Source organism: Xenopus laevis, chromosome 8S, assembly GCF_017654675.1.
Source record: "Xenopus laevis strain J_2021 chromosome 8S, Xenopus_laevis_v10.1, whole genome shotgun sequence".
In the NCBI taxonomy this organism is placed as follows: Eukaryota; Metazoa; Chordata; class Amphibia; order Anura; family Pipidae; genus Xenopus; species Xenopus laevis.
The window spans coordinates 33,453,210-33,524,747 of NC_054386.1; the positions used below are offsets into that span (position 1 = coordinate 33,453,210).

The following is a 71,538-nucleotide window of genomic DNA, read 5'->3' on the forward strand; positions in this document are numbered from 1 at the left end:
GGCACGCCTGTGTCCCACCATGCCTGTATCAACTAAAGGTTCCTTAGGAGCACAATGATCTTGAGGTAAGTGGGGCAGTTTCTCAGGTGTGGGTTGGGATTCATTCATCTCAATCATTACAGATCATTGGCTTGGAGATTCAAATGCTGCCAGAATGCACTATCCCCAAAACATCAGTTATATACACATCCCTCATCCCTGTATAACTCAACCTGCAGCCTCATGCCTTTATATGGTCACATAAACCCTTAGTGACTTTTAAAATCCTTATAATTTACAGTAGGGGGTACACTATCCCTTATAATACATGAGTGATACGCAGAGTTCCCTGTATAACTCAGCCTGCAGCCTTGTGCCTTTATATGGTCACAGAACCCCTCAGTGACTTCTAATATCCTTATCAATTACAGTAGGGGGTACATTATCCCTTATAATACATGAGTGATACTCAGAGTTCCCTGTATAGCTCAGGCTGCAGCCTCAATGCATCATAGGCAGTGCTAAAGTGGGGTTCAGCTCTCTGCCAATTAAAACGAATCTGGATTGCGTTTTGGGGGGGACATCACAATCCAACAAGATTGACACAATGTATTTTGTGCACTAAGAGAGCAAACTAAGTGACTTGGGGTGCCCTAACCCTTGATATTGGCTTCCATGATATGGGCAGGATGAGCCCCTCCAGCTATGCAGTGAACCCTTAACCACAGTGTAGATATTGCCTTACATAATAGAAGAACCGTGTCTCTTTCATGGCCCCCAATTGTAATGCCACCCTTCTTATGGGTAAAGCGTTATGAGCAGACCCCAGTGTTTAACCCAATGACAGGCCAAGCACAACTGTAACCAAATTGTCTGATACAGGCCCAGATCTGGTTATGCAGTGGTTGTCCTAGCAACCAAATATGGTTGGGGAGGGGGGGCATCCTTTATTTGGCTAATGATCACATATCATGAATAAGGATATTATCACCGATGGACTATAATCACTAACAATTGGTGGGAATCAATAGGATTTGGAGTTCTTTGGCCCCTCGGGCAGGTGCCTGGCGCCTGTTCTTATCGAATTGTGTGCACCCCTTCAGGACCGGACTGGCAATATGTGGGTTCTGGCAAATGCCAGAGGGGCTGCTGTAATATGCCAAAGAAAGTGACTATTAAGTGGGCTGGTGGGGGTTGTTTGGGCCTCTGTATAATAGGAATGCCAGGGCCTATTTGAATCCCAGTCCAGTCCTGCAGCCCTTATTATATGGGTTGCTCCCCTTTGAGTTAACTATTAGTATAATGATGTAGAAATGGACAGTTTGCTTTTGCTTTTGCTTTTTTAGTTATTTCGTTTTTTATTCAGCAGCTCTCCAGTTTGCAGTTCTGCCAATCTAGTTGCTAGTGTCCACATTACTCTAGCAACCATGCACTGATTTGAATAAGAGACTGGAATATGAATAGACGTTGCCTAAAAGAGGAGTAACAATACATTTGTACCCTTTGCAGAGTATTTTTTTTTAGATGGGGGTCAGCGACCCCTTTTTGAAAGCTGGAAAGGAGAAGAAGAAGGCAGCAAATAATTACAAAAGACTATAAAGAATAAATAATGAAGAGGTAACGATTATTGGGGGGGGCTAATGTGATCCTGCCTTGGGGCTCATCACTATATGCTGGTTGTGTCACTGAAGCGGGCGCTGACCAAATGCTGGAGAGCAAATCGCGCGCTGCAATCGCAAAAAAAACTGGAAAAGAAGTGAAAGATTTAGCGCTCAGAGAAATCATGCGCAAACCAACCCCCCTTTAGTTGTGTGAAAGTGCTGTGAGCCGGTGGCCATGTGCGCTGCCGCTTGTGGATCCTGGGCGCCTTCTCCCCTCTCCATCCCCGCGAGCAGCCGCAGCCTCAGATCTGTCTCCTTCCCCCGGCAGCAACTAGAAACTTTGGTGTTTGAATAGCACAAAGGAACCGCCTTCGTCTCATTGGCTGAAGGCTCGCCGGGTGGGCGGGGTCCGGCTGTCTATTAGCGCAGCTGCGCGGAGCGATTGGGCGAGAGGTCGGAGGGCGGGATGCGGCTTGAAATACTAATAGGTGAGATAGCCAAGGCGCTCAGGCACAAGCATTAGGCAGAGGCACAGAGCGCTAGGGACGCTGTCGAAGCGCCTGAGCCTGGAGCTCCATTCTCTGTTTAGAACGATCGCCGCACCGGAGCTGGAGGCTGCTGAAGGCCGGTGCAGCATGGAGGGCGCTCTGGACGCGCAGAGCTTGATCAGCCTTTCCCTGCGCAAGATCCACAACTCCCGCACGCAGCGAGGCGGCATCAAGCTGCACAAGAACCTGCTGGTGTCCTACGTGCTGCGCAACGCCCGGCAGCTGTACCTGAGCGAGCGCTACGCCGAACTCTACCGCCGCCAGCCTTTACCGCAGCCCATGGACGAGTGCGACGAGCCGGACATCCCGGAGCTGAGCCCCTTACAGATCCCAGAGGAAGGCGAGGACGAGATGCATCAGCTGCCCCGGATACACAGCGGAGGTGCCGAACTGCTGGAACCGCTGAGCTCCGAGGAAACGCTGGAACTGCCTCCCTGTGCGCACAGCCCGCACCCGGCCAAGGAGCCCCAGTCTCACGCCGCCTTCTACTCTCCTGTCCCTTCCCGAGGCTTCTGCTCGTCCGGGGAGAGCGCGGGGCCGCCCCAGTGCAGTCACACCACCGTGTTGGACCTGGACACTCACGTTGTCACCACGGTGGAGAGCGGATATTTGCACCAGGACTGCCCGTGCCAAGGCGCACCGCTCCTCTCTAAGCGCAAATACGCCCCGGCCGGCTACGGCTCCTACAGCGGACACGGGGGGCCGGGGGAAGACTTGGGGGACACGGCGGAGCCCAACTTTGTGCCCTGCAAGCGGGGCCGATACGAGGACTTTTGCCCCCAGCCCTTGGGGGAACCCGCGGACTCCAACAACAACAACATCTCCAACCTGATCTCCATCTTCGGCTCCGGCTTCTCGGGGCTCATGAGCCGTCAGACCGAGGCAGAACAGACTCTCAATGGACACTTGTGTGGGAAACATGCGCTGGGCAGCCTGGGAGCCTGGACTCGAGCTATTGTGGCTTTCTAGCCCCCTCCCCAAAGGGACACAGTTTTCTATGGAGAAATCACAGAAAGGACAATGTTTTATAGGCACAGACAACAAAAAGTGTAAAAAAAAAAATATTTGGACTTTATTTTTGCAAAGAAAGAAGTTAAAAAAAGCACCTATTTAATTGGAATTTATTTTTTAAGTTCCTTTTTTTGTTCTGTTTCACTTTGTTATGCTGAATTTAATGTCAGGAGGAAAAGGCTGCTGAGACTGAGAGCAGTGGGGAATGGGGTCCCCCAACCAACATGCAGCTGCCCAGGGGTTCTGGAGTCAGTCTAGAGCATTGTTGTTGTTTCTAGGGGAACCCCAATGTTCTAGACTTACTCCAGAACCCCTTGGCAGCTGCATGGTGCTCTGTGGCTTGCTAAGGGGTTAAATAAAGCCACATCGAGGGGTCGGGTTAACCCCATGTGCACATGGAAGAAGTGTGTTACTTCCTATATCCTGCCCTTTAACTGCCGCCCAGGTAATGCTTTGGCACAAGGGGCAGGATTTGGGGGTGTGTGTAATAAATAGATCTCCCCTTTTCTCTCTCTTTCGTCAGCCTTGGTCCTTTTGCACCCCCCCTCATATTGTGACACTTAAAAGATGAAGGCGGAAATAATAACATTTTAACTTTCTTTTTAATGGGGGGGTTTAATGTGTTGTGACTTCCAGTAATGTGAAGCGGCAAAGCTAGCACTGCAGTTAAAGGGGGTTCTTCATTTCTTGGGGGGCTGCAATGTCACTTTTCCTTTCCAGCAACCCCCTCCATGTCAGACCTACTAAACCTAGTTGTACGGTTGGATGAAGTTCTTTCAGGGGTTTAAAAGAAAAACACTACTTTTGTTTGTTGTTAAAAGAAAAAAATATGCAGGTTTCCTTTAAGAGTTCCTATGTTCTTTTCAGCCTTCATGATAACCAGCATCCTATGGTCTTGTGATTTAAAAAAATCAGTCCATGTACAGTTTTATTTTTTTATCATTTGGCATTTAAACCTTTTGTTGTAAAAAGGTGGTTTTTATCTACAGAACCTTCCACGCCAATATCCCCAGTACAAGCACTATGTGTAATGAATATGTTGCCAAACTTTAGTTTTGTTTTTTTTTTTTTAAATTCATGTATTTTCTGTATATTGAACTGTATATCACCGGGTAAACTGTTCAGAAATATTTGTTTAAATTTATAATCTTAATAAAAAGTAAAGTGATGCTATATGCAAGAATACTTGCCTTTCTGAATGACTTGCCCCTTTGAAGATGGGAATGTTATATTGAAAAGTGCAGGGGTTGAATAGAGAACCCAAAGATTCTCATTAGATAAATTAGATTCAGTACTGCAATATAGAATAGCTTTGTCATAAGTAATGATAAACAACGTACAGGTATTCTAAGTTCTATAGCTTTAAGAAAAGGGGAGGTTTGGGGTAAAACAGATCTGATGTCATAAATGAGTGATACATTGGGCCTCATTTATCAACACTGGGCAAATTTGCCCATGGGCAGTTACCCATAGCAACCAATCACGAATTAGCTTTTTAAAGCTAGCTGCAAGTAGAACAATGCATGTAACAATTTGATTGGTTGACATTGGTTACTGCCCATAGGCAAATTTCCCCAGTGTTGATAAATGACCCCCACTGTTCTTGTATTCTAAGTGGTCATCTACAGCTTTGATAGGTTTGGGGGGTCAAATATATCTGGTGTGTCAAGAATGAAATACAATGTACAGGTACTCTTAAGTGAACATCTACAGCTTTAAAAAAGGGAGAGGTTTGGTATAAAACAAATTTAATGTCATATAAATAAATGAAATACAATTTACAGGTATTCTAAGTGAATATCCATAGCTGTTAAAAAGGATCTGGTGTGTTATAAATGAGTGAAATACAATGCCTACCTACAATACCTACAGCTTTAAGAAAGATGCAGATGTACAGGATTGGGGTAGAATAGATCTGGGGTGCTATAAAGGAAATAAATACAACATACAAACATTAGAAGGGAAAATCTACATCTTTAAGAAAGGGAGGTTTTGGGTTAAAATAGATCTGATGTGATAGAATGCCTGTATATTGCATTTCATGTCTAAGTGTAAACTTTAAGAAAGCTGTAGATGTACAGGTTTGAGGTAAACTAGATCTGGTGTGTCATAAATAAATGAAATACAATGTACAGGCATTCTAAGTGTACATCTACAGCTTTTAGATGTGATCTAAATGAATGAAATACAATGTACAGGCATTCTAAGTGTCTGCTTTAAAAAGCTGTAGATGTACAGGTTTGAGGTAAAATAGATCTTGTGTGTCGGAAATAAATGAAATACAATGCACATGCATTCTGAGTGTACATCTATAGCTTTTAGATCTGATGTCATATAAATAAATGAAATATAATGTACAGGCATTCTAAGTGTACATCTACAGCTTTTAGATCTGATGTGATACAAATGAATGAAATACAATGTACAGGCATTCTAAATTAACATCTAAGAAGGGGAGCTTTTGGTTGAAATACATCAGATGTGATATGTCTGTACATTGTATTTCATTTATAACAGAACATTTACATCTTTAAGAAAGGGTGGTTTGGGTTAAAATAGATCGGACGTGATCTCAATGAATGAAATTCAATGTACATGCATTCTAAACGAACATCTAAGAAGGGGAGGTTTGGTTTTAAATACATTGAATGTGGTATACATTAAATAAATACACTGCACAAACCTTATAAGGGAACATCTACATCTTGAATTAAGGGAGGTTTAGGTTAATATACATACAACAGTGATATAAATGAATGAAATACAATGTACAGGTGCACATCTAAGGCTTTAAGAAAGGTATATGGGTTAAAATGACTTATTAGCAGGAAAAAAAAAGTACAATGGGTCATTATTGTGGGGGTCCACTAATGAAGTGGTGCCAAGTCCACATTCACAGGCTTCTTCCCATGTGTTGCAGGCTGTCGCCTCTCTCCTCTGCTTGAATCCTACACACTCTGCTCTTCTCTAAAGTTCAGTGTTTTTTTCAGTTCTGTTTGTTATCACTTCACTGGGCCACTTGGTGGTGTATGTGAATTTTTTTTAGCCAAATGAAGGAAGGTAAGAAGAGCCCATCTGACCCCCTATAGGATGACCTCAGAACAAGCGACTGGAGCTGATACATTCTACTCTGCAGAGCAGCAGTAGCTCAGGATGCAGAATGCAGCCCAAGCACAAAGAGAATGACCCTAAATCATTGGGGGAGGCTGAGAGAGACCCACAGCCTGAATCCAGGGCATGGAGCTGGGGAATCTGGCAGCTGTGAACTTAAAGAGCAAGCTCGGTCGATGTTATTGATCCGGCACTGCTGCAGACTATTACACCCATTTTCTTCTATCCATAAATGCATTCCTTGTAAAAGAAAAAAATCCACTGCATGCACTGACAACTGCTTTCAGAAGTTTGGAAAATGAAAGGGTAAATTTTAACATTTACAGAAAAAATATCTAATCTTCCAGGCAGTTTGGAGCATGTCTTTTTTTTTTTTTTTTTTTTTTTAATTCTGTGCAGGGAACATAAAGGAATAAGGGGGTTTAAATAGGCAGAAATTGCATGGCTCTACTCCCAGTGCTTGGGCTGTAAGCAGTTGCCAGAGCTCCCCCTAGTGGTGTCCCTTAGACATTGCACCCTGAGCTCTAGCATAGAAGGTGAGTGTGATGATCTTACCAATATTTCCAAATCTGTGCGTGTTTTTCTTTGCAGAATGAGCTTATCACCAGCAGTTCTTGTCCCCTGACACACCGTGGCGGGATTGCTGTGATTTTTCAAACTACTTCAAAGCTTCAAGCAGCTGAAGGCAGTGGAATCCTCAGCACTGAAATATATGAGAAATCATTTATGGCAACAGCAAAAAAAATAATAATTATGGAGAATTTTTTTTATATATTTTTGGTTTCAATTTCCATAGGATATCCATCTGAAAAAAAAGATTAGGTTGGCACCAGTGGCATGAATAGATGTTAATGGTTCCCACAGCAAATGAATCTTAGGGCCCCAAAACATATGGTTTGTCTTGTTTTAGAAATATATGTTGAAATTGCTCTTTACTTGTGCCTCATGGGCCCCCTATAACTCTTTCCTCTGTAGTTACACTTCTGTTTGGCACCCAACTGGTTAATGCAGATTTCTGTAGGTAACCCTTTCCTTATGTTCCCTGCAGGAGAGGCAGATGGCAGGGTTGCCATGTTGTAGGAGACACCAAGGGCATTGAGTGATATTAATAGAGATTATTAGTGTTGCTTCCAGATAATGTCCCCTGAACACTCATCTGTGAAGAAGGAGATGGTGTTTGTGTGTGTGTATACAGCAGCCCTGTCCCCAATACAATCAGCAATCAATGTCAGGAACAAGGACAAGCACCAGCCTATTCACATGGAAGGGCAGGGAACACTGGGACACACAGATGAAGGGAGATAGGGTGAGACAAAAGAGCCAAGGGGCAGCGGTTAAGAAGGGGGCAGTTTAAATCCTACGGGGCTAGTGCTGGGGGTAAATGTGTAAGACACATGTATGGGAGCTGGAAAGGACCAATTCCCTGTAGTTAAAAAGAGAGCTGGAGGGGGTTTATGAGAGAAGGAATGAAAGCAAAGGGAAGACAGGGAGAAACATTTATTGGAGAGGTTTTATGAGACCCAGAGAGAGGGAGAGAAATGGAACAGGGAAGAGTCCGTGCAGGAGCAGAAATGTTTTCTCATGAACTGGTCTGGCTGGCTTGGTGGCTTAGTTTACCTAGCACTAAGGAGTGGCGCCGTGACACACAGCTTGCAGCTCTGGCACCGACTCGCTCCACACAATGTTCCACACTCTTCGCTTTTGCCACCGGCCTGGAAACAAAACAAGAAATAATGACATATATATATATATATATATATACACACACACACACATACACATATATATATATATATATATATATATATATACACACACACACACACATACACATGGGGTTGAGGTTTACACGCATATTCCATGAAGCAGCTCAACATAATGAACTACAGGTTCTAGCATTCCCCACCAAGCCCTGGGACATGTTAAAAGTGTAGTTCTCAGCTCAGAGCTAGGAAAAACAACAAACAAACAAAAAACCAATAGAAACAGCAAATCATACGTGAGGACATACAGCCCATGCCCTTATATTATAGAAATCCCCCCGTCACTCAGTAAATAGAGCCCAAGCCACAGATTGTACATAAAATCCACTTCATTGCTCCCACGTGATGTGTTTGCAGAACTGAAATGATGTGCCACCCGCCCACGCAGGTTTGTACAGACACACTTTGTGTCACCAACGGCTTGGGAACAACCTGTGTACCCACCACCAGCACCAACGCTACAGATTTTATTCTGAGGGTGGCTATCCCCCCCCCAGGAACCCCTTGATCCCTCAAATAAATATTCCAGATCACAAAGCTGAATTCCCAACATAAGGCAATGGTACAACAGGAGCTTTTGATTGGGAGTTCAACCAACTAACTATGTATTTAGAGGTATCTCAGCACAACATAACCTTTGTGCACCTCAGAATCCCCTAGTGTCCTCTTTCTGGCTCCCTATTGCTTGAGGAACCTTCCGCTGCTAAGGTTTGATCCACAGCTGTCTTCCCATTGGCTAAACCCCATCACCCTTAGGTGATATATCCATATAAAGTTTGGGAACCCCTCTCTGCATAATAACTTACTCCACTTTCAACAAAAAGATAACAGTGGTATGTCTTTAATTTCCCAGAAACATCTGAGCACTGGGGTGTTTTCTGAACATAGATTTTATGCACCTTTCTAATCTTGTTATGATGCATATTGCATATTTTCTGTTAATCCAATAAACTTTATGTCACCGCTGAAATACTACTGTTTCCATAAGGCATGCCATATATTAAAAGGAAGTTGCTACTTTGAAAGCTCAGCCAATGGTAAACAAAACTACAAAGAATTAAGAGGGGTTCCCAAACTTTTTCAAGTTCAACCTTTATGTCTAATGTAATTTGACCCAACGTGTGGGTTGGTGAATTGGATCGTGCCATGTATGCCCAGCTTGATTCCTGTCACCATTCTCACTACACAGCCTGTGTGGACCAACAATCAGATTAACCACACAATGCAAGCAAACACACAAACACAATACACCCCCACACATACAAACATCCCCTCCAGGCAGGGCTCACACCACACAAACAATAGTGTCCCAATGAAAACACCAAATGGAAGAGGCTGAGCCAGCGGGCGCATACAATCCCCATACAGACAACTGGCTGATCCTGTGGCCCTGCATGTGCTCAGTGGTGGGGGATTGTAATGATGGGAGACAAATGCTGCTGCTGCTTTCAGCAACCCTGACTGGCTCTTTAAAGAATAGCTGGGGATTTTAGAAGCAGCCTCATCTGCATATTCATAAGGCCCGGATAAATTAATCATGATGCTGGCGGTGAGGCTGGAGAGGCAAAACTGTCAGTGCAGCTCTGCAGCTAATACTGGGCTTGTCAGCTCTGCCGCCTCTACAACTGCCTTTATATTCTCAGCGCAGCCTCCTGCTCACTGACAAACCACTCAGTCTCTGAAGGTGGATGGGAGGCCTGTAACGCTTGGGAGTGGAAAGACACTAACCTATATGGCAGCGCGACGAAATGACTGCAGAAATGCATTGTTCCTTATTTGTTAAAGTCTGGAAGGGTGGAATTATATTAAAAAGAGGAAAATATAATTGTGTGCCCAGAACATTCCCTCTCTGTATATTTGTATTTATACATATGAGAGGTGCCATATTGTTTGCCTTAGACAGTACAGTATGAGGATATAGCTTATTTTGTGACCAGAACATTCCTTCTCTGTATATTTGTATTTATACATATGGGAGGAGGGAGGTGCCATATTGTTTCCCTTAGACAGTACAGTATGAGGATATAGCTTATTGTGTGCCCAGAACATTCCTTCTCTGTATATTTGTATTTATACATATGAGAGGTGCCATATTGATTCCCTTAGACAGTACAGTATGAGGGTATAGCTTATTGTGTGCCCAGAACATTCCTTCTCTGTATATTTGTATTTAAACATATAGGAGGAGGGAGGTGCCACATGGTTTACCTTAGACCAGGGGTCCCCAACCTTTTTTACCCGTGAGCCACATTGAAATGTAGAAATATTTGGGGAGCAACACAAACATGAAAAAAGTTCCTGGGGTGCCAAATAAGTGCTCTGACTATTTGATAGTTCCTTTGTGGTCTGGCAGCCTACAGGAGGCTCTGCAAGGCCATAGACCTGGTATTTATTCTCCTAAACAGAAATTCAAAAAGAAGCAACTGCTTTGAAGCCACTGGGAGCAACATCCAAAGGTTTGGTGAGCAGCATGTTGCTCATAAACCACAGGTTGGGGATCACTGCCTTAGACAGTACAGTATGAGGGTATAGCTTAGTGTGCCAAGAACATTCCTGCTCTGTATATTTGTATTCATACATGTGGAAGGAGGGAGGTGCCATATTGATTCCCTTAGACAGTACAGCATGAGGGTATAGCTTATGGTGTGCCCAGAACATTCCTTCTCTGTATATATGTATTTATACATAAGGGAAGGAGCCAGTGTTGGACTGGGGGAGGTCCACCGGCGCTGCCACATCAGGGGCCCGCACACACTCACTCTGGTTCCCACACCCCCTCCCTCCCCCAAACTCCAGGGCAAGCTGCAACGCTCCTCCATCTGCCCTCCTGAACAGCGTGTACCTGCAATACTTCTGTCGGTCGGGAGAGGTGGGAGCAGGTAAAGCAGGAAGGGGGAGGTCTTGGCCAGTGGGGCACACAAGGGCTGAGGTCCACCGAGATTTTTCCTGATGTTATGCTGGCCCATCAGCAGTCACTGAAGTGAAATCACTCTGCCTATGGCACATCAGTGACTATCATTTAGAACATAGCAGTACAGCACCCGCTCGATGCCCACTGCAAGGTACTGTTGAGAGTAGGTTTCCATTCAGTAGACTGGGTAGCAGCTGCAGGCAGTTGGGGGGCATTTGGATGGCTGAGTTTTTTCATAGATGTCTGGAGCCATAGAAACTGCTTGTGTGCCCATTCCCATTACAAAGGGTTTTATTTTAACTGCACCGTAGGTACATACACCGGGTCTTTATATTTGTTGGTAGACACTGCACTCAATGCATGGAGGTGTTTATGTGCCTGTTAACCCACAGCATTGTGCTCAGAGGGGAAAAAAGCTAATTCAAACACAGCATCAGATGCACAGAGCAGCACATTCCAACAACTTGACTAATAGCTGTAGTTCTACTATACCTGCACCATCTCTCCCTACTATACCTGCTATCCCACAGCCACAGTCCCTTCCCAGAGACTATTATCCCACTGTTACTATAGGCACCATCTCTCCCTACTATACCTGCTATCCCACAGTCACACTCCCTTCCCAGAGACTATTATCCCACTGTTACTATAGACACCATCTCTCCCTACTATATGTGTAAATCAAGCTTGCCAGTGTCAAACAAGGCTGATCTTAGTCAGACATATAAAAACGGCAATTTCATGGCATTTGAATATATATTACTAGACATATAAATGATTTAGTAGACTGTTCTGATTCTCACTTGGCCGCATGATGTTGTGGAGGAAGAATGTCGGAGTAAGAGTTGGGTAAAGAGCAAAGAAAGAGATGGGGCTCCTGGGAACAAGGCAGGCATTTAGTGTAGTGCAGTTACAGTGCAATCTCTGTCCGGAGTGTTGGTGCTTGCCGGTGACCTATGTGGAACCCTGAGGCTACAGGGCCAACGGCAGAACAGATGGGGCCTTTTTTTGTTGGGAACAAGCTAAGCCTTTCACTTAGTGCTATTCACTGTTGCCCTGTGTCATGCAGAGGGTCCCCTGTATCCAAGGAATTATGAGCCTAACCCTTACAGACAAGATGAAATGCTGAAGCATAAGCCTGGCCACAAGGATTCTTTTCCTTTCAGTGTATAATAGATATATGACCTCCATAGATGAGCTCCATCTACTTGTGCTCTACAGTACACTCTCATTGTGCTCTGCTAGTACTTCTTTTTAAAGTGAGGCAACCAGGGATTAATTGCATTGTTAGCAGCAGTCCTGCCCTGGCTGAGATTCTATCTGTATAACAGAGCATTCTGTCCCAGTGGCTCCACGAATCCTACCTGATCCCTATAGCATACCTCCCGAGTCCCAACTGTCCCTTTTTTGGAGGGACAGTCCCTCTTTTGACAGCTCAACCTGCAGTCCCTCATTTGTACTGGAAAGTCCCTCTTTTCTCTGCACTGAACAGCCAGAAAAAGAAACAAAGTTTCTCACTTAATTGGCTTTTAGCAGAGAGCCCAGAACAGTTAACAGGTGCAAATAAGATACTTTGTAACAATTTTGAGACACAAAAACACAGTTTAGATAAGGAGAAATATTTTCAAACTTTCATAACCTGCCAAATGTTGTAAATGGTAATTAGGGGGTGTGGCCACATAAAGGGGTGTGGTCAAAAAATTGCTGCGCTACGTGTGAAAAAAATTTTTTTGGCCCTCTTTTTACTTCCAAAATGTTGGGAGGTATGCCTATAGGAAGCAGCAGTCCTGCCCTGCTTTATGGCAGCTCAGATTCTAGCTATATGTATAACAGAGCATTCTGTCCCAGTGGCTGCACAGATCCTATCTGATCCCCATTGCTAGCAGTTGTGTGTCAGAGAGCTCTGCAATGTCCAGAACAAGCCCAGGTAGGGTTGCCACCTTTTCTGGAAAAAAAATACCGCCTTCCTATATATTTAACTTTTTCCCCTATTAATAACATTGGGCTCAACCATAATTTTTACTGGCCAGGCCGGTGAAATACCAGCCAGGTGGCAACCTTAAGCCCAGGCCCTGCTAGGGCTGGTCGGGCTACCAAACAATGCGAGACCCAGGCTTTGGGGCCTAGCCTTCTGGCTGAACATACAAGGCCAAAGCTACGCTCCTCTTCTCTGGGAACCCCAAGATCAAGGAGGAGAAACAGCAGTTAAGAGTGATGAGGAGATGGAGAAAAGTCTGGCTGAGATAAGAAAAAAAAAAGCAAAGGAATGTGCAAGTGGCTCGGGCCCAGGAAATTGAAAGCCGGTGTGGGGTTCCCACTGAGAAACTCCCCCAGGAAGAATCCAAGCTGAATCCTGCATTACCCCCAGGGAAACCAGGTAAGAAGAAGCAACAAGAGCCTGAATGTGGCCCTGTGTGTGCAGATAATGTGAATAAACAGCAGCAGATGCAGGTTACAGCAGTGAGTGAGGAAAGTAAATTACTGACACTGAGAATAGCAAAACCTTGCAAAAGAAAGAAATATCTGCCAAACCTGGTGATAAAATGCACAAGCTACACACACAGTGATCCCCCTCTGTCAGACCCTGTGATGCACATGGAGTTGGAGTCTGTGGCCCCTGGAGAGGGAGGTGACAGGAGACATGCAGCCTCAGCATGGGGAATCCAAGATGGCGCCAGCAATCACTGCACAAGGAGTTGGGAGCTTCGGCAATGACATCACAAAGGCTCCTCTCAGTTAAACTGAGCCTCTCACATGTGCAGGTGCAGCCAATGTTACAGCTCAAGCATCAGGGGGAGAGAACGTGCAGGTCAGGTAAAATCCAACTAATTCGACTAATCTCCCTGAACTGCCTCTCGTTGGCTAGAATCTAAATCACTGGTGGGATGGCACTCGGAGCACTTAATTTTCTCGAAGCTGTCCGAAGTTTCTTCGTGTGGCGACTTCGGAAAACGTAGCTCTCCGAGTGCCATCCTGCCGGCCATATAGATTCTAGCCGGCAGGAGGCAGTTTGGGGAGATTAGTCGATCCGAAGAAGAGGCGATTTGTCGATGGGCGACTAATCTCCCTGAATCTGAGCGTGTGTCTCTGCCCTTAAAGGAGCTGCAAACATTACAGAATCAGAAGAAAAAATTGCAAATATCAATAAAGCATCATATCCTTGTCTGGTGGGCAAGTGCTTATAGGTGCAGTGCTTTATAGGTTTGGGTAAGAAAAAACATCTTCAGAAGCATTCATGATGGTGCAGCCTTAATACACAAGATATGTCCTGGCAAAAGTGCCCAGAGGGAGGAAAAAAGCAGTAAAATTAACACCAGCAGCTCATGCTTTTCAGCGGACAAGTTCTGCAAGCTCATTGGCTCAGCAAAATATGTGTCCTGGGTTGGGGGAGTGTATGTGGGAAGGGTGCAGGATGGCCCACTAATAGAAAGCTGGACTTTGTGGCCAAGTTTGTGGTGGTGAAGGTGGTGGGTGGGTGGGGAGGGAGGAAACCCCCTTTCATGATCAAAGTATAGACTTTGCCAGGGTTGGGTTTTTGAGCGGGAATTATGGACAGAGGAAGGACTCCTAGAGGGTTTGGTGTATGTTGGTGGGAGAAACTGCTCAGCCAGGCCAAAGATTCATGGACTAATTGCTTATTGGCAGTGAATAGTCCAAAATCTGTTTGATTTAGCTGAGCTGATGATTATTATTGTACATTAATAAGTTTTACTAAATAAAAAAAAAATTCTATCTGATCCCCATTGTAAGCAGCAGTCCTGCCCTGCTTTATGGCAGCTGAGATTATATCTATCTGTATAACAGAACATTCTGCCCCAGTGACTATACAGATCATATCTGATACCCTTTGGAAGCAGCAGTCCTGCCCTGCTTTATGGCTGAGATTCTAGCTATCTGTACAACAGAGGATTCTGTCCCAGTGGCTGCACAGATCCTACAGTATCTGATCCATATTGTAAGCAAATGTCCTGCCCTGCTTTACAGGAAATTCAAAGCTATTCTAAAATATGTAATTTTATGAAAACTGGTTGTCCTTTAACACAATCTGGAAATAATCTAAGTCTTCTAAACCTTTATGGTGCTTTTACCGATGAAGGTGACATTTCCCAGCTCACTCACTTTCCAGAGGACTCCTGCAGTGAATAGTAGCGCACAGCACATTTCTGCTATGTGGGAACCTGGCATGCGGCTCTGTAATTCTTGTGATGTTACTACACACACGCAGGCCTTTGTTTAGCCAATACTCCTTGGATCCCTATACAAATCACATGCACCTATAGTCTGGCTCCCCCTTGTCCTCTCTGTGCATCAATGCCACATCTTATCTAGTTCTTCTGATTCACTTTATTACAATACAGGTATGGGACCTGTTATCCAGAATGCTCAGGACCTGGTATTTTCTGGATAACAGGTCTTTCTGTAATTTTGATCTTCATACCTTTAGTCTACTATAAAATCATTATTAGTGATGGGCAAATTTGCGCCGTTTCGCCGAAAAATTCACCAATTTCGCGAAAGGGCGAAAAATTCATGAAATGGCGCCGGCGTCTTGTTTTTGACGCCGGCGCCCGTTTTTTTGACGCCGGCGCCTGTTTTTGATGCCGGCATCCTTTTTTTCGAAAAAAAATGTTTTTTTGACGCCGGCAAATTTTTGCCGCGATTTTTCACGGGCGTTTCGTGAATCGCGCAAATTCGCCGCAAATTCACGCCTGGCGAATAAATTCGCCCATCACTAATCATTATGATCATCATTAAATAAACCCATTAGGCTGTTTTTGCCTGGTAGGCATAATGAGTCAGTTCCCACAGTCATCAGCAGAGCAATGGCTTAACCCTGTAAAAGGAAAGCACCCACAGTTATCTGCTTTCTTTCTCCTCTGCAGCCTTAGGGTGGTGGTCCCGTCTTCAAGAATGTGACTCGCCAGCCGGATGGCATACATATCCTTCTTTTTCTGAAGTTGGCCAAAGTTTCCTCATGAGGCAATTTCGGAAAACTGAAGCGATACGTATGCCATCCCGCCGGTGATTTTGCAGTGTCTACATATTATGTTTTTGGGTTTATGCACCAACCGAAGCACAGCATTTGAGTAGGGAAGATCTGTGCCTCCAAATATCAGGAATATGATTCCTGATGACCCCTTAGCTTCTCAACAGTAGCCGAGACCTCACTGAGCATGTACAGTGCCACTGAGACACAAAAGATGCCTTACAAGATCCAAGATGAGGAGCTCTGGGGACAACTTTGAAGGCCTGGAACATTACTGTTATGGAGCTGCTGAGCCTCTGGGCTGATACAGTCAAGGCATTATTTATATATAGGCACCCAAGGCTCTGTGCCTAGGGTGGCAGTTTTAAGGGGGCGACCATTGGATGCCTATATAATAAAAAAAAAATTTTGAAAAATTAAAGGTCTCCCCATCTGACGTTAATGAGTACCTGAGTAAATACGATGGCAGAGCAAAGTGAGGTTACATGTAGCAGAAGTAATGTCACATGTAGTAGTGCACGTGAATTCACTTCCACATGCTAAGCAGGCGAGTGAGGTCCAGTGCCTAGGGTGGCATCTGACCTAAATACAGCACTCGGCCCAGTATGTACACTATATACATATGGCATTTACAGGCATATTCATTGTCAGAGTTTAGTTTTAATAATTGTGTGTTAAAAATATCTACAACCAATCAGTACAGGATAGAGCCCATTTAAAAGGGACGTTGAACATAAGAGCCATGGGGGGGGTGAGTTAAAGGGTCTTTTTATTACTAGGACCCTAAAATCCACTATTTTGTACTATCCAGCCTGGCACAGGTTATAAGGTCCATTGCAGGGGTGTAACTACAGACGAAGCAGACCCTCTGACTGCGGGGGGGGGGGCAGAAAGTACAGGGGGCCCTACGAGTCCCTAATTAATGAGCAGTTTCAACCTAAATTGGTAAAACAGGTCAACCTCTAGATATGATGGGGGCACTAAAATTAATTTGCTGTGGGGTCCAGTATCATTTAGTTCCGCCACTGGTCCATTGTTCTGGCAGCCCAGTGATACCCCACAATGTCTGTTTTGGCCCAGTTCACAGACCTACAGATCTGCTGCATGACCATCTTTTAAGGTAAGAGGGAGGAAAAGGTCTTTCTTGGTGCCACTGCACCCACCTTACCAGCCGAATCCACCATGCAGGATATTGGGCAAGCCAGGAAATCATATGGCAGAGCAAAGAGGAGAATGGTTTTCAATGGTAAAGCCGACCTGTAGCATGTAAGTGATAAGTGAATGTACTTGTCATGTAAGTGATTCCCATTCACACTGATCAAGAGCAATGACACACTGACACCTCAAACATTCTGACGTTGTCGGCCCATTGCAACCAGTATGTATTGGGAATGAGGGAAAAAACTGTGCACCTATCCCATGGAAATGCCTTTTATATTACTGGCTGACTAATCTGTACAGTAATTTTATGTTTGTATTTAACACTTTGGGCCCAATATCCATAGAGAGAGAGAGAGAGAGAGAGAGGGAGCGTGAGATGCTGGCACTGCACGTCTAAAGGTATAAGGTGCTTGGGTGCAGAGCTAAAAAATAGTATCTACAATAGCACAATGGAAGCTTGCACTCACAGGTCTTAAGGTGAAAAAGCAATTTTATTTAAGTAGAAATAAGACTAACGTTTCGGGTAGGTCCCTAGCCTTTCTCAAGGCCTTGAGAAAGGTTCCGGAGAGGACCGAAACGTCATGTTGGCTGTATATGCACTCATGAATACAAGATTTTATTTGTTTCACTAAAATCCCGGTGTTGCTGGTCTTTTTTACCGTGCACCTGGGTAGTAAAGAGACAAGCAGTGTGCCACCCTATGGACTACTGAGGAATTTATTGGTGTTATATAAATAAAGTATAACAATCGGATAGTATATAGTTTAGATATATACATACAGGCTGAAAAGAAAAGGGGGGGTCACCGAACTTCTATTTGGGTTTGTTAAGGTTAAATTAAGGTTCTGATCCAAAACATAATGGGCCCTAGGGTTCCTGAATTAAGAACAAGTCTCATTCAGGGCTGCACACACATAGAGAAGTATTGTTAGGAGACCAAATGTTTTTGCCTTGCGGCACAACAGTTTGAGCTGAGCTTGGGTTGGCTGGATGCAGATCACAAAAATTGGGAGAACGGCGCTCATACAGGCACCGTAGCAGTTCTGTGCGCAGGAAAGGTGGGGGGTTCTGGTTCTAAGCAGGGCCTTTGGCAAGATCCCAATGATTGCTCAAGCGGCCTGATCCTCAGCTGCCTGAAGGTGTGGCTGCACAATTGAGATTTGGCTCTCGACGGCAGAGCACGTGCCTTCCATCTGCAGCAATTTGTGCTTCGATGTCTGTAATGCCTCCCTCCCCCTTCAATGTCATTAGTGAGATAATGATCCAGTCCTGAGTCAGGGTTTTAGGGAAAAGGTTATTCCATGCCCCATTTTGGGGTGAGAATGTGTCCGTTGTGCACATACAAATCACATTGGGCTGCCTTCGTTCCTACACTACACTAGAACTCTCTGCAAGTCCCTTTCAGTTGCTTGGGCAACAACTCAAATCATATTTGGCAAAGGTCTGCTGGGGGTTGTAGTTTCAACACATGCTTAAATAATTTGCTATAGGACTCCTAGTCATGGCATGGAGTGTAGCATACATGTGCACATGGATAGATCCAACCATAGCTGCCATATTGCTTTTCTCTATTTTAGGCACGTTCCATAAATAGAGTCAGTAGACCAAGATGGAACATTATGTTAAACCTGGAGGTTTGCATTAGTTTATGTTGTGAAAAACACACGCTTTGGCTGGTTCCATGTGAATATGACGAGTTGCAGGTTAGAGACACACCTCTGGAGCACAGGGGACAACAGGCGGCTCCAGTTTGTGCCTGGGAGAGGGTTGTACACAGCTGCTAAGTGATGGTTAGTGGGTGTCAGTCTTGGAGGGGGATCTGCAAACGAACACGCGCAAATGTTCCCAGGATATAGACTTACTGTGGGGTGGGGGGCAATGCTGTGGCAGCATCACATTCTCCGCAGGGACTGGAGTGAGCAAAAGGCAGAAAACCTTCCAGTCAACACTCAGGGAAAACTGCAGCAAACTGGGATTTAACTCCATTAGCACCAAGTGCCTTGGAGCTTTGAGTAGAATTAACTCCAGCACCGGCTGGAGCTCACACTTCATATTTTTCACAAATTGTTTTGTTTTTTTCATTTCTTTATAATGTCATTTTAAATTATTGCCTTGGTCTGTAGGGCAGTGTCAGTGAATATTGGTCAGTGTCTGGCCAACATTATCCATTGCAACAACTCTATTTGCTTTCATTTCCTAGTGTGTAGCAGCAGTAGAAGACTGCTTGATTGGGTGCTGCAGGTAACTGCACTGGAGCAATTCAGCACATACATTAGTGAATTGGTCCCTATGTATCTGTGTGTTTAGAGATCAGCATTTTGCTTCCACTGTGTAAAACTGAATAGAAGTGGAATGTTACTTGCAAGTCCTGGAAGGTCTATCCCACATATCCCTACATCAGAAGCAGGGCTGGAACTAGGGGTAGCCAGAGAAGGCACGTGCCTAGGGCGCAAAGCTGGGGGGGGCGCCAGGCACGTACCTGCTCTGTCGCCTACCCCATGTCCGGTCCCGTCTCTCCCCGACTGCCGCTGGTATTTTTGCGCAATTGCGTTTCTGCTCATGTGCGCAAGTGAGTCGTACATGCACGCTTAAGCGCAGTTTCACGCATGCACGCTTGAGCGCAGTTTCGCAAATGCACGCTCGAGCACAGTTTTGCACATGCAAGCTCAGTCAGCCGGCGCCATGGCCAGCCAGGTTGTCTAGGGTGCCTGCCCGGGTTGGCCCAGCTCTGATCAAAAGGATAAGGCTTTCCTATTGGGATTACAGGCCATTAAAGGGGACCTATCACCCAGACATAAAAATCTTTATAATAAAAGTCCTTTTCAAATTAAACATGACACCCACATTCTTTGTGTTATTAGAACATCCATGCCTGTTATAAACTCCTTTAAAAGTCTCAGCTGTCAATAATATATTGCCTGCCCCTCTTCTATGCCTTAGGTATAGGGCGAAGCAGGCAATTACTTTCACTCTCCATTCTGCACTTCCTAGATTTTACTGCACTTCTCACATTGCCCCATCCTCCGCATCATCTAATTGTGTAGCCAGTGCACGGGCAGAGCTATCAGGTCCCCCTTTCTGGAACATAAGATTTTGGCATGATGCAAAGCTTCCCCTGATAGCAGTGTCTACAAAATGGCACCTGCCAGCTTGTTGTGATCATGAATTCCAAAACAAAAAAAACCCCATATTTAAAGAATTTCAATATTTAAGTGGTGTATTTTGCTTGACTAACATTATAACATAGGATTTGGAATTATTCCTTAAAGGGATACTGTCATGGGAAAAAAATTTTTTTCAAAATGAATCAGTTAATAGTGCTGCTCCAGCAGAATTCTACACTGAAATCCATTTCTCAAAAGAGCAAACAGATTTTTTTAGGGATGCACCGAATCCAGGATTCGGTTCGAGATTCGGGCAGGATTCGGCCTTTTATAGCAGGATTTGGATTCGGCCGAATCCTTGTGCCCTGGCTGAACTGAATCCGAGTCCTAATTTGCATATGCAAATTAGGGGTGGGAGGGAAATAGATTGACTTTTTGTCACAAAACAAGGAAGTAAAAATGTTTTTTCCTTCCCAACCCTAATTTGCATATGCTAATTCGGATTCGGTTCTGTATTCGGCTGAATCTTTCACAAAGGATTCGGGGGTTCGGCCAAAACCAAAATAGTGGATTCGGTGCATCCATAGATTTTTTAATATTCAATTTTGAAATCTAACATGGAGCTAGACATTTTGTCAATTTCCCAGCTGCCCCAAGTCATGTGACTTGTGCTCTGATAAACTTCAATCACTCTTTACTGCTGTACTGCAAGTTGGAGTGATATCACCCCCTCCCTTTTTCCCTCCAGCAGCCAAACAAAAGAACAATGGGAAGGTAACCAGATAACCACTCCCTAACACAAGATAACAGCTGCCTGGTAGAACAGCACTCAAAAGTAAAAACCCATGTCCCACTGAGACACATTCAGTTACATTGAGAAGGAAAAACAGCAGCCTGCCAGAAAACATTTCTCTCCTAAAGTGCAGGCACAAGTCACATGACCAGGGGCAGCTGGGAAATTGACAAAATGTCTAGCCCCATGTCAGATTTCAAAATTGAATATAAAAAAATCTGTTTGCTCTTTTGAGAAATGGATTTCAGTGCAGAATTCTGCTGGAGTAGCACTATTAACTGATTTTGAAAAAAACGTGTTTTCCGATGACAGGATCCCTTTAAGGTGACATGTCCCCTTTAATTGCTATGCATAGGGTCAGATGAACAGGCTGACAGGCCTAGAGCTATGCATGAAAGAGAAAGTAAGGAAGTAAGGAAAGAGAAAATTAGCTAAATCTCAATTTATAGAGATTAAATATCTTTCAACAGATATGATTATCCTATCAACCCAACCTCTCTGCGACCATATAAAGGCATAAGGCTGCAGGCCGAGTTATACAGGGAACTCTGAGTATCACTCATGTATTATAAGGGATAATGTACCCCCTAGTGTAATTGATAATGATATTAGAAGTCACTGAGGGGTTCTGTGACCATATAAAGGCACAAGGCTGCAGGCTGAGTTATACAGGGAACTCTGAGTATCACTCATGTATTAAAAGGGATAATGTACCCCTTACTGTAAATGATAATGATTTTAGAAGTCACTGAGGGATTCTGTGACCATATGAAGGCACAAGGCTGCAGGTTGAGTTATACAGTTTTACTTATATATTATAAGGGATAATGTACCCCCTTCTGTTAATGATAAGGATATTAGAAGTCTCTCAGGGATTCTATGACCAGGTAGCTAGACAGATGTAAAAGGATAGAGATGCTTAATAAGCTGCCATTTCTAAATAGCATATGCCTGTGTTTAAGACATACAAAGTAAAACAATGCACCCACAGGGTCGATGGGGAGAGAGTGGCGGTAGTGTCCTTGGACACGGAAAAAGCTTTTGATACGGTTGATTGACCATATCTCTGGCCCCAGTTAACAAGATATGGATTGGGGGAGCAGTTTGTTAAGTGGGTAAAGGCACTGCTCTTAAAGCCAAAATATTGGTCAATGGAGAGTTGTCCCAAGAGTTCCAACTAGCCAGAGGGACCAGGCAGATACCCAAAATAAATATTTCAATAAAAGACAGATACATACACCCAAAGTTTTTAAATAGGGTTTATTTCACACCACACAGGCTGGCTCGAATATATCAAGGTTATCCAGTAGTATGTGTTAAATGTGGGGTAGAACTGTGTAACAGTTTCTTCCCCCAAGCCATAAGGCTCCTGAATACTCAGGGACCGGACAGATCTCTCTCACACACACTCCATCTGACCTTACTATATACCACAACGTTACACAGCCACTGTACGCCATTGTATAAATAAATACCCATTGGATACAGTTGTTCCCTATGAGCACATCTGCACTTTGTCATGTTCTTTATCATGTTCTTACTACTATCATATCACAATGATACACCCATCATGTCTGACGTTTAGCATTATTTACTTAACATATTACATCTGCTGAGCTTGCACTGTCTTGTCCTGTCCCTGCATTGTGCTGACCTGTCTTGCAGGAGTTGCATATTTTTGCACTTGCACTTTTTGTGTTGTGTAGCACCATGGTCCGCGAGGAACGTTGTTTCGTTTTACTGTGTACTGTACAAACGTATATGGATGAAATGACAAACTCACTCTTGACTCTTGACAAGGCACTTACTTACATGTGCTCGGGGAGTGCGCAAAGATACAACTCTTCTGGATCTCAGTACTTTATGGACACTTCTTTGGGTCTGCCCCACATCCGGACACCGGAATTTTGTTTACTGGGACAGATTGGAGACTTAAGACTCCTGTCGGGAGACAGGCTGTGCCTCCACCAACTCCTCCACTATGCCAAGAAGGCAATACTCCTGACCTGGTAAGCTATGGAACAGCCTACTCTGAAATACTGGATAAAGTTAATAAATTACACACTTCCTAGGCAAAAATTGGTATATTTAGCCCGGGGCTGCCTGGAACAATTTGGTAAAGTCTGGGACAGCTGGTTGGATGATGCAGTAACTGATTCAATCAACTGAGAATAAAGGTGGCCATACACGGGCCGTTAAAAGCTGCCGACAGACCAAGTCGGCAGCTTATTGGCCCGTGTATGGGGGCCCCCGACGGGCTTCCCCGATCGAGATCTGGCCGAAAGTCGGCCAAATCAGAGAGAGATACGGATCTCTCCGTGTATGGCCACCTTAAGAGTCACTGTTGTATTGCCAGAGTTATGTATTAACTGTGAATGTGGAACGGCGGAACTCATCTTTCTCATCTTTCTTTCTTCTTCTTTCTCTAGCTTTCCCTCTTCTTTCAATTTAATGAAAAAAGTTAATAAAGAAAATCTTTCAAAAAAAAAAAGTAAAACAATGAGGGTTTGGAAATTTTATTGTTCGACTCTGCCTATATACTGCAGAAGAGAGCAGAACTCTGGCTCACAGCAGAATAGCAATATTATAAGCTGGTTTAGAGAATTCTGTATGCTTTTAGGACACTGGCAGAGACAGAAAAACCTATGTCTGCTGGTATAGTGATATATAGTGCAGGAGAAATGGAGCATTGTAGAACTGGCTAAGAAACCCAGACATTGTCACATGAGCAGTGCAAGCTGGGCTGACGTTACAGAGAATTGGTCAAACTTAGGTCGGTGGGATGCCTGTAGCTGGGAGCCAAAGGCTACCAATCCTGTAAAGTAGAAGCAGATGTGAAGCTATAGAAACAGACCCTTTGAGCAATCCATTATGTACCCTCAACTCATAAACAGAGAGACAACTGCAATTCCTGTCCCTCACTTCTCTCCACAATCCACAATCTCCCGGTAGGATCCTTCCATGCTTGTGAATATAAATACAGAGGAGCCCCCCCCCACACCGGTCGGCTTTGTGACTGGGGAGGAGATGAGGGTGTAGGAAGATGGGCCCCTGGGGTGCTGGTGATGGAGCAATGTGCTTTCCGTGCCGGCCTAAATCCTTTAAGATTTGACAGGTTGGATGGGCAGCAGGTCTACATAGGACCATCCTGATCTGATCATATACCTGATTAGCTGTGTCTCTGCATTTGTGCCTGGCAGTGACCATGTCAATACTACAAGTTCCATATAAAAGCAGGGATTTATTTGGCAGCGTATTCAGTGCAAGCAGGGCCTGGCTGAGCAGACAACGAAAGGGAAAGTGCCAGACTAATTAGTTTACTACTTTACAGACAGTAGGAAATGAGGGTTCAGCCCATTAGGGCTTTACAGTTTAGGAAGTGTTACATTTATTGCTTGGACGATGTGCCGGAAGCCAGAGATGCTCCCTACAGTACAGCCTACAGGAAGGTACAGAGCATATAAAGGCACAGATGAAATATGAATAATGTAACAATACCCAGTGTCGAGTTAACCCACAGAAAATAAAATTTGGTGGCCCTCCACATTGCATTAAAAAATAACAGATAATCCTGCCTAAACCCCAACCCCCTCAGCTTGCCTGCCTCAGATGCATTGGGGGGGTGCACATGGCATGGGTGAAGGTGGGAGGGAGAGTGCAGACAGCATAAACATAGGCACTTGCAGGCAGGAGAGAAGGTGTAGATGGCACAGGTGCAGGCAGGAGGGAGGGGCAGGTAGCACTAGTGCAAGCAGGAGGGAAGGTGCAGGCAAAAGGGAAGGTGCAGGTAGAACGAGGGCAGTCAGGAGGGAAGGTGCAGGAAGCACGAGTGCAGGCAGGAGGGAAGGTGCTGGCAAAAGGGAAGGTGCAGGTAGAACGAGTGCAGGCAGCAGGGAAGGTGCAGGTAGCACGAGTGCTGTGAGGAGGGAAGGTGCAGGCAAAAGGGAAGGTGCAGGTAGCATGAGTGCAGGCAGGCAGGAGGGAAGGTGCAGGCAAAAGGGAAGGTGCAGGTAGAACGAGTGCAGGCAGGAGGGAAGGTGCAGGCAAAAGGGAAGGTGCAGGTAGCACAAGTGCAGGCAGGAGTGAAGGTGCAGGTAGAACAAGTGCAGGCAGGAGGGAAGGTGCAGGTAGAACGAGTGCAGGCAGGAGGGAAAGTGCAGGTAGTACGAGTGCAGGCAGGGAAGGTGCAGGTAGCACCGGTGCAGGCAGGAGGGAAGGTGCAGGCAAAAGTGAAGGTGCAGGTAGCACAAGTGCAGGTAGGAGAGAAGGTACAGGCAAAAGGGAAGGTGCAGGTAGCACAAGTGCAGGCAGGAGGGAAATTACAGGCAAAAGGGAAGGTGCAGGTAGCACAAGTGCAGGCAGGAGGGAAGGTGCAGGTAGAACGAGTGCAGGCAGGCGGGAATGTGCAGGCAGAACGAGTGCAGGCAGGAGGGAAGGTGCAGGCAGAAGAGAAGGTGCAGGTAGCACAAGTGCAGGCAGGAGGGAAGGTGCAGGGGCAGGTAGAAGGAGTGCAGGCAGGAGGGAAGGTGTGCAAGTAGTTAATGTGGTTAATAGGAAGGGAGCATAGGAAGCCATTGATTTTGTTTGGGCAGAACGACGCAGGGCAATACCCCTCAACTCAGCACATTTACTACTGGGATGAACTGGGAACAGACTGTGCCTTTTGCTCGTTGACAAAGCGGCAACGTATCCCCACCTCCTCGTTAGGCCTGAAAGGCAAAGTGTTACAGGGATGCGCCAAGTTTCTCCCCACCAACAGAAATATCAGGATCAGCCAGCATAACCACAAGCAGCTGACGCATTTCTATTTGCATATTTGCCTTCCAAGCTTATGGTCTGTATGGCAGAATGAGGGTATAGCTGTGCATTCCCTATAGGCATATGACCCATTTACCACTAGTATTTTGTACCACTCTATTGAGGCCCTTGGAGAGTGCCTTATCTAAATCAGGCACTGTGGCAGCACCTACTAACAGATCCATAGGTAGATATAGGCTTAGTGTAACAATTCAGCCTGACATTCTTTGAACCATTAACATAATTTAACTCATTTAAACAGGGAATCGCATAGCCGTAGCAGTAATATTTGGGCACATTAGTGAAATGATCTGCCACTTGGTCTATACTGCTGCCTGTGTGCTGAAGGTGTTAGTAATAGACATGTACTGGCACATAGTGACGCCATACTTCTTTAGTTTACTGTACTGGCTCGTCAGTACATCTATTGACACCTTCAGCCCTAAAGAAGTATGTGAAGCGGCGCATCACTATGTGCCAGTACGTGTCTATTACTAATTCTTCAGCACACAGTCAGCAGTATAGACCAAGGGCTGGTGTAAATTTGAAGACAGGCCGCATTTGGCCCCTGGGCCGTACTTTGGACATGCCTGGCATAGGCACTGCTCTCTGTCCTTGCAAGAAGTTTCCCACTAAGGAAATGTGTTTGTTGTGGGGGAGACACAGGCAGAACCACAGCCTGCTCCCGACTACACAGGACAATTAGCTCTATTAACACAGGGCTGCTCCTATTAGCAGCTTCCCAGATGCACCGAGGGAAGTGGCTTTTTTTATAGTTTTTGCATTATTTGCCTTTTTTTTCTGACTCTTTCCAGCTTTCAAATGGGAGTCTAAAACACAAATGCTCTGCAAGGCTACAAATATATTGTTATTGCTACTTTGAATAACTTCTGTTTCTATTCAGCCCCTCTCCTATTCATATTCCAGCCTCTTATTCAAATCAATGCATGATTACTAGGGTAATTCAGACCCCAGCAACCAGATTGGTGAAATGGCAAACTGGATTGCTGCGGAATAAAAAGCTAAATAAGTCAATAGAGGTCGGCGAGGCCTGCCCAGGATTCGGCACTGAGAGATCGGTGGGCAGATGGTGATAAAATTAAGTGTAATTCAGTTTTGCCACAGGTATAAAGCCGCTACTGCAATAACCCATATCAAGGGTGTGTCCTTTTTATACCTAAAACAGACCCCACTGTTCTCTTTAAATGTGTCCCATGATATAAATGACTAAGTAATGCAAAGTATGCCTAGATATGAGGAACACCTCATATACACAACTTGTTACAGGCAAGGTAGATATGGGACCTATCCAGAATGCTCAGGACCTGAGGGTTTCTGGATCAGGGATTTCTCTATAAATGGGTTCTCCATACATTACGTTTACTAAAAAATCAGTTTAAAATTAATTAAACCAAATACGATTGTTTTGCCTCCAGTGAGGATTAATAATATCTTAAGCGGGGTCAAGTACAAGGTACTGTTGTGTTATCACAGAAAAAAAGGAAATAATTTTTTTTTAAAAAAAATGGAATTATTTAAGTTGCATGATATAGCTCAATATAGTTATAGCTCTATGTATAGAACCAACATCATGCTTTCTATCCCTTGCACACACTACAACTCCCAGTAGGCTGTGTGGGCAGCTAGCTGTTTTAACAGCTGAAGAAATCTCAGTAAGGTTCTCAACCCTCACTATGTCCCAGAAGTCTCAGTTACTACAGAACATGATTCCTAAATAAGGATCAGCAAGGCCAATGGGGCTTTTAGAGGCAGCCAAGCAGCTGCTGGTCCTGCTGATCTCAGGAGGGAGAATGGGGGGGGGGGGTTCCCAGATCGGCTGCCTGGAATTCCAGTAGGGGTGAAGGTTCACTCTGCTTCCCAGATAATCAGGGCCTGGCTGAGCAAACCCACAAGGCATGTGCTGTTTTCTTGTGACGGGCGCCTGGGGTACTGGAGGGGGTGCAAGCGGGGCCCACGTTTATGACAACGTTCATAATCAGTTAAAGGGGAGCTAGCTAACAGCAAACACATATGGAGGCAGTATGCTCCCTGTCAAAATGCAAAGGAGCTCTGGTCTACTACATGCTGCCAAGCCAGACACCATGGCTCAAAAAGCATAAAAATAGAAGTAGCTCCACCTCCCATGTAGCATTGGCACTTGATCAGCGCTCTAAATTTATTATTACAGCGCAGGGCAAGGTGGGTGCACTGCATGTGTCAAACTAAAGTTCCTAGGCCACATGCTCTGATGGTCTCCGCCATGTCTACAGACAAGTCACATGACCTGCTGCTATCACACTTCCCACTGTACAGCTATAAATGGGAAGATTTGCTTGTTTGATCAAACAGGTGGACCTTAGTTTGTTTCAGGTACCCAAGCTGCGGGTCTAATTATGCAGTCCTGATGGTTAGGGCCCAGAGCTTTTGTATATCCACACTTGTGGCTAGGGTTGCCACCTGGCCAGTATGATGGCTGATACCAATGTTATTAATATGAAAAAAAGATAAATATATAGAAAGGCCGGTATTTTTTTCCAGAAAAGGTGGCAACCCTACTTGTGGCCCTTCATCTTTCCCAACAAGTATCCAACTAAGTTATGATCTCCATTAAAACAGCTGGTTCTATTGGGAGAACCAATATAATTCTGGCTTTTTTCAAGCACTTACAGAGAAAGACATTGGGCCTGTTTAACCACATACTTCCTGCTGTATGGAACAACTGCACGTGTGCTTTAACCCAAGATGACCTGGAACTGGCCACAGCTATATTGTATTAAATCCACATCCTGCCCATAAACCTCGGAAGATGCTTTGTGTATGTATTTTAGCATAAATGATCAAAATCGTCAGTCACTTTCTATTGAATATAGGAGAAATATAACATTTATTTCATTTGAAACCAGTGGCATGTAGGACATAACTTATTATGGGCCCAGAACATATTACTCTGTATATTTGTATTTATACATATGGGAGGAGGGAGATGCCATATTGATTCCCTTAGACAGTACAGTATGAGGGTATAGCTTGTGTGCCCAGAACATTCCTTCTCTGTATATTTGTATTTATACATATGGGAGGGAGCTGCCATATTGATTCCCTTAGACCAGTGATCCCCAACCAGTAGCTCGTGAGCAATATGTTGCTCCCCAACCCCTTGGATGTTACTCTCAGTGGCCTTAAAGAAGGTGTTTATTTTTGAATTCTTGGCTTGGGCACAAGTTTTGGTTGTATAAAAAACCGATGTACTGCCAACCAGAGCTCCTGTAGGCTGCTAGTCCACATAGGGACTACCAATAGCCAATCACAACCCTTATTTGGCACTACCCAGGAACATTTTTCATGCCTGTGTTGCTCCCCAACTTTTTTTACATCTGAATGTTGCTCACGGGTGAAAAAGGTTGGGGACCTCTGCCTTAGACAGTACAGTATGAGGGTATAGGCATAGCTTATTGTGTGCCCAGAACATTCCTTCTCTGTATATTTGTATTTATATATATGGGAGGGAGGAGCCATATTGTTTCCCTTAGACAGTACAGTATGAGGGTATAGCTTATTGTTTTCCCTGAACATTCCTTCTCTGTATATTTGTACTTATACATGTGAGAGGGAGCTGCCATATTGTTTCCCTATTTTTATAATAATCGAGAGAGCCAATATTGGAAGACTTGATTTCACGCCACAGACGTTTCTCTGTAGCACAACCGTCCTGTTTCACTTTGCTGGAAAAACATCAGCTTCCAAGCAAAACAGATCAGACGTGGTACGTGTCAAAAACATGAAGGTAAAAACTTTAGAATGAAATGGTCAAAGAAATGGTAGCATTTAAAGGGAAGGGGGGACTATTAAAAAGTGTAGCACATACCAAAACCATACAGGCAGGTTAACTGGCTCCTGATTCAACTGCTCCTAGTTTGTGTGACTGTTAATAGGGACCTTAGATTGTAAGCTCCGCTGGGGCAGGGACTGATGGGAATGGGACAAGAACCTTAGATTGTAAGCTCCACTGGTACAGGTGCTGATGGGAATGGGATAGGGACCTTGGGATTGTAAATTCCGCACAGGGGCAGGGATTGGTGGGAATGATGTATAATCTCTGTACTGCACTGCTGAATATGTTGGCGCTATATAAAAGGGAGACTAATGTGCACTTTATTTCATTAGTCACTCGTGAGACCCCTGAAATCTTTCATGATGTTTCCCCTGTATATAAACTAGATGTTGCTTTATAACCCTTTCTCAGGCGGAGAATGTTACAGCGCCTTGCTGCAGCCAAGGGTATAAAAGCTGCCCTGCTGTTCCTGCTTATTCCCGGCACCTGGGCTGCGTGTGGTTACCCAGACAGAGAGCCTGGATGCAGGAAGGAGACAGAGCAGACTTCCAACAGACGCCTCCCAGATTACAGAGGTATGTGGGTGGAACCTCACACAGGATGTGTAGCCGGCACTGGGGGGGGGGGGTTTACTGGAGGAAGAACTGATTCACTGGGAACTTTTAACCTCTGTCTTTCTCTCTCTCTAATCCTATTGAGTGCATGTGCTGGCTAGCCCCCGGCACTGATGGGGGTTAAAACAAAGGGGGGCATTTATCCCACAATTGCAACTGAAAAACCTTTTTTTCTGGGGGTGTTGTGTTTTTGCCAATTTTGCTTGTTAATCATTTGCCAGCCATGATGGTTAGTGTATAAACTGGCTTGATGGGGGGTTATTATGAATCAACTGCAGAATTCACATTTGCCTTCCTCCGTCTCCTATTGTAGTTAATGGCAATATCACCGAAACGTTGGCACTAGGGGGTTTTATTTATAGGAGGCTAAGCTGAAAGTGGGCACTTGGCACTGCTTGCTATTGTGCAAGGGCTCACATAGGGTGGTTACATCTCCCCCAGCCTCTTACTATGGTCTGTGCTTTAAAAAGAGAGAACTTTGCTTCAGTGGCATCTTTCCTATGGCCCAGGCATCCCTTGTGGCACCTTCAGCTGGGCACATGCAGTATAGTAACCCCAGAATGCCAAAAAGGACAGGGGGTCGGCATGATAGATGTTGCCGACACAATCTCTGAAGCAAAAAGGTGAAAGGTTATAGACTTTGGTCACTGACAAGTGACAAATTGGTACCCCCTGGTGTTTTTTGTATTTACTTGTCCTTTAAACCTACCTGGTATGCGATGCTTAGGTTCATGCTTATTTCTCCTTCGACTGGAGCAAAAGGTATGTAGATAACAGATGACAGACAAGGGCTGAAGTGGGAAGGTGGGTAGGTATGCTCCAAATCCAGGATTCTCCAAAGTTCATTCAAACACATTTTTGCAGATTTTGGATTTGGCTGAATGCTTAGTGTCCAGTCACAAAAGCCAAACCCTTAGGGTAAGGGCACACTGGGCGATTCGGAGAGATTTAGTCGCCTGGCGACTAATCGCCGTGACCAATCTCCCCGAACGCCTTCCCTCACTCTTGCACTGGCTAAAATGAAAAATCACCGGCGCTAAGCACACGCGGCGATTCGTTTTCCGAAGTTGCCTCACTAGGAAACTTCGACGACTTCGGAAAACGAATCGCCACGTGTGCTTAGCGCTAGCGATTTTTCATTTTAGCCAGCGCAAGATTGAGGGAAGGCGTTCAGGGAGATTGGTCGCCAGGCGACTAAATCTCCCCAAATCGCCCAGTGTGCCCTTAGCTATTTCTGCAGCTTTTCCGTTTGCCATTTCAGCCACCTGGTTGCTCTCGTCCAAATTACCCTAGCAACCAAGCAGTAATTGAATAAGAGACTGACATATGAATACTAGAGGCCTGAACAGAAAGATGAGTAATAAAAAGTAGCAATAACAATATATGTGTAGCCTTAAGAGTATTTGCTTGTATTAGATGGGGTCAGTGACCCTCCCCCCAATTGAAAGCTGGAAAGGGTCAGAAGAAAAAGGCAAATAATGAAAAAACTATTAAAAAAAGAAAATAATGAAGACAAATTGAAAAGTTGCTTATAATTAGCATACTAAAAGTGAACTTCCCATTTAACCTGTGGCCCTATAGTAGTTGGTAAATTAGTGGTAAAGCACTACGCTTAGAAGAAGAAGGCAAATAGTGCAAAGGCTGTAAAAAATGAAGAACCCAGAAAGGCCTTGGGTAGGCCGAAACATCAGTCCTGTGTAACTAATAAATAATTTATTTTTCTCTATAAGACCTGTGAGTGCGGATCTTTCTACAGTTGTTGTGTGTGTGTGTGTGTGTGTATACTGGATATAGATATAGATATAGATATTTAATCATCCAATTTGGCCGATTGCTGGTACCAGAAAGTAGGCACTTCAAAAGGAGCCTTTGTTGTTTCATGCGATAAGGTAATGGCTTTAGCACTGCACTCACATGCTAATAAAAGGAAAGCACTTGGCCACATAGCACCTATTGTTCAACTCTGTTGTTGTGTCCTGACATGAGACATCCCCAAGGGGCCTAGGGCCACCCTCCAAACAAGGTAACTGCATATTAAACATTCCTCCAGGGAGGATGATTGTCTTATTAAGCTGGCCATAGACGCAAAGATCTGATCGTACAAATCGAGGATTCGTACGATTTTCGAACCGTGTGTGGAGAGTCCCGACATTTTTCGTCCGGCGGAGATCGGACGTTTGGTCGACCGGACAGGTTAGAAAATTTCTGTCGGCTGCCGATAATATCTCTGTGTGTATTGCCGATCGTAGGATTTTCAGTGGGAGACTGTCACCAGCTTTGGTTGGACATAGATATCGTACGATTGCTGTCAGGGGCAGAACATTGCTGATCTGTTCTTTATTTGATCTGACTGGTAAGACTTTGATCTGAATGGTTAGTGGCGGGTCGGGAGATGGGAAAGTCCGATCGGATCTTTGCATCTATGGCCAGCTTTACAGACAACCCATATGAGGCGGAAGGATTGAGTTGCAATGGGTTATACACACTGCTCAATAGTAGGTGGAGCCCTATATAGATCTGCCTGTGGAGCCCAGCACCATCTAGTTACCAGGCCCGGACTGGCAATCTGTGGGCTCTGGCAAATGCCAGAGGGGCTGCTATAAGGTGCCATAGAAAGTCAGTATTTAGTGGGCTGGTGGGGGCTGTTTGGGCCTCTGTGTACCTGAAATGCCAGGGCCTATTTTAATTCTCAATCCGGACCTGCTAGTTACACTATTGGTTATCTGAATGTTATACGTCTTGATGCACATGCTGGTTTGTACAGCAACTAGTGCATTTATATCTCCTTGTATGAACACCCTTTGAGACAAGCAGTACTTATCAGGGCTGAATACAATACTCAAGGTCTCAGCCATATAAAGTGGCAATATAACCTGCCCATTCTGTTTGTTTTCCCTGCTGCCTTGCTACACTGTTTGCTCACTTTTAAGTTCTCTGCAATTAGGGCCTCTTCCTCTTCTGTCAGTCACTGGTGCTAAATCATTGTTAGTTCTCAGGTCTTAAATGTCAGTTGGATTTAGAGAAGAGGTGGGCCCTGGCAATGAAGGGCCCCAAACTGAAGGTAAGTATAAGGCTCTCCTGTGACTTGTGATCTCTGGTGCTCCCTAGCATGGTGTTTGAATCTAGGCAGGCATTTCAGGTCGGCTGCTAATGTTAACAACCTGAAGGCATTCTGGAAAGGGAGATCAGTAATAATAAATAATTAGTGTATACTGGTTACCAGGGTCACTGCCTACAGCAACCACATGGGATTTAAAATTTCAGGCGGACGAGAGGCAAATCTTTTAAAAACCTGACCAACTGTAAAATTTCTGCATGGTGAACTATCCCCTTAATACAATTGTATGGCACCCATTAGGTTTTGACTAACAGAACCTGATCTCCCCCTTGTCCATTTGATGCCTCACCTCTGCCTTGTACATGTGAATGAGACCTTGGCTGACTTTGAACCAGGCGGAGACAGCGCTGATTGGAGTGTTCTGGAAATGGTCCACTCTTCATCTGACAATATAAAGCAAGAGGTATTATTAGCCAATAGAAAAACATTATTTATCCACAGGTTTGTAACCAGTTAACACCCAACCCTGGACATTATGTCTTATGAGTCTATAGTAATGAGACATCTCTCTCTTGAATTTGATCAGGCTGATTTGGCCCAATGCTTTAACAGAGCAGTACACCACTCTCCTATAAGAAACAATATGAACATCTGTCTCTTTCTGGTGCCTTCCTATTGGCTCTTAGAATCTGGAAGGTGCTGCCATCACCTGTTTTGAATCTAAAAAGGCTAAGTTACTTAGCTGATGTTTCGGGAAGTTATTCTTAGTGTTCTGAGTCATAACAATCTTGGCCCTGCCAATAATAAGCTCATTATAACTGCAGGAACATTCTGCATGGTGCTGTTCCATCTCCTTTATATAAGTAGGGTTTCAACTCCACTCATATTAGTCAGTATAATTTAGTAGGCTATTACATATAACATAGACATTGTGGGCCATATAAAGGCACAAGGCTGCAGGCTGAGTTATACAGGGAACTCTTAGTATCAATCGTGTATTATAAGGGATAATGGACCCCCTACTGTAAATGATAAGGATATTAGAAGTCACTGAGGGGTTCTATGACCATATAAAGGCACAAGGCTGCAAGTTGAGTTATACAGGGAACTCTGAGTATCACTCATGTATTATAAGGGATAATGTACCCCCTACTGTAAATTATAGGGATATTAGAAGTCACTGAGGGGTTCTGTGACCATATAAAGGCACAAGGCTGCAAGTTGAGTTGTACGGGGAACTCTGAGTATCACTACTATAAGGGATAATGTAAGACTGAGCTATATATTTCCCACTTTACTTTTATTTCACAGCAGGGGGGTAGAATTTAATTTGTTTTAAATCATTTTTTGCAACTTATGTTGTGCTGCATTAGGGAAAGTTGTGAGAATTTTTTTTCTGCAGTTATGATATTTTGTATATTGTACATGGTTTGTAGTAGTTTCTGCAATTTTTATTAAATATATATATTATATTTGGGGCTGCTGCTGAAAGCGCTGGTAGGAAAGTACAGGTTATATTTAACACTTTGTGACATTAGAGAGCTGCTGATCTAATCACCTGACAGCCCTTTGTGCTCTCCGCTTCCCCTTCTGTATAACAGGACGCCGACTTGGGCAGCCAATTGTAAAAAAAAAATAAAAAAACTGTTGTCAAGCCAAGCAGCGAATTCAATTGCACATTCCAGGTGTCTGTGATAGGCTTAAAGTAGAAATGGCAGCTACACTGAATATATTCAAGAATTGGAGATTTTGATGTAAGGTGTAAACAAAAACATTCCAAAAATGTATGTTCCTTGAGGGGTTAAAAGCCGTCTCCTCATATGGTCATTTCAATTGTAAAGCTGCCATGGGGCAGCCGTCTGTAAACTCACAATAAACAGAGATAAGTTAGAAATCTATCACTGTCACAGGAGGCACCGCCAGACCCCCAGTCCATGGAAAGGGTTAATATGGTCATCTATAGAGACTCAGACCTGATTTTTAGGAACCTGCCTTTTTTTGGATTGTAATTCTAAGCAACCATTCCAATATACATTCATTACACATTTTCAATGGTTTGTGTGTCAGTGTAAAGGTGGCCATATTAGATCCGCTCATTTGGCGAGGTCGCCAAACGAGTGGATCTTAATCTGATATGCCCACTAAGGCTGGGCGATATCGAGTGAATCCAAACGTTCAGATTACAGTGCTGCGAATGGTCGCAGGACCGCATCAACTAGTCAATGCGGTCCTGGATCGCAGAAAGAAATCAAACTTGCCCGATCGATATCTGGCCAATTTTTGGCCTGATATCGATCAGGAGGACCCATCGGAAGCCACCGCACATGGGCAGATAAGTTGCTGAATCGGTCTAAAGGACCAATATCGGCAGCTTTAATCTGCCCGTGTATGACCACCTTAATTGCGATGGAAAGCAGTATCTGTCTGCTGTTTATATTCTCTGCTCTGCCGGTTCTGACTCTTGAAACATCGGACTCTGGCAGGGAAATGGATTCCAGTGTCAGTTATATTGACAAATATAGGGAATGAATTTATATTGGAGAGTTGCTTTGAATTGGGTTTCCTTGCATTTGTTTATGTTTTTTGGGGGGGGGGTTAACCTTGCTTTTAGGGCTTACTCTACACGTGATGCCGTGGTTTATGAAACAGCGAGGTGCAAACCAACTTTTCCTCCACTTCAATGCTTGCGAAGGTTTAAAAATAGGTTGGAAAAATGGGCTGAGAGAAAGAGAGACCAGCAGCGAGCTCTCTGCTTAAAGACAAAGAGAAATAGCCAGAGACAGACTGCAGGAGTATGGGCTATAGAGAGACACTTATCACATGATGGAAGAAGAGGGGGGAGAGCAAGAAAGAGAGAGGGGCCAATCTTTCAGTAACCTCAGGGGGATTGTATGAGTCAGAGAAGCCATATTGAGCAGGAAATTACTCACAGGCCCTGCGTTCCTGACTCTGCCCTCCCCAGAGAATGAGCCTTTTGTAAATGGTTCCTCAGTCAGTAAGAGGAGGGAGCCAGGGAGAGGGGGGTGAGGGATAGATGAGAGCAGCCCCTTCCTGTCAGTTCCTTCCCTTCCAGCAGAAATATGAACCCTCCCTTCTATAGGAAAAAAAAAATTCTCCTCCAAATTTAGAAGGACAGATTGAAGCAAAGACTGTGCTGTAAAATGTATGTGGCTGAGAACTAGCCCACATCACTGCGCCTTGTTCCACAGCTCACTGAGCTCACTCTATGAGGTTGGACGGGTTTCTCTGTTAACCCCCTGTGCTGCCCGAGGGGCCAGTGCAAATGTCATTAGTATTAGCGATGGTGCGAGAGAACCAAATTAAAAAACGAGAGAGGTATTTGTGAGAATAAAAGGGGAGCAGTTTGCGTGAGGTATGGCTTTGGAGAGAAGCCACACAGGGCTGCGTGTGTCTAAACAAACCTAGAGATTTGCCAGGGGCTGCACTGCATGCTCCCCACCCCATGAAGTCACTGAAGAGACAAACTTGTTCGCACAAGCGAGTGCTGTCACGTGGGCAGAAAATTCACCATAGAGTTGAGTTTAAAGCTCTCCTAAAGGGAGGGGCAACCGTGCCATTTCTCACCCAATACAGGAATGTCTCTCAAAGCAAACAGGTAGTTCTCTGTTCCAGCATTTACAGCCAGCTGTGTGTACCAGACCATAGCAATCAATGATCCCTATATTTTCTTGCATCACTATCTTTTGCCTTAACAGAGAGTTTTACCATTGGGATTCTAGCATTTGGCAAGTTGTAATACGGTTACAGATACAGTCACCCCGCTACAATTCCAGGGGTACTCAGGACACAAATAAGCACTCACCCCAAATCACCTCCTAACTGGCCTTCAGGCTGGGCCCCATTAGCTCATAACAAGGTTACAGATATATAGAAACACTGGAGTAACAGTCACCATGCTATAGTTCCAGGGGTACCCCAGAAACAAAAATCTCACATGCTTTATCTAAACCCTAACTGATATTCAGATTGCCCCTTTGGATCCCAGGGGTGGCTCAGCAGTTTGGTAAGCTCTGCCTTAATATGTTTGCATTACTTCCCTGAAGGCAGTTGCACCACTAGACAGACAGCAATGTAAATGACTGAGCCAAGCAGCACAGCAGGAAGAGCAGCTGTAGCTCGTGGAAGGGGATCCAGAAATTGTTCTGGGGTCTCACCATATGGGATGTTCTAGGGATCTCTCTATACAATATGTCACCCTACTCCATTAGTGGTACACTATACTTAAAGCAACTCACATCACAATCTGAGATTCAGCGATAAGGTTGGTTCCGGATAACAAACAAGCATATTCCTACATGTAGAGGAACCCGTGTTCTGTAGGGATGGGCGGATTTTTTCGCCTTGTTTCACCGCAGAAATGTCTGGCTTTGTATCAAACTAAATAGGAGATGCTGGTTCCTTAGGCAAACAACTTATTCTCTTTTTGAGTGGGACCCAGTAGACTAGAACCTGAAAGACTGCAAGCTCTGTGGGACACTGGTTATTGTTCATGGTCAATAGTAGTCAGTAATAAACAGAATGCACCCTAGGAACATATAATCTTTGTGATGTTCATTAACAACCTTTATCATCCACAAAATGCCTAGGTTCCAAGGTGGAATGATCTGCAGAGAGTAGACATTTAATGACACCACAGTGGCCTCAAGTTTAGCCACCCAAAGTCCCTTGTTTTATTCTAGAGGTTAGCTATGGAACATGGCTTTAGTTTATTACTATCTGTATAGCATTCTGTCCCAGTGGCTGCACAGATCCTATCTGATTCCCATTGGAAGCAGCAGTCCTGCCCTGCTTTATGGCAGCTGAGATTCTAGCTATCTGTATAACAGAGCATTCTGTCCCAGTGGCTGCACAGATCCTGTCTGATCCCCATTGGAAGCAGCAGTCCTACCTTGCTTTATGGCTGAGATTCTGTACAACAGAGCATTTTGTCACAATAGTCAGTGAACCTGGCTGACACCCATTGTTTGTTTCTTTGGAAGCCTACACTTTCTATATTGATTTCTCCTACACTGCTCATTACTACAGGACCAGAATGCATGCTTGATGCCCTGCCAACATTTTAAATTCACAGTAATATATCCAGAGAGATTTGGGGAGAATGTCTATTTCCCCCTAGATATATTTCAGAGCCCAGTCAGAAGATGAGCTTGCAGAACTGGTGCAAGGTAGTGTAAGAGTCAAGTATGTGAACTAAAGAGCTTCACTGCGAACTCAAGATGGCAGCATGCAAAAACTGTTGGAAGGACACTTCTGTGAGTTCTGTGGTGATGATTCATTTTTTTTTACTAAATCTGTAATGGAGATTCAAAGTTCAGCCAGCCTTGTGTGTGCTCCATTACTTATAAGTTGAGCGCTTCCCCGTATAAAAGGAAGAAACTGGAAGTCATCCAAGCCCCAGAACCCTAGACTGCCCGCCGGTTCCATCCGGTAGGTCTTCTGCAGCTTTCTCATGACTTCCAGATATGAAGAGAAACAGGGATGAAAGGTACATCATTGCACTCCTCCTCTATATATTGGATTATAACCACAGCTATGGGGGAGCTGCTGGGAGCCCAATATAAACCCTTCTCTCCAACTGTATTCCCCCTTCATTCCGATTGAACTCTCTGAATACAATGGCTAGTTGGTCGTCCACCTTGAGAACGCCAATCTTGCATAGACAGAACAGGAAAGAGGCAAAGTCAGCCTCATGACCTACATAATAATAATAGGAGCTGCTATGAGACAAGGAGAGAGAGGATCATTATACAGTCCCATGCCTATTATCATAACTAGCCTAGCATCTACTATGGGGACTATTAGTGGCATCTCCATGGCAGGGCCTTGTGTGTATGTCTAATCTAATCCTTCGTCTCATACAGACATCTTGCTACCCATTTCAAAAGCCTTATTATTAAAGGGGGAATAAACTGAAAAAAATTAATTGGTGTAAGTGCCTCTCTGAGCACTTTAGCTTTGTCAACTGCGAGTAGAGCAGTGAAAATTAAATCACGGATTGGTTGCTAAGGGTTACTGCCCAGGTGTAAATCTGCCCAATGCTGATCATGTCAGCAACCCTCTATACAGGAAAAGAAAAATCATTCCTGTATAGAAAAATTAGAGGAAACATCCTCTACGAATCTTGGCAAAGGAGGGGGGCAGAATGTATAAAGCAGGTCTGGACCTGATCAAAATAGTCCATGGCACTTCAAGTACATAAAGCCCTTCAGAGGACCAATAAAAACAGATGATGATTTAAAGGGTATCCGGCCCTTCCTTGAATCTTTGCAATGTATCTGGCATAATAATTATGAGCTTATTATAGGACTGCATTGTGTAGCATTGCAGAGCAGAGTATCTGTATGTACAGTTTAAAGTATTGTGTGGATAGATAGACAGATAGACAGATAGACAGATAGACGATAGATAGATAGATAGATAGCCTGGTAAAAAATGGTGTGACCGTTGGGAGTTTTACTGCATGCTGCATTGGGTGTAAAGATGTAAAGTTTGTACACAGTGTCTTATTATAGAGTGTTGTGTAGCACATTGCGTGCTTCCGTGCAGTCTGTGAAACATTTGCAACTGCCACTGTCACCCCATGAGGCAAGGAGACACAAGCCAATTGAGAGTGACTAACGGAGTTCTAGAAATGACAGGCAGAGGAAAAAGGCACAGAACACAGGATGCAGTGGGCTGAACAATAACTACTTTGGGCACGGCCCACATCTGTAGCAATAGGGCCCCCTTGTGGCCACATATAGAGGCAGCACACATCTTCCCCTGCATTCAAATGAATTGCTGATGACATTTTCATAATTAGCACTGGTGTTGTTTCGGTGGAGGCTTCTCTTCCGACCCCTATAGGTGCCACCATGGCACTGAAGATCTTACCCTTCCAAGTTAATCCTTGCAGGGGAGTTACCTGTGCCATAGTCAATTCGCGTAGCGTTTCCGAAGGATTCTTTTAGGTATACAGCTACTTTGGGCACCGCTGCACTCAGATGCAACGGGATCACTGTGGAAACAAGATTCTCCGCTTCCTGAAAATAACTCAAGCAGTAGCATTTTGTGGTTTGACATTTCAGTACATTATCTGGTCTTCTTGGACTCATACTGATGCAAAAGTCACATTGTGTTTCTTGCTGAAAAACAGTTCTGCTTGCCTTCTTTCCTTAGACAGCACATTAATAAGAGAGTGCAGTGGCTACAAGCGAAGCCCAATAAGGGCTGTGTGTAGTAACATGCCAGACGACACCAGTCAGTTGTTTTGTGGAAACAATGGGCTGCTGGAAAAGGCAATGAAATCAGTATGGGGGTTTCTTGTTTGTAAGCAATGGGCTAGCTGCTGGGGGAGGTGGTGAGACCAGTCTGGGGGGGGGGGGTTCTGTTGGAAAACAATAGGCTGCTAGAGAGGAGGGAAAATCTGTGGGTGGGACTAGGATAGCAAGGGAGAGTGGTAGTAAACAGAGTGAGGGTGGGAGAAAATCACATTTTAGTAATGATGCCTCTAAGTTTTTTTCTAGGATTGACAAGCCTGTACAAGTATAAAAACGGAGAATCTGTTGAGTGGTGGCAATGCTGGTCCTATGTGGTGGTTGGCAGGTAGGGTTGCCACCTTTTCTGGAAAATAATATACCGGCCTTCCCATATATTTATCTTTCCTGGCCACACCATATCAGCATTAACAATCGGGGGTAGCCCCCCTGCCCCGCCCCCAGACCAGAAGGAACCTCCCCAAGCAAAACTTTAAAAGAGGACCGGAAGATCTCACCCACGTCTTTTTTTCTTTCTGTTCCGGTTTTTCAGACCAGAGGTGGTATTACCTGGCTGGGAGCTCCAGAGACCCGTTAGGTAATAATGGGTAGACGGACTGGGCAGAGCACTGCAAGTCTTCCTCCGTGCCATGTAAAGGTGGGGAGATGACTTCAGGAGAGATTTCCACATTCATTGTGAATGTTTGCTGGTCTCGATGCCTTCCCGTCTTTTTTTCTGTGCAGCTTGCGATAGGTTGCCATGCTTATTTCGCGTCTGCTCTTCCCCCTCCTCTTGCGTTCCGGCTAGACTGGGAGTGTGTAGGCATTAACACTTTTTTTTCTTAACAGCGCCTTTCGTATAATATTTTTTCAGCTGCGATGGATTCCACAGCCCCACGTGCTTCTGCCCTCCATGCTAGGTAGGACCAAGGATTTTTATTTTTTTTATTTTTTTTAATTAGCTTGCATGAGGATGGTCAGAGATTAAAACAGATGGCAAAGAGGAAGCTGCTGCTACAGCTGCTGCTACAGCCCTGCCTTACCTGGAAAAAAGTTTTGCAAAGAATGCTGGCTTGAATTGCTCAGTAATACTGCAGCTCCATTGAGGAGGCCTGCAGATCATGAAGCCTGTGAGCTTGATCATTACGTTAGAGAACCCCAGGAAGTTTTGGCGACTACAGGGGATTCTTCTGATGAAAAAGTTTGAGAACATCAGCAGGATCTAAATCTCATTTCAGATGAAGAGGTGGAGATACAATATGATGCTTTGGATATTGATCTAGTAAATCCTCTTATCAAGGCGGTTAGATTCACCTTAGGAGTGGAGGAGGAATCAGAGGTACCCAAATCCTTCAAGGTCTTACCTACACCAATCAAGAAAAGACAATGTTTTCCTCTGTTTCAAAAGGTTTCTGATCTTATAAAGGCAGAATGGCAAAAGGCAGCAAGGAAAGTATACTTGGCTTCACCAGCCACTAGATTTAACAAACGTTATCCTTTTCTTGAGGAGGATACAAAAGCTTGGGTATCCCTGCCAGCTGTAGACCCAGCAGTGATTCATTTGGCCAAAAAGACTACACAAAAAGACTAGACCCTATGGATAAGAGGGTTGTATCAAAGCTGAAAAAGTGCTTCCTGGTGGCGGGTGCAGCTTGTAAGCCAGCTGTTGCCCTTATTTCAGTTGCAAATGCCTTATTCCTGTGGATAGACAGCATTGATAAGGCAGTCATGGAAGGAGCAGATCGTAAGGATGTATCCTCCAGTCTAGCAGAACTTAAGCTAGCAGCTGCTTACATATCTGAAGGATCCATAGATCGCACTAGGTTTGCGGCTCGATCCATGGCCCTTTCGGTCTCTGCTCGAAAAGCATTATGGCTTAGATTCTGGTCAGCAGATTTTTCCTCCAAAATGAGTCTCTGTACCCTGCCTTTCAAGGGGCTCCATCTGTTTGGTACTAAGTTGGATGAGATGATTTTGAGCGCCTCAGGAGGAAAGAGCCAGTTTCTGCCTCAGGACAAGAAAAAGTCAAAATTTGTCCCTTTTAAGTCCAATATTTTTCGAGGCTCAGGGAAATCAAGGTTCCAGCAACACAGCTCCAGAGGTGCTAGAGAGCCCTTCAGATCCTTTTCTTGGAGAGGACTGGAGGCCACTCAGGCTTTCCTAGAGGAAGCAAGTCTAGGTCTTCACAGTCCCCCAAAAAATCCTCCTGACTATCCGTCAGAACAAGAGGAAAGGGTAGGAGGAAGATTGGCAAAGTTTTTTCCTGCCTGGAATGCCTCAGTTTCAGATCATTGGGTGCTGAATATTTTGCTGAAGGGGTACCATCTAGAATTTCCCTCCGTTCCTCTAAAGGATGTTTTTGTCAAGTCCATGTTACCCAGAAATCAAGAGTAATGTTGCATCATATTCAACAGCTTTTGAAGCAGAAAGCGATTATTCCCGCTCCCCCAAATCAACAGGGTACAGGTGTTTACTCAACCCTGTTTCTAGTAAAAAAGACATGGAGGTGACTAGAGGCACACGGGTTGGCTCATCGGACTAGAGGCACACGGTTGGCTCATCAACAGGGAGAAGAGTCAGTTAATCCCCTCTCAGTCCCTGGTCTATCTGGGGGCTTGGTTCCAGACTGTTCAGGGAACAGTGTCTCTGCCTCCACAAAAGATTAAGATGATTTCCACTCTAGCCTCTTCGTTCCTTCCCAGGCAGATGGCTACAGTCAGGGAGTGATAGGAGTGATGATGTCTTCCATTCCGATGGTGAGATGGGCCAGAGCACACGAGACAGATGCAATGGATGTTTCTGCAGCAGTGGGACGGATGGAGGGATGATTGGAATCAACCTATCAGTTATGCCCTTTCAAAAGATCTCTTCTTTGGTGGTGAGGAATTTGTAGATTGGTTTCCCCTTAGCTCAAATCGACTACCAAATAGTAACCACAGACACCTCGGCTTCAGGCTGAGGTGCTCATTTGGGTCCACACGCAAGACAAGGACGGTGGCCGTCTCCTCTGCCAGGAACGCCTTCCAATATCTTAGAGATCAGAGCGGCAAAGCAGGCCCTGAAGGCTATGGGATCTCATCTCAGGGATTTATCAGTAAAGCTGGTGATGGACAACACTTCAGCAGTCTTGTACATTGGCAAACAATGAGGGACAGGGAGCAGAGTCCTTATGGAAGAGGTGCAGCCAATCCTTCTATGGGCAGAAACCAATCTAGCATCACTGACGGCAACATATCTCCCAGGCAAACTTAATCACAAAGCGGACTTCTTGAGCAGACACGTCATGTCGAGACAAGAGTGGTCCCTACATCTGGAAGTCTTCCAAAGCCTGATGTCCAGGTGGGGGTTGCCAGAGGTGGATCTGATGGCTTCACAAGGGAATACCAAACTCCAAAATTTCTTTTCAAGGACCATCTGTCAGTCAGCCATGGCGACGGATGCTTTTCTTCATCAATGGACATTCCACCTGGCTTATGTCTTCCCTCCGATTCCACTTATCTTCCGAGTGCTCAGGAAGATGATGCAGGACAGAGTGATCCTGGTGGCTCCATATTGGCCTCGCAGGCCATGGTTTCCTCTCCTACTCAAGTTAGCAGTGGATGCGCCATGGCCTCTCCCCGGGAGAGAAGATCTTGTATCCCAGGGACCTCTGCTTCATCCCAATCCGACCTCCCTTGCTCTTCAGGCTTGGCTGTTGAGCGCCAGAGATTAGAGGATTTAGGATTGTCCCAGTCGGTTGTATCAACTTTGATGAAGGCAAGAAAGTCCTCTACCTCTACGTCTTACTACCAAATTTGGGATAGATTCGGTTTATGGAAGAAGCAAAAGGGAATTCATCACCAGGAAATATGCTTGACCCAGGTGCTCTGCTTTCTCCAAGAGGGCCTGGAAAAAGGTCTACAGTTCAGAACTCTCAAGGTACACATCTCTGCCTTATCGACTCTTTCAGGCCAAAATTGGGCGGAGCATGTGGGGGGCCACAGAAGGGACACAGTCCTGCCTTAAATGGTAATGCCGATCTATTTTGCAATGGTGCAGCGGCAATGCGGGCCCCATGTGATGCTTGGCCTGGAATTGCGTGTGACAAACACTGGGAATCCACCAGGCACTCAATTTTGCTTTTAGGCCGCGAGGGTAAACCAGGTGAAGCCCATTTTAATGGCAACCACTGAGGGGCTCACTGGCACTGGTTTGGCTTCCGGGTCAGGGAGTTTTCCTACAGGAGAAGCCCATACATATGTATTATGACAACTGGTGGTGGGCCTGCTCATTTGCAATGGTGCTAAGTGTGTTATCCGCATCTTTTATTGGAAAATTATTCATTAAGATTTTTTAATAAATATGATCTCCCCTTTATTTTCCAAAACCAATTATGCTGTCTGAGTGGTTATTTTGATTACTGTCTTATAGCAAAATTGCATAACTTGAAAAATATTCCCATGTTTGTAAATTAAAAAGTACAAGTTTATTGCATATTATAAAAAATCAAACAATCCCCTTATGGAGCCTAACGCGTTTCATGCTTACCTAGCACTTAGTCACAGGCAATCTATTGCCTATGACTAAGTGCTAGGTAAGCATGAAACGCGTTAGGCGCCATAAGGGGATTGTTACGTAGTTATACCTCTGTTTGGCCACTAGAGGATCCCAGCATGCTACAGCAATTTTCACTGTGCTCCTGATCCAAGGTAATTAAACGTATCTTAAGGCAAAATTTGGCCATGTGGGTTTTAGCTTTGAGTCAAAGGAGGCAGATTACACACTGCAGACCTTATGAGGGTATAGCTTGCTGTGTGCCTAGAACATTCCTTCTCTGTATATTTGTATTTATACATATGGGAGGAGGGAGGTGCCATATTGATTCCCGCAGACTGTACAGTATGAGGGAATAGCATGTTGTGTGACCAGAGCACTTCTTGGGAGGTGACACACACACACACATATTTACACACACATACATATATATTTTGCACCTACAATTGCTGTTCTCTCTGGGTAACACCCCAATGGGTGGTCCAGAATATAAATTATTAATTTATATTCCAGGCAGCATTTACATAGTGTGTGTTGAAATAATATCCTCTGCAAAAAGGGGAACATCTCTGTTGGGGTGAAATCGATACAGTAAAAGTAGGCAGAGCCAACCTTTTTAATACACACAGAGGCTAGCAATATATTAATGTTATACCCTTTTATGTTTAACTGAGCAATTTAAGAACCCTACAATGGTTGCAGCCTGTTGTCCTTCCAGTTGTTTTAGCTACACACCAGCACTCTCCAATGGAGAAGGAACTAGGCACTATGAGTTAGACTGGGATTGAACAACCATTGCTACAATCTCATAAGATATTATGAACACTAGGGGCACTGTTTCCATGTCACATCATCTTACCTTAGCACTGGACTAGATTTCTTTAGCATTTGTTGGAGATGGAAATAAACCTAACTACAAAGAGGGCATATTTCTCCTTTAAACCAAGGCCTGTGTGACCTGCACTGTGCCATAGATGCAACACAGCGCAGCTTTCTAGTTGTGCTCACCTTATCGAGCTTGGCATACCAGGTGCGAAAGGCCTTGTTGCCGAAATGGGAAGTTTGGTCGACTGGGGGCATCTCGTCAATCCAGCGATCCATGGTATCAAGCAGAGCCATCAGTTTTTGGATCACCTGTGCCCAAGGAACACAAAAAAAAAGTCTATAAGCAACATGGCGAGAAAGAGCACATGTGGTTCTGCTTTCTAACAGAAACGGTAACCCTTCACCAACCTTAGTACTGGGGGCTGCTGCTAACCTGTGTGACTAACAAGTCATAATTCAAAGGAGCAGACCTCTAGCAGAAAGGGATACAGTGCTGTTGCATTAAGACAGCTGTGAGCATAGGGAGGCTTACCTATCCTAACATGGTTGTTCTCTTCGTTAATGAAAGCCGGATGAGGTGACAGCCAAGGACAGTTCCCATTAGCCCTTTCTGATCTGCACCAGAGGAATAGGGGATATGACAACCATTGTGAGAGGGGGATCTAAATTTCAGGCTTTCTGGTGGACCCTTGAAGAGCCATTCTGACACTGGACAAAATACAAGTCCCAAGTCCTGAACCTGGATTTTATTGAAAGGTGGGCCCAGGCCAAAAAGGATGATTCATACTGTCTAAGGAAAACAATATGGCACTTGGCTCCCATATGTATAAATACAAATACACAGAGAAGGAATGATCTGGGCACACAGTAAGCTATACCCTCATACTGTACTGTCTAAAGATCCCCATAGATGCAAAGATTTTCTTGCCGAACGACCGATTTTAGGGAAGTCCAACCAAGCCGTCAAATTATCATGAAGTTAGTGGGATTCAAACGAACGTACATCTTGCGATTTTTCACCCGACATCTGTCAGAAAATTGATCGGTACAAGAGGAGGGTTGTGGGTGCACTCCTAAGGCCATATAAAAAGATATTTAAATACAATAATCCCCTGTCTAAAAAAACAGGTTAAGGCCAGGTTAAAAAATCTTTATCGGTCCCAGTGGAATCTATCTATGTTTGCAGGGCCAAGCAGGCAGCTACCATTCAGTTTTGCTGGCAATATCGCCTGAAATGGTCTTTTTAGTTGATGGGCACATCGTACATTTAAAAGTTTATTTGGGGATAATCGTGGTCTCACGATAACGATTGGATCTTTTAAAAATCTTTACATCTATGGCCATCTTTAGTGAATCAATATGCCACCTCCTTCCCATATGTATAAATACAAATTTACAGAGAAGGAATGTTCTGGGCACACAATAAGCTATACCTTCATACTGTACTGTCTAAGGGAATCAATATGGCACCTCCCTCCCATATATATATAAATACAAATATACAGAGAAGGAATGTTATGGGCACACAATAAGCTATACCTTCATACTGTACTGTCTAAGGGAAACAATATGGCACCTCCCTCCCATATGTATAAATACAAATATACAGAGAAGGAATGTTCTGAGCACACAATAAGATATTCCTTGATATTTTATGCTTTGTTTTATGGAGTACAAGTGGAAGATAAACCCTACAGCAGAAAGAACTGAGGCACACAATTCAGGACAGGAGGTTGGCATTTATTAAATATACCGCAACTCTCCAGGCCGTGCCAAAGGAGCCAGCTGCGGGCATGGAGGATTCACACTGTAATTAAGAATCAGACGGAGAGGCTTTTGTTAAACAGTGCTGATGATTTACGTGGCCACCAGCCTCCCAGCCAAAGGCAGCTCATTACGGGAAACCAGTTTTTTTTTTCTCTCTCTAGTCCCTTTCCAAAGGCGCTACAGGCTGAGTAATAGCAAAGGGGCTGCTGTACCTCTAGGCTTAAGAGTTGAGAGTAGGAGGAGGGTAGGGGGGAAGGGAGGGTAGGACAGTCACGCATCCATTGCTTTTTAAAAGGGATTAAAAGCAGCAGAGCTGTGTGCATGGAGCAGGCCCCAGCTGTCAGCACAGGCAGCCTAATACATAATTAAAGAGACACAAGGTTTCCTCCGTGTCTGGGTCCCTTTTGAAAGGCATTGTGGAAGCGCAGGCGGTTTTCTATTGTCCGGCTAAATTAATATTGCGAGGAAAAGCAATAGGGTTCATGTCCTGTGTCGCCAGGGTCAGCGACAGGTAGGGTTGCCACCTGGCCGGTATTTCGCCAGCCTGGCCGGTAAAAGTGATGGTTGATCCCAATGTTATTAAAAGGGAAAAAAGATAAATATATAGGAAGGGCGGTATTTTTTTCCGAAAAGGTGGCAACCCTAGCGGCAGGAAAACGATGGATAAAGGCCGCTCTGTGAGTCGAATAATATTTTGCCCCGACAATATTTTTTTTTTTAAAAAAAAAGAAAAATACGCAGCCTATCACACTGCCCTTCTCCTGAACTCGCCATGCCGCCACAAAAAAATCCATTTCCAGTCCCGCTCTGCGGTCACTTGTTTCGTTTTGGAAAAGCCGGTGCGAATAAAGATGACAGATTATTGTACCAAGCAGTTCATTTTGGATAAATATCCCCGAGTTCAGCAAGGACAGGCAAAACGAAATTCTTTATGAAGCCAAATTCACTTCATCTTCCTCTAGAGACGGGTCACTAACAGCTCCATTTAGGCTGCACTGTTTCCTTGACATCGGGGGGGGGGGGGGGGTGCTGTACAATAGGAGTCCCTGTAAAGCTGGCCATAGGTGTTGAGATCGTACGAATTGTCGATCAACTAAAAAGTCCATTTGCCAGGAAAACAAAGGGGAGCTGCCTGCTTGGCCCTGCAAACATAGATAGATTGCACTGGGACTGACAAAGATTTTTTAACCTGGCCGATCAATTTCCTGACAGATGTCGGCCGAAAAATGGTAAGATGTTCGATCGTTCGAATCCCACTAACTGCATCGATAATTTCGAAGGATTGGTCGGACTTCGCTAAAATCGGTCGTTCGGCAAGAGAAATCTTTGCTTCTATGGGGAGCTTTGGAAAGGAGAGCTCTTCCCAGTACTGATTATATAAAAGCAAAAGACACCTATGCCTTCATACTTATTTAACCTTTATTTGTCAAGTGTCAAAAGAGCTGAATTTAAGTTTATTTTCCTCTTGTTTCGACAAAGACATTATAGGCTTAACTTGAAGTTTTAGAGTACAATGTGCCATTGCCCTTATCCTTGTCTAAGCTGCCATGGCCTCCCAGGTTGGACACAAGTTTACACACAATTCAGCAGGAACAGCCCTTAAGTTTGCTCATAGCCTGTACAGAGAGATACCATAAAACTATGGCGGCATATGTATTTCCCTGTACTAAGCACAATTCAGCAGGAACAGCCCCCTAAGCTTGCTCATAGCCTGTACAGAGAGATACCATAAAACTATGGCAGCATAGGTATTCCCCTGTACTAAGCACAATTCAGCAGGAACAGCCCTAAGTTTGCTCATAGGCTGTACAGTGAGATACTATAAAACTATGGCAGCATAGGTATTCCCCTGTTCTAAGCACAATTCAGCAGGAATAAACCATAAGTTTGCTCATAGCCTGTACAGAGAGATACCATAAAACTATGGCAGCATAGGTATTCCCCTGTACTAAGCACGATTTAGCAGAAACAGCGCAAGTGTGTTTATAATTCACTTGGCCTGAAATGCAGTCAATCAATTCACACAGAATTAGTTCACATAGGCAACACATAGGCAAAAGTATGACTGGGGCAGTTGGGGGGAGGGCAAAAAAGTAAATGTCCCTGAAACATACAGACAGCACCATATATCTCAGCACATTTTTTAGTTTATATGCATCAGTGGGAGCAGCCAAGTTTGCTCGGCCGAGGGAATCGGATCTGCATACTGTAATGCAACAGTGACCTCAACTGGACAAAAAAATCTGGCTCAATATCAGCAATTAGAACTAAAAGCTGTACTACCGTTAATAAAAGGGAATGGCTGTTTTGTGTTCCCTGCTACAGGCGAAGGCAGTTGTACGAAACGCTGCGCGAATGGAAGAGCCCCCTATAGTCTCTATAGTTCCCTATAGTCCGTAACCTCTTTCATTCAGTCACATTAAACCACGTTTTGGTGAATCGAGGTGCCTTGAATCTGATACTTTTTGTCGTGGCATTGTACCCCTTTATCCTGTTTCTCAAGAATTATAGTAGGAAGGAAGACAATAACATGGACCACTGCTACTAACCACTAAATTAAGAGTAGGCAGCATTTGGGGGTTGCAGCTGTTGCCCATCTAAGGTGCCCACCACCCTCCTGCAAGCTGAGCCGTCAGAGGGATGCCAGGAGTTTATAGTTCTCTAACTGTGGAAGTATCCTTATTTCTTCTCTACAAGGAAGGAATTTGCCTTTAATTGCTTTCAGACCAGAAATGCCCATATAATGATTCCCAGACCTCACTGGGTGGCCAACGATCAGTACAGTATTATCCTTCCACCAAAAAAAAATATACGTAAAGTCAACTAAATGCCCAGCACAGGATTATGGGAATAACTACAGCACAGCTGAATTTAACTGCAAGTAAGGAATGGTCCTGTCACAAAGGAACGTGTGTCACAAATCCCTAAGCCGAAGAGCTTGCAGTCTAATTACTGGCCATAATGTGTATGGCCTTCTAGATACCAGATACCAAGTAGTACTGGCAGGAGTTATACAAAAGAAAGCAATTTGAAAGAGAAGTTATTATTTGGTGTGTGTGTTTTTATAATTATGAACTGCATGCTCTTTTCAGGGCTTTCTTTAATCTGTGCTATTGTACAGCTTGACATGCCCCAGTTATTCCACTAGAGGGCGCGCCATCCACAACCAGAAAGCATTTCTCTTCCTAAGTATCTATATATATATATATATATAGACAAATACAAGATTCCTCTGCACTCAACCCATTATCAATATATTTAAGACATTTATTTATTTATTTATTTAATATATTGATAATGGGTTGAGTGCAGAGGAATCTTGTATTTGTCTATATGTATTTTGTGGTCATACCCTCATTGCACCCCCGCCTAATGTTTTTAAAAACTAGTGGTGAGCACAACTTTCCCTTGTTTGTTATATATATATATATATATATATATATATATATATATATATATATATATATATATCACGTTCCAATGAGTATCCGCACTCCAATGCACTCTGATATAGCTTCTCCAGCTGGGGTGCACGCTTAAAATATATGCATTTGAATTCTCTGAAGAAGCAGCACTCCCGTATATAAAAATATCAGTTTTTATTTCTGTTACATTCCAACGTTTCGGTCCCTGTTCGGTCCTTGAGAAAGGTCCCAACAGGGACCGAAACGTTGGAATGTAACAGAAATAAAAACTGATATTTTTATATACGGGAGTGCTGCTTCTTCAGAGAATTCATATATATATATATATATATATATATATATATATATATATATATATATATATATATATATATATATATATATATATATATTACACACACAAGTGGCACAAACACGATTATTCTGAAAAGAATAAAAAAAATTATGGTTTCTCTTAGACAGTACATGGTATAGCTTATTGTGTGCCCAGAACATTCCTTCTCTGTATATTTGTATTTATACATATGGGAGGAGAGAGGTGCCATATTGTTTCCTTTAGACAGTACAGTATGAGGGTATAGCTTATTGTGTGCCCAGAGCATTCCATCTCTGTATATTTGTATTTACACATATAGGTGGGAGCTGCCATATTGTTTCCCTTAGGGTCTGGCCACACAAGCAGATTCGGAGAGATTAGTCACCCCAGCAACAAATCTCTTCTTCTTCGGGGCGGCAATCTCCCCGAACTACCCCGAAGGCACACGCGTTGCTTCTTTTTCCGAAGTTGCCTCACGAGGAAACTTCGGGCACCTTTGAAAAACGATTTTCATTTTAGCCGGCGGAGGGCAGGGGGAAGGCAGTTCGGGGAGATTGTTGCCCCGAAGAAGAAGAGATTTGTCACTAAGGCGACTAATCTCGCCGAATCTGCTTGTGTGGCCAGACTCTAAGGACGCAATACACACAACACAAGTTCTACTATAAGACATTGCAAATAGGTGTCCCTGTTATAGTTTGCTGACAGGAAGCTGCTCAGTCCTTTTTTAGCACAGGACAATGACATGACAGTGGGTTGGGAAAAGAATACCCTTTGCAGGAAAGCCTACAGAATAGGAAATTAACCCCTGAGTTGCCAGACATTCCATACAGAAGAATTCTCAGATACGGAGGCTTTTAAAATGTTTAACAAAAAAATCTTTATGCAACATGAAAACATCCCAGCGGGGGGCAGTATGATTCCATACAAGGTAATACACAGGAGAAGAAGCACACCGACACAAGTTGGGACGTTCCTTGGGATTTCATTAGTTCCGTAGGATTAATGTCCAGGAAACAGAGCATGTCGATTCCATTGTTCTGCTCTTTGTGGTGCATCTGTCGGTTTCCCTCATCATGTGACCTTACGCCAGGCTTGGGTCAGTCTCGTGACCACCACGTGTAAAGCTGAATAGCCACATAACAGCAGCATCTATCAGAAAAGAAGTCCATGTATAGACCTTAAAGCCATGTCTCCTAGCAACGGAGATAGGGGCCACATTCTAGCCCCGTATAAATTGCATAAAGCAATTTTAAAAGAATCTCTTAATCCCTTCTCTGTATGTGTTTATTTATAGGTTATATGGGTTAAAGTAAAAGCTATTCTGAAATATTTTCATGAAAAAATGAGTATATAATATATATATATATATATATATATATATATATATATATATATATATATATATATATATATATATATATTTATATATATATATAGTCGTACAATCTACCCCACATTGATGTGGGGTAGATTGTAATGCTCAAAAAAAAGCTTTTTGTCACAATACCCGTGAGTGCTCTTAACTACTCTATATGCTCTTTTCTGAAGAAGCACCCGGGATATGACTAATTAATGGTGAGTGCCAGTCCAACAAAATGACTAATGATTAATATATATATATAAAAAACTGCACCAGGGGTCTTGATTTGAAAAAGATGATATATTGTTTTTACATGGATGTTTCGGGGGAACGGGGGCAGATACAGTGTAGCTGGATAGGATTTGGTGCTGTCCAAGAACACACACACACACACATATATATATATATATATATATATATATATATATATATATATATATATATTTATATATTTTCCAACATGGGGTACTTTATTTATTATAATACACAAGTTTTAGTGAGTCATGTGACAAAAATGACATCACTAATCACTGTTTATAACTGATGACATCACTTGTCACCGTTTATAACAGTGGTCAGGAACCTTTTTGGCTGAGAGAGCCATAAACACAACATTTTTTAAAATGTAATTCCGTGAGAGCCATACAATATGTTTAAAACTAAATACAAGTAAATGTGTGCATTTTATGTAAGACCAACACTTTTAAAGAACAATAAGTCTCTGATTATTTTTAATAATGGTTAATTAACGGTTAGCAACAGCATAACAATGTTATTAAAAAGAATTAGCAGCTGACCAATGATGAATAAAGTAATTCTTACCATTAATGCGACTTCTGGTACTGCATGGTTTTGCTGATGGCTTTGTAGTCTGGTTGATACGTGGTGAGGTTAAGTTTCATGCAGGCGTTGAGACTTCCATCAGTTAAACGTGATCGTGAGATGTGAGAAAGACTGCTCACATGCATACGTAGAGCCAAACATTGTCAGTACAGCAATACTCACACGCTGCAGTGTGTGTTATGTGACAGGAAGTGAGTTCCAAGTTTTGACAATCAGCTGGTCCGCGGTTTGAAGTTTTTTCATTTCTTGACTTGAACTTATTCACCCACAAGTCTGAGGCCTTCAGGTCAGCAGTTTGTAGCTCAAAATCTCTGATGGAGACACCAGGGATGTAACTCAGGTCGGTGCTATCCACTGCACACTCGTGTGGATGGTTGATGAACTTAAAAAGATGAGTGCGCTCACGAAATTCTCCAAAGCGCGCTTTGAATGACTGCAGGAGATTAGATGTGAAGCCCACTAGCTGCTGAAGATCAAGATGTTGAGCAGGGTCACTTGCTGTGCATGCATCTCTAAACTCGCCCAGTTTTTCAAAGTGTAGTAAACGACCTGTTTCAATGTCGGCAATGAAGAGTTATAGCTTGTTTTCAAATGCAAACACTGCTTGTTGAAGGGAAAAGACTGTATTTCCAACGCCTTGCATTTTCACATTGAGCTGGTTCAGATGTTCAGTCATGTCCACGAGATAGTAGAACTTCAGGAGCCACTCAGTGTTAGCTAACTCAGGATGCTCGACGTTTTTCATTTCAAGAAAAGTCCGGATTTTGTTCAGACAAGCCGCAAAACGGCTGAGCACCTTCCCTCTTGACAACCAATGCACATTGCTGTGCAGAAGCAGACCAGGATAATTATTCCCAACTTCATCCAGCAGTGTTTTAAACTGGCGATGATTTAAAGCTCGGGCAACAATAAAGTTGACCACCTGAATGACCAGCGACATCACCTCACCAAGCTGCTTGCCACACATCTGAGCACAAAGCGCCTCCTGATGTAGGATGCAGTGAAAACTTAGGATGGGTCTCTTTTCCTGTTCACGAAGAAGCGCTATGAATCCTCTGTTTTTTCCCACCATACACGGAGCACCATCAGTACACACTGAAATAAGTTTATCCATCGGTAGATTTTGTTCTTTAGCAAACTCAGCGAAAGACTTGAATAAATCCTCCCCTCTTGTTGTCCCTTTCATAGGCAAAACAGCAAGACTTTCCTCACATAGTGTTTCACAGACAGCATACCTTGCAATCACGCCGAACTGGGATAAATGGCTTACATCTGTTGACTCATCCAAGGCGAGTGAAAAGAATAGTGCTGCATTTATGTCCTTCACTTGTGTTGCCTCAATTTGATTTGCCATCATGATGGTACCATCGTGAACAGTTCTTGCCGACAGAGGCATGTCTTTTATTCGTTTGATTATCTTGCCTTTATCCAAAAAGTCGTCAAAAAGTTCATTGGCAACATCAAGCATGAATGTTTTGGCATACTCCCCATCTGTGAATGGCTTTCCATTTCTCACAATTGCTAAAGCACCAGCAAAGCTAGCCGAATTCCAGTGACCTTGTTGGGTCCAAACACGGAGTTGCTGCTGACTAGCTTGCACTCTGCACAGTAGCTCTTGACATGTTTTCTTCCTGCTGTCCCCCGCAGGATATTTAGATGCAAATGTAGTATGGCGCGTGTCGAAGTGCCGCTTTATATTTGACCGTTTCAACGATGCAATTTTATCATTGCATATTAGACACACTGGGGGTCATTTATCAACACTGGGCAAATTTGCCCATGGGCAGTAACCCATGGTAACCAATCAAATTGCTGCATTCATTGTTCTGCTTGCAGCTGGTTTCAAAAAGCTAATCACTGATTGGTTGCTATAGGTAACTGCCCATGGGCAAATTTGCCCAGTGTTGATAAATGAGCCCCATTGTCTCCACAAAGGCAAATTCCTCTGTCCATTCCTGCTGAAAAGTACGATACTCCTCATCTTTTTTTCTTTTAGCCATCTTCTTCAATAAAAGGGTTTCTGCAATTAGCTAGCTGACTAAGTTGAGGAGATCTATGATTGAGAGAAAATGTTTAATCAGTTAGTGAGGAAGGATAATTCCTATTAGTAGTGGAGGACAAAGATTCAGATGTACATGCAGAGGGAGTTTAATTCTTGAGTAACCATATGAAGGCCAATCTGCCGACGCGAGTTAGGTCGAAGCTTGGGCCTCAATTTGCGGCTGCCTATGGAGGCGCGTATGCTGCAGGCAGGGCAAGGAACGGATGCCGGATGCGCAGTGTCGGACTGGGGCACCTGGGCCCACCGGAGAACCTGCCCCCCAACCCCAGGGTGATTAAAGGGGCAGTTCACCTTTCAGATAACTTTTAATATGATTGTAGAAGACTCTACAAACAATGTAGAGAGTGATTTTATGAGACAATTTGCAATTGCTTTTCATTTTTATTATTTAAGGTTTTTGCGTTATTTAGCTTTTTATTCAGCCTCTCCTAAATTTGCATTTTAAGCAATCTGGTAGATATGGTCCAAATGACCCTAGCAACCGTGCATTGATTTGAATAAGAGACTGGAATATGAATAGGAGAGGGTCGGAATAGAAAGATGATTAATAAAAAGTAACAATAACAATATATTTGTAGACTTACATAGCATTTGCTTTATAGAAGGGGTCAGCGACGCCAAATTGAAAGCTGCAAAGAGTAGAAAGGCAAGAAAAAGGCAAATAACTATAAAAAATAAATAATGAAAACCAATTGAAAAGTTGCTTAGAATTGGCCATTCTATAACCTACTAAAAGTTACCTTAAAGGTGAACCACCCCTTTAAGGCCTACACCCCCCCCCGGGTGATTAAGGCCAACACAGTCCATGTCCCTCCAACCCCCCCTTAAATCAATTGCTCACCAGCAGTGCACTGTAGTAGTGTGTAGTACTGTAGTATAATAAATTTATATTCTGCAGCAACGAATGCAGCCAGCCAGGACCCACATACACCCCACCGCTGCACCGCACCAGTCCTCTCTGACCTGTCACCTGACGCGCCGTCACGCACCTCTCTCTTCTTCCCCCATCTGACTTGAAGCAGTACGCATTGGACGTCGGTGACGTCATCAGGTACAGACGTGCAGCGCACTCCGCAGTCTGCACGTTTTCAGTGTGCGCCGCATGTCTGCTGGCTGCATTCGCTGGGCAAGAAACATCTCTGGGTGCAATTTTTCCAGGCAGCTGAGGCAGGTCAGTACTAGCCAGCCCAGGTGGAGTAGGCGGCCGTGCTGTGGTGCCCAAGCGCAAAGGCCACGTGCAGGCCATCCCTCCCCCGTTGCCAGTGAGCCAGGTGCAACAATTAAAAGAGCCACATCTGGCTCACGAGCCATAGGTTCCCGACCCCTGCCCTATACCTTATGGAAACAGCCACAGGTTCTGCTTCCTCTATAGTTATACCCTGATAAAAAAAATGACAGAACTACCACAAGCTCTGACCCCTCTATGGTGTTGCCCCTGGCTGGCATCTACATATACAGTATTTGTTTGTGGGGGGGAAGTTCTTCCTTGCCTTTTAATTAGTACGGGCTTCAGAGCTCACCTGCTGCAGAATCTTGGGAAGAGAGCTACCAGGCATGAACTTGCTTTGTCATTACTTTCTCTTGCATGCCTTTTAGCGTAGCTAACCTTGCTTCCAGGGGTGCCTCTAAAATGCTGCAAACAGGGCTGTCTTTATCCTGTGAGAAAGTGTGTAAAGTAAGCTAAGGAGGTGGCAGGTATAAGTGTGGGATAGTGTGCATAGTAAAGTAAGGAGGTGGCAGGTGTAACTGGGATAGTTTGCATAGTAAGTTAAGGCGGTGGCAGGTGTAACTGGGATAGTGTGCATAGTAAGGTAAGGAGGTGGCAGGTGTAACTGTGGGTTAGGGTGCATAGTAAGGCAAGGCGGTGGCAGATGTAACTGGGATAGAGTGCATAGTAAGGCAAGGCGGTGGCAAGTGTGGGATAGTGTGCATAGTAAGGCAAGGCGGTGACAGGTGTAAGTGTGCATAGCAAGGCAAGGCGGTAGCAGGTGTAAGGTACGGAATGGGGCTATATAGTGTGTGTGTGTGTGTGCGCGCACTCAAACATCCAAAGTGTCGTTACTGCCTGGGTGCTGGTTAAACATCAATACTTCAAAAAAGAACCACACTCACACGACTTGCAAAAAATCCTGAATTCTGCAGACCGTTTGAACTGGTCCCAGTAGCATTTTTTTTTTATCCTCCTCCGCTTCCATTTAGACTGCGTCATTCAGGATGTCCGCACAGAAGAGCCGATAGATCCCGACGTGGATGGGGGAATTGTGGGCATTGTATTCTGGGAGGATATCCTGGAAACAGCCATGCCCACAATCTCCCCCCCCCACCTCAAACCTTTGAAGAGATGTCAGTCCTGCTCAATTTATCCCACACCCTTTGTTCAGCTGCAAACCCAGCATGCTGCTGTATAGATAAAGTCAAACAGACCATTTTTTACACTCCAGCTAGTGATAAGGATGCTGCACCTGCAAATCCAGCAACTTTATCTTAGGGCTTTTAGGCCATTTGATCGGGGGAGCCTTTAGCTCATTTAGAATGAATGTCACTATCTGTGCTGCTTGACAGAAGCCAATTCACACACACATTTTAAAATATTGCATTATACTAGATCCCCAGTACTTCTGCCGGCAAACCCCCACAGCAATGAGAACCAAGGTTATGTAGACCTTGGCAGCCAACTTTTCTTCTAAAATGCACATGTTGCACTTTCTATTTACAGTATAGGTGACTTTACTTGCTGCTTCTACTGCCAAGTGGTGATCAGGGTGACTTTACCCCCTATTAACACAAACTGCCACGGTATCAGAACTTTTACACTACATTATAATATCCTTATAATTTACAGTAGAGGGTACATTATATAGTGAATAAAGTACCCCCTCTTGTAAAATATAAGGATATTATAAGTTACAGAGAAGTTTCATGACCATATAAAAACACGAGGCCGAAGGCCGAGTGTTTTTATACAGGTCATGGAACTCCGAGGTAACTTCTAATATCCTCATATTTTGCAACTGGGGGTACTTTATTTATTATAATACACAAGTTTCAGTGAGTCATGTGACAGAAATGACATCAGAACTCACCGTTTATAACTGATGACATCAGAACTCACCGTTTATAAGGATAACATTTACAAGATATTCATGGCTTTTGTGTATTATATAGTATATAAAGTACCCCCTCTATGTCAAACATAAGGATTTTATAAGTTACCGAGGAGTATCATGATCATATAAAAACACAAAGCCGAAGACCGAGTGTTTTTATACAGGGCATGGAACGCCGAGGTAACATATCCTCATATTTTGCAACTGGGGGTACTTTATTTATTATAATACAAAAATTTCAGTGAGTCATGTGACAGAAATGACATCAGAACTCACAGTTTATAACTGATGACATCACTGTTTATAAGGATATAATTTACAAGATATTCATGGCTTTTGTGTATTACACCTTTATAATTCAGTCTGACTTGTACATTTATATGGACACAGAAGCCCTCTGTGGCTTATAATATCCTTATCATTTACAAAGAGGGTACGTTATCCCTTATACAAGAGTGATAATCAGAGTTCCCTGTATGACTCAGCCTGCAGCCTTGAACCCTTATATGGTCACATAACCCCCATTCACTTCTCATATCCTTATTTACAGTAAGGGGTACATTAAAAATAGAACCCTTGACTTGCCAAACTCCCGTTTTGCACTATATCCATTTACCATCTGATCAACCATCTGAAAAGATTTTATTGTGTTTTACAACTAACTTGAAAGAAAACACAGCTGTAACAACGTCGGACTTCATTGGTGAGGAGGAAAAGGACAATTAAATGCAAGTCTGTTTTACATTAACTCATGCGATACTTTAAAGGTTTTTTCAATCCGCAAAATGCCAGTTAGAACTACAGCTCCCACCATCCTCTGGAACACCCACAGACTGGAAGATGGAGTTCGGGGAGGGCTGGAAGTTCCTTGCACTAAGGAATACATATGACCACGTGGACTGTATGTGGGGGCAGCACCAGAGATGGGTATAGAAAAATCACCATTCATTCCTAGGCAAGTATTGTGTATGGTTGGTTAAGTGGCCGTGGCAGACGTTGTCCAGGACAGTGCTTGAGCTGCTATGAAGTGATGAAACAGAAGCCCTGACGTTTTACTCCATTTCGCCCTTTTATCAGACGCATCAAAAAAAAAAAAAAAAAATCACTAGTGTTAAAAGTGTAAGTCGTAGTCCTCTCTCTTATGAGCCCTTCGACAAAATGCAACCTGAATGGCTTTCAGCCTGAAATCCCTCAACCGATCAGCAATAGGCACCACAGAGAACATAGCGAATGCCCCTAGCGGGCAGTGTTATTTGGCGGCTACTAAGCTAGGCCCTTGTCATAAGAACGCTGCAGTGTCGGTCACGACGAATGAACTGTCTTCTATCGAGCAGGTTGGGTCCGAAGCGGCAGAAGCCATCCAAACGCTGTAGAAAATGCATAATTATTCCCCTTTCTAAACCCCCGACCTATTTCAGTTAGTTTTTTTCTTCTCTTTACTTTAAAAAAGTTAAATTAAATAAAAAGTGGGTTTCCATGCATTAAAAAAAAGGTCTTGGGGTAGAATTTGCACTTTGGAAAAAATAAATGGAAAAAGGGTATAACAGCTGCCTCTCTCCTGAGTTGCGTATTTGGAGAAGGTTCATTAGATAGCGTGCACGTGAGAGCCGTAAGACCCCCCCACCCCCGCACTGCCATGCAGAAGAGCTGTGTGCAACACACAGACAAGGCAAGTCACCGCAAAAAAAGTCTTGCTTTAAACTATTTGGTCCCTCAGTTTAAAAGGTTTCCTCGCTGCAACCTGGGCAGTGCTGACTTCAGTTCCTTCCAGCGGCCATGATTTAGTGGATCCTAACTGCCGACACCCCTCCCGGTTTCTTCGTTTCGAGGCCGGCTCACTGAAGTTTGGTGCCCAATTTGCGTTGTCTGTTTCTGAAAGCGATGGAGCAAATTAGAGAATTCAATAGAATAGCAGAATGTTCTTAGATGAAGATATCAATGCTACAGGGTTAGTTCCCTTTTAAGTTGCTATTGAATGTCCTGTTCTTGAATTATTCGCCTTCATTTTCTTTCTCTTTCAAGCTTTTCAAATGGGCGTTCACCAACCCAACCAAAAACTATGTGACTCTACAATTTTATTATTACTTTTATTCCTAATCTTTCTGTTCAGGCCCTCTGCTATTCATTTTCCTGTCTCTCGCTCAAACCATTTGCTTGAGTAGTCTGGACATTAGCAACCAGATGCTAAATGAACTGGAGCAAAGAAGCTAAATAATAAGAAAAACAAAACCAACTGCAAATTGGCTCAGAATGTCACTGTCTGCATCATAAAGCAATGAAATGGAACACTTGATCTCCCACAATATACCTGGCTTCTGCTCGGGTAACTGTGTACTCAAACCATAAGATGTTGGGGATTAGACTGGTGTCTCGGATAAGGAAGAATTCAGAAATCGGCCTGGTGGAGAAAGGAAAGGATTGAGTTAGCCAAAATGTTACTATGATAATATAAGTTAGGGGGGCTGGAGGGTGGTCACCTATGTGTGTCCCTCACCACGGATCCCCCTCAGCTCTTTGAGCTGCAAGAAAGGAGCACAGAGACCTGCAACAATTCAACTAGAGTGGAAAGAAGGGTGCAAAGTAAAAGAAGATTGTGCCAGGATTCTGGTACTTTTCCCCATGCCTTTCACTTTGTAAATGCTCTTTTTTTTCTTTGACCAATTGAGCACAAGGAAACAGTAATAAAATAGTGAATATGAATTATGAAGCAGTTTTTGTATTAAACTAAGAAGCTTGGAGTGGTCACATCTGGCACCTGGGTGATACCAGGCAGGACTTACCATGCTGCGATCCTTGGGAACAGAGGCGTCAGAATCTCTTGTGTAATAACAAACCAGACAATGGCCAAGACACCCCCCGCCACACCACCATAGACCACCTGACTCCAGCTGTGATAAACAAGATATACTCTAAGGGAAAAGAACGGAGACCCCATTAGAAATCCATGAATTGCAGAGATCCAATATGCCAGAAATTTCTGTGCGCACCTACTATACGACACCAGGAATGCCGCCATCAGAAGGCACAGTGACAGCACATGCCGCCAGAGAAGGTCCAGGAAACGGGCATTGTTTGTTTGATGCATCCTAGTAGAGAAATGACAGGTTTAGAGAATCCAAGTCAATATTATCAGAGATAGATCTGCCAGTGGGAAGGGCACAACCGTTTCAGGATGCCCCCAAACAGCCACTTTGATAATATGCCTCATATACCACAATGACACTTCACAGGCTGGCAGTGATATAATTAGACATTAATCAGCATGGTAACTCATGATGAAAAAATACTCCAAGGGGCACATTTATCAATGGTCGAATTTTAAATTCATGTGAGTTCTTTTAAAATTCCACTAAACTCCCATACATTTAAAATTCGACCAATCGAAATTTATTTAAAAAAAAAAATCAAATTTTTTAAACTCAGATGAATGGAACCAATTTGAATTTTAATAACTTAGAGGTTTTTTTCTCAGAAAAAACAGAGTTCTCCAAATTCGAGTTCTTAAAGGGCCAGAGTATAATAAATCTCGAAAATCACATTTTTTAAAAAAACTCTAATCGAATTTGCATAACTCCCTAGTCAAATTTGACCATGAAAAAAAAAAAAAAATTAAGAGAATTAGAATTTTTAATTCAACTCTTGATAAATCTGCCCCCAAATGTTCATAGAAATCTTACATACAGCTGATCCAGAGGACAGCTAGAAAATCCTTCTACAACTATGTTGCAGGGGGTGGCCTGAAACCAACAGGGTTAGGCAGGTTCAGGAGGATCAGTTACTTCTGTAGTGGATCCTAGTTAGGTGACAGACCTGCTTAATTCTTCCCAGGGGCTTCCCCAACAGTTGTTCCCATCACAGCACAATGTCACATTGTTTTTGCCCCTGTACCAATCCGTTTGGTGATGCAACTGCAATTCTGGCTATGTAGGACATGTGACTGTAATTCATAACAAGAGGGGAAAGGTTGACCGTGAATCTATAAATCACGACAGCGGGTTGGGAAGGCTCAGGTTGAAGATTTGCAGACTCATGCACCTCTAATCTGTGGTTCCAAGAAAGGAGAACTAATCCAATTAAATCTCTAGATTAAGATGATGCTATATTATTAAAGGAATGGTTCAGTATAAAAATAAAAACTGGGTAAATTGATAGGCTGTGCAAAATAAAAAAATGTTTCTAATATAGTTAGTTAGCCAAAAATGTAATGTATAAAGGCTGGAGTGAGTGGATGTCTAACATAATAGCCAGAACACTACTGCCTGCTTTGCAGCTCTCTTAGTTTCCTCTGATTGGTTACCAGGCAGTAACCAATCAGTGACTTTTGGGGGGGGGGCACATGGATCATAACTGTTTGCTTTTGAATCTGAGCTGCATGCTAAGGATCAATAGCAAACTTACTGAACTGTTATATCCCATGTGGTCCCCCTTCCAGTCGCTCACTAATGCAGAGTTAGAGAGCTGAAAAGCAGGTAGTAGTGTTAGACATTCAGTCACTCCAGCCTTCATACATTACATTTTTGGCTAACTATATTAGAAATGTTTTGTTTTGTTTTTTATTTTGCACAGGCTATTAATCCAGTTTTTATTTTTACATTGCACTGTTCCTTTAATATGCATTAAACTGCCCAAGCCCCCAAACCATGGGTAAGATTATAATCCATTTTCATACAAGTATACTAGTGGGCCCTATGTCTATATTGTACTCCCCTCAAACAAAAGCAACACTACCGGGCTGTCTCCATAAGTGCAAGTCAGCACCAGTCACTACCGGTGAGTAAGGAACCCTTCTCCTAATTGCACACTCACCTTAAGTACAGGAAGAGGAATGAGTACACTGAGAAAAACCACATGAACTGGGAATGGCTGGAAGGGAGACCATATTCTGTGGTCACTGTTGCATGGGTCCCTAAGGAAGATGAAAATATTAGTAAATAAATAAAATGAACTTCAAGCAAAGTACATAATAAGCCTATTACAAAAACAGTTTATAGAACAGCTTTTGAAACGTAAAGACAAACAAGGACCACTGTGCCAAGCCTGTTAGTGGTCACCTAATGCCTAATGATAAAAATTCATAGTTGATATATTCTTCTACTTCTTCTGATTCAATTCCACATATACAAGTCATAACTGGGCACAAATCAGGTTGCATGCTGGGCTACCCAGCACCATTATTCCTGGTACCCCTACTGCTATGTCCTGGTAGGGTGCATAGACACATCATATGTGATCTGTACACAATCCACAACAATCAGGCTCTGGAGTATCTACAGTTTCTAAATTGTAAACAGGAGAGACCACATGCCTCATCTGTATAATGCCCCCCTAATGACTGCTAATGGGGAATGCAATGCTCAGTCTGTTTCATCAGTACTATTCCTCTAAATGCAGACTCACTTGCCTTCACATGGTCGTGGCTCTCTGACAATATTCTTTATTAACCAGTTAACACCTTCATTAACCACCAAGCCCAGCAGGAAGGAAATCTGAAAAAGGAGAGATTAAAGCTTAAAGGGGATCTGCACCCATATGCATAATGAAATATTACATTTTAGGCAACTACCCAATATACAGTCATGCCCCTTTTTTACTGGTTATGTTAAGCGTAAATGTAATTGTGACTGAAAGCAGTGTCTGCCCGTTTTCTACTCTGCGGCTAACAGGCCTGGAGGAGAGCTGCAGCTACATTGTCTCAGGAATCAGAAGCAGAACAGAAAAGAATAAACGCTGCTTTCAAAGGCAATGACATTAAGGCATAACTGAATGGATATTGGGGAAGTTGTCTAGAATTATATTTTCTTTCATTAGGCAGAAACAGCTTTTGGGAAGAGATTCCTCTTAAATTAAGGGGATATTACCCAGAGACATGTGTGTGTATGTATGTATGTACAGTGGTGTGAAAAACTATTTGCCCCCTTCCTGATTTCTTATTCTTTTGCATGTTTGTCACACAAAATGTTTCTGATCATCAAACACATTTAACTATTAGTCAAAGATAACACAAGTAAACACAAACTGCAGTTTTTAAATGAGGGTTTTTATTATTAAGGGAGAAAAGAAATCCAAACCTGTGTGAAAAAGTAATTGCCCCCTGAACCTAATAACTGGTTGGGCCACCCTTAGCAGCAATAACTGCAATCAAGAGTTTGCGATAACTTGCAACGAGTCTTTTACAGCGCTCTGGAGGAATTTTGGCCCACTCATCTTTGCAGAATTGTTGTAATTCAGCTTTATTTGAGGGTTTTCTAGCATGAACCACCTTTTTAAGGTCATGCCACAACATCTCAATAGGATTCAGGTCAGGACTTTGACTAGGCCACTCCAAAGTCTTCATTTTGTTTTTCTTCAGCCATTTAGAGGTGGATTTTCTGGTGTGTTTTGGGTCATTGTCCTGCTGCAGCACCCAAGACCGCTTCAGCTTGAGTTGACGAACAGATGGCTGGACATTCTCCTTCAGGATTTTTTGGTAGACAGTAGAATTCATGGTTCCATCTATCACAGCAAGTCTTCCAGGTCCTGAAGCAGCAAAACAACCCCAGACCATCACACTACCACCACCATATTTTACTGTTGGTATGATGTTCTTTTTCTGAAATGCTGTGTTACTTTTATGCCAGATGTAACGGGACGCGCACCTTCCAAAAAGTTCAACTTTTGTCTCGTCGGTCCACAAGGTATTTTCCCAAAAGTCTTGGCAATCATTGAGATGTTTTTTAGCAAAATTGAGACGAGCCTTAATGTTCTTTTTGCTTAAAAGTGGTTTGCGCCTTGGAAATCTGCCATGCAGGCCGTTTTTGCCCAGTCTCTTTCTTATGGTGGAGTCGTGAACACTGACCTTAATTGAGGCAAGTGAGGCCTACAGTTCTTTAGATGTTGTCCTGGGGTCTTTTGTGGCCTCTCGGATGAGTTGTCTCTGCGCTCTTGGGGTAATTTTGGTCGGCCGGCCACTCCTGGGAAGGTTTACCACTGTTCCATGTTTTTGCCATTTGTGGATAATGGCTCTCACTGTGGTTCGCTGGAGTCCCAAAGCTTTAGAAATGGCTTTATAACCTTTGAAATTGAACTCAGGTGTGATAAACCACAGTTAAGTTATTTTTTAACAAGGGGGGCAATCACTTTTTCACACAGGCCCATGTAGATTTGGAGTTTTTTTTCTCCCTTAATAACGTAAACCTTCATTTAAAAACTGCATTTTGTGTTCAATTATGTTATCTTTGACTAATAGTTAACGGTTTTTGATGAGCAGAAACATTTAAGTTTGACAAACATGCAAAAGAATAAGAAATCAGGAAGGGGGCAAATAGTTTTTCACACCAATGTATGTATGTATGTATGTATGTGTATATATATATATGTATATATGTATGTATGTATGTATGTATGTATGTATGTATGTATGTGTATATATATATGTATGTATGTGTATATATATATGTATGTATGTGTATATATATATGTATGTATGTGTATATATATATATATATATATATATATATATATATATATATATATATATATATATATATATATATATATATATATATATAAATAAGAGGTGGGTCTTACCGTGTGAAGCTCCCTCTTGAATATAATCAGCGTTAGAAAACTGACAAGGATGAAAACTGGACCTAAGCTGAGGTAAGCCAACAGCTGCCCGTAAATATCTCCTGAAAGGGAAAAGCAGGACAGTGACAAACGTTAAACGTGGTACAAAGGCAAAATAAAGAGCAGAGAGAATACCTTGATTAATAATGTATCTGCAGAAATTGGCAGTCACTTAAAATCCACATGAAATATGCAAACAAAAGCCGCCACTCAGATAAGTGGGAGCAAACTGCTCTCTGAAAGGAATATCATCCATTATCCAGCAGATGGAGCCAGTGTGAAATCTAGAGAAAAGGGTTATAGAAAGAGTGGTCTCTCTCTCCAGACAATCTGTCAATCTCTACATTCTGGGCGTTGCTGTACGATGCCATAGAGACTATTTACTGGGCCCCTGGGGACTGTTTTGGCCTCTGTGTACCTGAAATGCCATGACCTATTTAGGACCTCAGTCCCAACCTGGTCAAGGGTTCTCTCTGCTGGTGTATTTTGGAAGCACCCCAAACCTGCCCTTACTGCCTCCCATTCACTCAATTAGGAAGTTCCTGACTAATACATACCTTCTTACATTTTGGAAATAGAAAGAGGGATAAAAAGATTTGTTTGAAAACATTTCTGTGGTTTTTAGGTGTTATGACAGTTTTACTAATGAAGGGGAATTGCCCTTTAAGCTGCAAGTCACAGTTTCCCCAAGAGACCTCCTTATCTTAAATTGTTACAAATGTATCTTTGCTTATCTTAAATTTACATAGGTAATTCGGGTTGAAAAAAAAGACAAAGTCCATCAAGTTCAACCCCTCCAAATGAAAACCCAGCATCCATACACACACCCCTCCCTACTTTCACATAAATTATTATATTATATATACCCTTATCTATACTAACTATAGAGTTTAGTATAACAATAGCCTTTGATATTACGTCTGTCCAAAAAATCATCCAAGCCATTCTTAAAGGCATTAACTGAATCAGCCATCACAACATCACCCGGCAGTGCATTCCACAACCTCACTGTCCTGACTGTGAAGAACCCTCTACGTTGCTTCAAATGAAAGTTCTTTTCTTCTAGTCTAAAGGGGTGGCCTCTGGTACGGTGATCCACTTTATGGGTAAAAAGGTCCCCTGCTATTTGTCTATAATGTCCTCTAATGTACTTGTAAAGTGTAATCATGTCCCCTCGCAAGCTCCTTTTTTTCAGAGAAAACAACCCCAACCTTGACAGTCTACCCTCATAATTTAAGTCTTCCAGCCCTCCAACCAATTTAATTGCACGTCTCTGCACTCTCTCCAGCTCATTTATATCCCTCTTAAGGACTGGAGTCCAAAACTGCACTGCATACTCCAGATGAGGCCTTACCAGGGACCTATAAAGAGGTATAATTATGTTTTCATCCCTTGAGTTAATGCCATTTTTTATGCAAGACAGAACTTTATTTGCTTTAGTAGCCACTGAATGACACTGCCCAGAATTAGACAACGTGTTATCTACAAAGACCCCTAGATCCTTCTCATTTAAGGAAACTCCCAACACACTGCAATTTAGTACATAACTTGCATTTATATTATTTTTGCCAAAGTGCATAACCTTGCATTTATCAACATTGAACCTCATTTTCCAGTTTGCTGCCCAGTTTCCCAACTTAGACAAATCACTCTGCAAAAATTGGCAGCATCCTGCATGGAACCTATAGTTCTGCACAATTTAGTATCATTTGCAAAAATAGAAACAGTACTTTCAATGCCCACCTCCAGGTCATTAATAAACAAGTTGAAAAGCAAGGGACCTAGTACAGAGCCCTGCGGTACTCCACTAACAACACTGGTCCAATTAGAAAATGTTCCATTTACCACCACTCTTTGTAGTCTATCTTTTAGCCAGTTCTCTATCCAGGTACAAATACTATGTTCCAGGCCAACATTCCTTAATTTAACCAGTAACCTTTTGTGTGGCACTGTATCAAATGCTTTAGCAAAGTCTAAGTAAATCACATCCACTGCCATCCCAGAATCAAGGTCCCTACTTACTCATAAAAAGAAATTAAGTTAGTCTGGCAAGATCTATTATGCATAAAACCATGCTGACACACACTATGGTGCAGATTTATCAAGGGTTGAATTTAAAAGTGGAAAATACTTCGAAATTCGACCATGGAATTGGATTACTTCGAATGTCAATGTTTTTTTTAATCGAATTTGGCCAAATTTGGTCGAAGGAAAATCGCTGCAACAATGTGCCTTGCTTACAAGGAGAATATACTGACATGTATATTTATTAAGCAACATTTTAAAGACTTCCCATTTTTGTTCTGTGTTTAAACCTGTGAAAAGCATTTCCCACTTAATATGTTGCAGAGATGCCCTTATACTGTCAAAGTTTGCACGTCTGAAAATTAGTGATTTAGTTACTCCCTTATAGAATTGCTTCTGCAACAGAATCTCAAAGGAGACCATGTTATGATCACTAATCCCTTAATGCTCACCCACCAAAATTGTTACAAATGTATCTTTGCTTATCTTAAATTGTTACAAAAGTATCCAAGTGCACCTGCCATGTATTCTGTGCTCTCTGCCAAAATCCAATTAAGGGATTCAAGACTGCCAGGTGAGCTGTGATAAACAGGACAGCCCCGCTGAAAACCGGGACAGTTGGGAGGTATGCTAATGCTATTTAAGGTGCACTACAGTATTTCAGGAGCTCCATACAAGCTGAAATATACCATTGGATAAATATGTTCCTAAAAATCGAATGCACACTTCAATAAATATGCTCAAAATTAAGGCTACTGAGCTGTTTTTCACCCTGTGTGCCAGGTAGGGCTGCCACCTGGCTGGTATTTTACCGGCCTGGCCGGTAAAAATGATGGCTGATATTTTTTCCAGAAAAGGTGGCAACCCTAGTGCCAGGCCAAGAAACAGCATCTGCACCCAGAGATGTCAAGTGGGCTGAACACACAGCAATAGGATTTTCCGCGCTGATTAGTAATTTATACCGATAATTACTACATGGCAGCAACTAGCATCAGAATGAGCCCTGTATCAGATTATATTACAGACAAACCTAATTTTCTGCTTGATAATTCCCTAAGCTTAGCTTCTCAACAGCTGAGCATGTGAGTGTCACAGACACTTTCCAAGATGGTGACCCCCTGTGACAAGTCTGAAGTCCTGGATCATTGCTGCTATTGACAAGCTGAAACTTTAGGCTGGTGCAATAAGTTCAGTGTATAATATACAGCATTTAGCCAAGTACACACCTGAAAGGGGTTTAGAATGGACGTTCCCTTTAACGCAAACCCTGATACCAGTGAGAGATAAGTTGCGCAGTAGTTAAAGGGCCAGACAGTATTAAAGGCTACGGCAGGGCAGCGGGTATCAATAGCGCCTAGGGTTGCCAACTGGCCGGTAAAAAATATGGTTGATCCCAATGTTATCAATAGGGAAAAAAATATATAGGCCGGTATTTTTTTCCAGAAAAGTTGGCAAACCTAATAGTGGCTCACAATGTGGCAGAAAAGCTGTCAAAGGGCAGAATTGCCTCACAATCAGACAGGCGTAAAATTCCCATAGAGCAAAACATACGCGATTGCCCATCAAACAGTTTGTACCAATGTTCCATTACACGTGTGGATTTGATAGCAGGCTGAGGGGGCAATACAGAGTGTGGGACTTGCTGGGGCAACTTCCCCTTAGTTACACCCTAAATATGTTGAAGCAGCTAAGCACTGGCCCGAGTACAATTAGCATCAAGAAGACAAAAATAAAAGGGACATTCCTTGCCTTGATAAGGGGCTGAGCAGCTAACTAGGAGTATGATGTACAGGAAGCACAGGTATTTCCACAGCACAACGCGCATGCGCACAGAGCTATCTTGCTGTCTGGCAGCAAGTCTCGCCGGTAATGCACATGCGCAATACGTGGAAGGATTCTCGTCTCTGAAACATTCACTACCTCACACTCATTAGTGCTGTCACCCATTCAAATGTCGACGAGCCTCGGCGCCTTAAACGAGGAACAAGCGAGCGTTCGGCGCGTCCTTACCTGCGGGGTATTCTACGTGTGTCAAGGAAACCGGACGCCACTGAGCAGACAGCAAGCACTGTTCTGCCGCCGCCATCTTACCCGGATACCGGGCGTTTGGAAACAACCAATAGGGAGGGAGAGAGGAGGCGGTGCCAACCAATGGGAGGGAATAGAAATAACATCCGTTAGAGTTAACCTATGGATAAGAAAGGAAAGGACGCCTAGGAACCAATGGAGGGAGAGGTGGGGATGCGAGGGCAGCGCGACGTTTACGCGTGGCACGTAGCCATTCAAAGAGCGATAGCGTGTAACATAGAACCAATCGGGATTCTAAACCCAACAAGGCCGTAAAGAGCGGTTGCCAGCTGGCGTTCTAAATTCGAATAAGTGAAAATCATATCATACTTAAAGGAGAAACAAACCCTTTAACAAAAAAAACCGTAGACCCCCTCTGAAGGTTTTTACTCTTTCAAAGTAAGTGATTAGGCATCTTACCACATGCAGAGTGTGTCTAGGGTTGCCACTTTCATTAAAATTTGCACCGGGGGTGGGGTGGTAAAAAGGGGCGGGGCCACGGCGTGCAATTGGCCAGGCTGTGAAGTAAAGGTACATTTTGAGCAGATTGGGGCGGTCCAAGGGTAGCATTGCCACCCGGCTGCTATTTTCCCGGCCTAGCCGGTAAATACCTGCCAAGGCCGGGGAGGTATCCCAAATTTATCGGCAATGCAGTTGCCGATAATTTGTAATAACCTTTAAAACAAAGCCCTTGGCTTGCCCCCAATTGGCACAGAACTTAACTTTTTTACCTTTTGCGGCACCGGGTTGCCACCCGGCCTAGCCGGTAAAACACCTGCCGGGCCGGTATTACAAATTTACCGGCAATGTAGCTGCCGGTAATTTGTAATAAATGCGCACACGTTGGTGAACTCCTTTGGATAGACTTGTGAATATATAAAATATTATCTTTATTTGAAACTCGTTAAAAACACAAAGTCCAGTAATACAGGGCAAGGGAGTGCATGGCTCTACGCGTTTCGTGACTGCAAGGTCACTTCATCAGAAGCTTCTGATAAAGATAATATTTTATATATTCACAAGTCTATCCAAAGGAGTTCACCAACGTGTGCGCATATACTCTTGAATTCAATATAT

The 71,538-nt window shown here is 43.5% G+C and overlaps 3 protein-coding genes and 1 long non-coding RNA gene across 8 annotated transcripts; 1 reads left to right on the plus strand and 3 right to left on the minus strand.

Annotated features, from left to right (window-relative positions):
* The first annotated feature begins 2,067 nt into the window (after positions 1-2,067).
* ier5l.S (immediate early response 5-like S homeolog) lies at positions 2,068-4,314 on the plus strand. The gene has a single exon (XM_018232696.2). It carries the CDS (start codon positions 2,216-2,218, stop codon positions 3,095-3,097), a length of 882 nt encoding a protein of 293 aa, XP_018088185.1. The 5' UTR covers positions 2,068-2,215; the 3' UTR covers positions 3,098-4,314.
* A 481-nt stretch (positions 4,315-4,795) lies between these two features.
* Positions 4,796-53,697, minus strand: LOC108699949 (serine/threonine-protein phosphatase 2A activator-like). Of its 5 annotated transcripts, XR_005963905.1 has the most exons (6): positions 53,575-53,697; positions 46,068-46,193; positions 33,620-33,713; positions 7,868-7,962; positions 6,806-6,953; positions 4,796-6,490 (listed from the first exon to the last, which is right to left on the minus strand). XR_005963905.1 is itself a non-coding variant. In XM_041575166.1 (4 exons), the coding sequence occupies exons 1-4, from the start codon at positions 53,575-53,577 to the stop codon at positions 6,922-6,924; spliced, it is 255 nt and encodes an 84-aa protein (XP_041431100.1). In that variant the 5' UTR covers positions 53,578-53,697; the 3' UTR covers positions 6,615-6,921. The 5 variants fall into 5 exon arrangements, 2 of the variants coding, with proteins under 2 accessions (XP_041431100.1, XP_041431099.1); XR_005963904.1 differs by lacking the exons at positions 4,796-6,490; positions 46,068-46,193; positions 53,575-53,697 and adding an exon at positions 40,196-45,029 and having other exon boundaries at positions 6,615-6,953; XR_005963903.1 differs by lacking the exons at positions 4,796-6,490; positions 46,068-46,193; positions 53,575-53,697 and adding an exon at positions 36,201-37,098 and having other exon boundaries at positions 6,615-6,953.
* Positions 53,698-57,117: 3,420 nt separating this feature from the next.
* LOC121397755 lies at positions 57,118-58,579 on the minus strand. The gene is made up of 2 exons (XR_005963896.1): positions 57,770-58,579; positions 57,118-57,313 (listed from the first exon to the last, which is right to left on the minus strand). It is a non-coding gene; the product is annotated as an uncharacterized LOC121397755 (long non-coding RNA).
* An 810-nt stretch (positions 58,580-59,389) lies between these two features.
* Positions 59,390-70,560, minus strand: LOC108699950 (dolichyldiphosphatase 1). The gene is made up of 8 exons (XM_018232697.2): positions 70,405-70,560; positions 66,331-66,431; positions 64,166-64,250; positions 63,571-63,670; positions 61,752-61,850; positions 61,545-61,673; positions 61,073-61,162; positions 59,390-60,636 (listed from the first exon to the last, which is right to left on the minus strand). The coding sequence occupies exons 1-8, from the start codon at positions 70,478-70,480 to the stop codon at positions 60,600-60,602; spliced, it is 717 nt and encodes a 238-aa protein (XP_018088186.2). The 5' UTR covers positions 70,481-70,560; the 3' UTR covers positions 59,390-60,599.
* Between the last annotated feature and the right edge of the window lie 978 nt (positions 70,561-71,538).

Bases quoted from the DNA above. Each gene is read 5' to 3' on its own strand.
- LOC108699949 (XM_041575165.1), bottom strand. From the start codon at position 46,178: ATGGCTCTGCTTGATACCATGGATCGCTGGATTGACGAGATGCCCCCA. The intron at 33,714-46,067 runs GTGAGCACAACT...TTATATTGTCAG, and splicing joins GGTATGCCAAGCTCGATAAG to ATGAAGAGTGGACCATTTCC. The intron at 7,963-33,619 runs GTGAGGCATCAA...TTTTGTTTCCAG, and splicing joins TTCACATGTACAAGGCAGAG to GCCGGTGGCAAAAGCGAAGA.
- LOC108699950 (XM_018232697.2), bottom strand. From the start codon at position 70,480: ATGGCGGCGGCAGAACAGTGCTTGCTGTCTGCTCAGTGGCGTCCGGTT. The intron at 64,251-66,330 runs GTAAGACCCACC...CTCCTTTTTCAG, and splicing joins TCAAGAGGGAGCTTCACACG to ATTTCCTTCCTGCTGGGCTT. The intron at 60,637-61,072 runs GTATATTGTGGG...CATCGCTTTCAG, and splicing joins GTTACCCGAGCAGAAGCCAG to AAACAGACAACGCAAATTGG.
- ier5l.S (XM_018232696.2), top strand. From the start codon at position 2,216: ATGGAGGGCGCTCTGGACGCGCAGAGCTTGATCAGCCTTTCCCTGCGC.